At 42.7% G+C, this 72,089-nt stretch overlaps 1 protein-coding gene and 1 long non-coding RNA gene across 2 annotated transcripts; one reads left to right on the forward strand and one right to left on the reverse strand.

The window, feature by feature from the left end:
• Nucleotides 1–19,032: 19,032 nt before the first annotated feature.
• On the reverse strand, nucleotides 19,033–22,062 carry sox11a (SRY-box transcription factor 11a). Its single transcript, XM_033643323.2, has one exon. The coding sequence runs from the start codon at nucleotides 21,870–21,872 to the stop codon at nucleotides 20,763–20,765; it is 1,110 nt and encodes a 369-aa protein (XP_033499214.1). The 5' UTR covers nucleotides 21,873–22,062; the 3' UTR covers nucleotides 19,033–20,762.
• Nucleotides 22,063–22,480: 418 nt separating this feature from the next.
• On the forward strand, nucleotides 22,481–45,956 carry LOC144466965 (uncharacterized). Its single transcript, XR_013493358.1, has 3 exons — nucleotides 22,481–22,574; nucleotides 29,711–29,794; nucleotides 43,367–45,956. It is a non-coding gene; the product is annotated as an uncharacterized LOC144466965 (long non-coding RNA).
• The last annotated feature ends 26,133 nt before the right edge of the window (nucleotides 45,957–72,089 follow it).

Here is a 72,089-nt window from a genome sequence, read left to right on the forward strand (position 1 = left end):
CACACACAAAATACAATATGCTGAAGTCACCAAAAAAAAGGGGGAATGTGGTCCTTAACTCCCATGTAAAATCATCATTTCATTCACTTCACTCTCCTTTTAGTTCCTGGGAAAAGATCCAGCTCTTTAGCAGTTAAATACTTCACTATGTTAAGTGGGTGTACCTGGGTAGGTAGCACACGGTGGGTTTTTAGAGCTTCTATGCTGAAAGCAGCTGACCCTATAAAGCTCAGCAGAGTTGAGGGGAACCAGAGTTGGGTGATAATTCTCTATGGGTTCATCAGCAAGAGTGACCATCTTCATGTGCAAGTAGTCATGTGATCCATTGTTAATATAATAATGATCAGGCTGTTCTCATGCACTGTTTGTACAGATACCTACGAACAATAATGCACCAGAATTTATAATCCATATAACCATGAACCAGTTATACATACCCACATAACCGAGAAGTGCTGCAATCATGTGACCAATGCGCTACTGGCAGTAAAGAAGGAAGTAGTACAACGAGCAAACGTCGTACGAAGGCAGGTTGGGGTGGTGGATGAGTCAAACAAACAGAAAAGACTTTCCCCTGTCTGAAACCAAGTAAACTTTGAATTATTTAAGCTACATCGTTTCCATATTTGTTTTCCTAAACTTAACCACACTAACTTTATTTGCCTACACCTAACCTACATAACTTTACATTAAGTACACAAAGCATCAATGCTCAACCATGTACCTTTTCCTAATCCTATCCTATGTTTCTTTATGTTATATTGTTACTTAACTTTACATTATGCGTGTAACGTGACGACATCCAACGATATTTCTTTTCCTAAACCTAACCTACGTAATTTTATGTTAAGTACATAACTTTATGTTAAGTAAACAAAGTAACAACGCCCAACCATGTACCTTTTCCTAATCCTATCCTACGTAACTATGTTATGTACTTAACTTTACGTTACGTGTGTGACATGAGGACATCCAACCATATTTTTTTCCTTAACTTTCGTTAAGTACATAACTACGTTAAGTACACAAAGTAACAACGCCTAACCATGTACCTTTTTCTTATCCTGTCCTATGAAACTTTATGTTAAGTACTTACCTTTACGTTACGCGCGGGACGTGAGGACATCCAATTATTTTTTTTCCTAAAACTAACCTACGTAACTTTAAGTTAAGTACACAAAGTAACAACATCCAACCATGTACCCTTTTCTTATCCTGTCCTATGAAACTTTATGTTAAGTACTTAACTTTAAGTTAAGTACACAAAGTAACCATGTACCTTTTTCGTATCCTGTCCTACGAAACTTTATGTTAAGTACATAACTTTATGATGTTAGGCGCATAATGTGACAACATCCAACCATGTTTCTTTTCCTAAACCTAACCTATGTAGCTTTACTTGCCTAAACCGACATAACTCTGCATTAAGTACGTATAATATACGTACATAGGTAATATGCAGTGTCATTCGGGAGGCACTAATTTGTTAGATAGCATTCCAAAGATTCTATGTACATTTTTCTAAGATATTAAACCAAACCTCGCTCACAAGCATCAACATTTTCCAGGCTTCCTGTGCCGATGATTTATATCCACAATTACAGTTCTGATTTGATAGACAACTTTGAAGAAAATGACCAGTTCAGTTCCATTTTCACTGATAGCAGATACTAACATCACAAAGGCTCGACATATTTTTTGTATTGACTATCTGATGACAGCTGCAGACTTATAACAGTTGCGCAGAAGACGATAGACACATGGTTTCATTCATACCACAACTGGTGGTCCATGTCAGTATGGTGTTCCATGCAGGCGCATTTCCCCATCCACACTCCGTTCCATTTGGTGATGGTAATGCACCAAAACACTGTTTGCCAACCACCACAGAAATCAAGAAGAAGGAGAAAAAGTTTGCACATTAAAAAAGAAAATGGCAACCTCACAACAGCAAGAAGAACTCCTGGGTGTGTTGTTTTTGCTCGATATCTTGCCATAAGTTCAACACCATTTTTTCAAACAAAGTCTGGACTTTCACCTGGGAGATAACTGTTTGTGTCCCGTTTGAAAAGTCAGTTGAGTTATATTAATGACAACATAGTGTGCTAGTATGTGTAGAATACTACGCTAGTCACATGTGTCACATTACATATGTGATGTATGACATGTGATGTTATATTATGTTAACGACAAATGTACTTATTCTAAGTTGGAGGTGAGAATGTAGCTCTCCTCGCGCAACTTCCTTTCAACACAGACCCTCGCAGATATCAGCAGATTGCGACATTTACATCACAAGGACCCTCGCAGATATGAAGCAGGCTTAAGGCCATTTTCTCCGAAACATGTATAGCTAAGGTGAGTTGTCAAAAAGGAAGGATTAAAGAAAAAAATGTTTACATGAGGCAAACAATGTGATCAAATTTCAGTCATTCTAAATCACAAATACTAAGTTTTGTGAGAACTGAATGTATGTCAAACCCTCCAATAGGCTTTTATATCCTACAGAGATCATTTCTGCTGCAGAGACTCAAATAAGCACTGTCTGCTCCTTTCCAAAACAGTAGGTTGTCACACTTTCAGAAACATCCCCTGTGATATGATGGTGTCCATCCCCTGCTATGTGATAAATGAGTTTCAGAAAAGAGTGCTATTGAGGTGTGCAAAAAACCAAAAGTAATATAGTATGACAGGATGATGCTGAGGCCAATCATCGCGTCGACAGACAGGAGCCTGGCAGCCCTGGCTTTTGTATGTGTATTTCTTTTCCTGAGGCTTCCAGAGATGCTCGTTTATACCCGTGCCTCTGTCTGTGCAGGGCTTTTAAATTGTTCCCCCTTATCTGAAGAGGGATCTGCAGGAAGTCACAGAATCCCAGCTTATCTTGGCTAATTGTGGATGTGTTTGTGTGGCTGTGTGTGTGTGTGTGTGTTGCAAAGGAGGAGGGGACTTGAGAGGGTGCCAAATGCCGCAGGATGCAGCAGAGCACGTCGGGACAAGAGAGGTAAAGGCATAGGCAAGACTGACAGACACAACACTAACATCTGACGGAAACAAACAACACAAGCACGTACACAACAACGCCCATGCAGAGGCTGACGGAAACACCCAGGGCATAGGTGACATTTAATCCATCCATCACATTTGAGCCAAAAGGCAGATGTCAAGGATGCCCAAAGCTTGTGTGTGTGTGCACTGTTTGAGGGTTAAATATAAAAACTGAGTTGATTAGTGACATGAAGGAATTTCAATATCAGAAAAAAAGGATGCTGCCTAATGTAACTTTCAGTATAAAAAGGTAGTTTGACAGAATTTAAAAAAAAATGTCTTTGTGGCTTTTTCATTTCGCAAAAGCCATTTTTTCATTAGGTTTGAGGCTGATGTCCAATAACCGTGCATGGGGAGGGATGTGCAGCATCCAGTTGTGCAACATAAGAGATGGCTCCAAAGGGTGTCTTAAGGAGGTGATAAAAAGGTCCGTGACCTTCCCCAAATGAAAGCCCCCCCCTGATTTGTGAGCTGCAGCCATGGAGAGTGTTGTTTGAGGGAGAGAGAGTGGGTGGTCCGTCACTGGGTTCATGCACCTCTCTCTCTACAAACAGCCCAAATTTACATCTTTTTAATGGCTGCTGTGTCCACTGGCTGTTGTAAATCAAGAGAGGGGTTTTAACCTCTAGGAGCCAGCAGGGGTTAATGCTGAGGGCAACGGCCACTGCTGTTTTGGCCTAGGACCGAGCAAATGGATGCCCTTGAAAACAATGTGCTTCAGACTGTTGGAGGGCATTGGAGTTACTTTTGGATTAGTAGCTGGTGTATATGAAAAAAAAACAAACTTAAAGGCCCAGTGTGTGGGACTTAGGGGGATATACTGGCAAAATATAATATAATAAGTGTGTTCTTTAGTGTATAATCTCCTGAAAATAAGAATTGTTGCGTTTTCCTTACCTTTGAATGAGCCGGCTACAGAGATTGCCATGTTGCACCACCATGTTTCTACAGTAATGGCTTTATTCAGTGTTTTTACCAGTTGAAATCACCAGGTCCATTTGTTTTGGAGAGGAAGAGAGGAAGAGACCTCTGCAGATAATTCAGCTCCCAATATAAACCTCCTGAATGTCTGGATCTGAAAGTTATCAGAGGAAAAAGGTGAACACATTAGCAGGTGCTGGGCGACGACCCCTCTCCAACATGCTGAACAGCACTGAAGAGACACTGAGTTGTAATGTGTCACCTGGTCCATTTCTTTTGGAGAGGAAAATACCTCTGCAGACAGTTCAGCTTTCAGTAAAAGCCTCCTGAACAATGAATACTGATGGAATTCTGCGTCAGCTCTAAGCAGAGTCTACGTCGTAGCTTACACTCGTGACCTACACCGTTGTGAGCATTTATACTTGTGCAGTGGTGTGTCTGTGTCACTCTGCAGTTACACCTCCAAAGCACTAGTTGTCGGCGGGGTTTCTGTGAAGTGCTGTAAAGTGTAGTTGATTCAAAACACACATTAAACATGGCTTAATAGCAATAATTTCAAACACAAGTACACAAATGGGCTTCACTATAACTAACAGCATTCACAGATAAAGCATTCATGTTTATCTGGACACATTTTCCCCACAAATACAACATGCTAATGTTTTTAGCACAAGCCTATGGCATTTTACATTGTATAAATTAGCCTAGTGGCTAGCGGACTTTTCCTCGACTCATATGAAGCCAGGGACAACAGCAACATTTAACAAAGGTAACCTTACAAATTCGGCTCCGTTACAACTCACAAGGTTCACCAACAAAACAACTGCCTTATACTAAACACGTCTTCCAAACAAATATAACATGCTAACGTTATTAGCACAAGCCTATGGCATTTTACATTGTATAAATCAGTCTAGCAGCTAGCATACTTTTCCTCTGCTCATATGAAGCCAGGATAAATCACACACAAGACTTAAAATGTTATTTCTGTGGAGCCTTTACTGTCTTCACAATTATTGTTTCTTATCTCTGAAATTAAAGTAAATAAAAGCTTCGTTTCCACTGAGGGAAATGGTTTCAGCTTACAAAAGTAGACAGGAGGTCTGCGTACGGAGTTGATTTGATGCAGATCAAATCTTACATATTGTTCCTTTGATGAAGAGCATTTGAAAATATGATTAAAAAAAATCAAACCTAACAAACATCACTGCAGATAACACTTTTTCAGTCAAATACAGATTCTGAATGGTGTAGTACTGAATGTTTACTGAGAGACTCTAAATGATGAAAGCCATGAATGAAATCCAGGAAACAATTGTGCTTGTTTTACCCTTTCCGCTCCATATTCATGCACAATACTTTTCCCTACTGGCATTTCCCTCTGCCATCATAAAGGGCATTCACACATAGTGAGATCTCCCGGGCACAAATGAGCAATCAGCGTAAGAGCAACACACCTGGTAAGGCTCAGTACTTCTCTGAAAGGCCATGGGCGCACCAGGAGAATTGGCTTCCTCGTAATTGAGATCCAGGCAGATTATTCTCATTTGATTGTCTAATGACCATCTGAATGAGATCCCTACCATAATAAGAGTCCTATTTGACCAGGCGGTGCAGGAGACCCATGTGTCAGTCAGACAACGTCCTTCTGTCTTTGCATTATTAGAATTTTAAATGTTGTGTGAATATAGGCAACACAATCACAAGATTGAGTGTCTGCTGGATTTTGTCCCTGTGAAAACACTGAAAATCATCTTCAGTGTTTGAAACGAAGCCCAGGAGTATAATCAGATAAAATTCATCAAATGCAAAACCACACAGCATGCCAGCGTTAAGACTGCTGAAAAGTCTCACAATGACATTGACTTTACACTGTAAAACGAGGGAAATTGTGATTGATTAGAATTTTCCAAGTGGCAATTTTTGACCTGTCAAACCATAATTCCCATTCGTCATTGCTTCATCAATGTTGATGGGGCTATTTCCGAACCAATTCTCTGAGCAGGAGAAACATGGGCCTGACCTTATGCAACAATATAGAACATCGCTTTCCCCACCGCCGTGACTCTCCATTCACAGGCTAGCTGAGCTCAAATGAAGTTATCGATTATGCTCTGGCAAATATGGCGAGGTAAGGCAATGACACTGCACTTAGAGATCATTGTGCAAATGTGCCCTAAATCACAAAAATGGAGGAGGGGGGCAGTTACTGGCACGGGCGCCGGTCTTTGCGAGGGTGAGTACTCGTGCATTCGCTCAGTGTTTAATCAATGGATAAAACTGTCTATCCATTCATGTATTGATGTTTCCTATGACAACTGCTTATCCACGTAGAGCAGGGAAGACACCAGAGGCCTTTCAATCATCCACCAGCTGAAGTGAGTGCTGAGAGGAAGAGGTGGGGTGAGGCATGAATCTCTAATACTGGATTCATGCTGCATGCTCAATTATTCCACCGCCACGGTGCAAGTTAAAGCAGAGGAGGAGTCAATCACCAAATACAGAGCGTCGGTTCGGCCAATGTGTGAGAGCCCGACTTGGTCATTCCCTTACAATGGCAGTTAATCAATATGGATCCACTCCTTTTGATCTGCTGCCGCTGACCAACAACAATCACTAACGGCAGTGTAATTGCAATGACCATAATGGTGCCCATTCATATCATCCCACACCGGGGAAGGGGGAGGAGGAGGACGACAGATGAGAGATGGCATTCGGCCTAGGGGCTATCTCTCACACTTGTGAACTCTCTCACACATACAGTACACAGACACTTCTGCATCATCATGCTCTGTGGTATTGCAGATACACAGTCAGTCCAGTCACCTTATTAACGTCATGTTTAGACACATATCGACCAGACTGCAGTGGCGATCAATCTGTGGTAAGGAAAGACAATAATGCCGAGTTCATCCCCACATTGTCTTATGTCTCTAAGGCACTTAACATGTGTCTTATACATGTAGAAAACAATAATCATTTCCCACTGCTGTGCCTAACAACACTACATGATTGAATTAATATCAATTAAATGTATTTGTTATTGACCATAAACTATTTGGGACATTTTTGCCAAGGGCGGCATATCATGAGCACGAAATGAATGCAGACGTAGATTTATTGAGCGCTAAAAGGAGTCTTATATGATGATGACAGCCTGCGCCCATTCTAATAGGAACAGGATCACTTAGCGTTTGATGACTAATATGGCTTCTTAATCTCTTTGACGCCGTGAACCTATGACAGATCTATGAGATGATGGAACGGACTGGTAACATAATAAAGGCGCCCTTCTTCTCACTCAGCATCTCTCATATTAATATTTTCATCCTGTAATAACTAAAAGCCATTTCATTACTCATTAATCAGTATCTGAAGCCGCCGCTTTCCAGTACACATGGAAATATGATCCTACGATTTCACAGGAAGAGCAATGTGTAATGACCCTGCAGCTGGCGGGGGTAATAAAACACAGCATGCATGTCGTCTGTCAAGAAAACTCACCTCGGCATACCACAACAACAGGCAGGCCGAAGTGATATACTAGACTCATTGCGAACGGTGAGACACAGACGTTGCATTGTCGTTGTGTTTCTTCCAGGCCTCCATGACAATCAATACTTAAAACAACGGCGAGAAAATATGTGGAATCAGCATCTATGAAGCGAAAGAGCGACAAAATTGATTTGCAGAAGCTTCGTTCGAGCATTCAAGGGATTTTAAACAGCAAACAATATTCCCAGTCTGATCGCTCGTCAAGTCCATATCAAGTTTCAGGCTTATGAGTTTTGGTGTTTATTAGAGTGAATGATAAATACGATAGGTCAGCATAAAACATAAAGCAACGCCACCTGAAAATGGAGAGACATTGAATCTGATTTATGCGTATGGTCATCTGTGTCAAGAAGTTGTGTGTGTGTGTGTGTGTGTCCGTGCATGTGTGTGTTTTCTTTGTGTGTTTAAATCAATGGTCATCCCCTGATACAAGATGGCCTCATAAATCATTGTTTGTTGATCACTTGTCAGGAGGCAGGGGCCTTATGGCGTTCTCCTAATTATTCCAGCTCACAGCCCCACTGGATGAATAGGGACAGGAATGCCAAAGCAAATCAAGGCAGCGGACTTTACAGAAATATGGCCATAAAGGTGGTTTAGTTTGGATGGATGAGGTGGGGGGTTGGGGGGTTGCGGGAGGAGGGGGAGTCGAGGTGTGGAAGTGTGTGTGTGGGTGGTAGAGTTGGGCAGGTTGGATTCTAGGGTGCACTGAAGTGAGAAATCTAGTGTATGAGATATCAGTCACGCAATTCCAATGTGCTAGGGGACTCTGTCATGACAGGAACAAGCCTGCTGCCTGATTGAAATTGGACAAAAAACAACTAAATCTGATATTGTGACCATTCAATCACTTTGATGCCTTGTATCTCTCTTTAAACACAATTTGAACTCATCTTTGTTGCCACTCACTGTCGACTCCTTGGCGGTATTACCTCCACGGACAAGAAGTCTCTGCAATCCACGTTCGGCTCCCGCAGCGTAATAATCTGTGACTGCCAGACCTGACACAGACGATGAACGTTTTCTTTTTTTTGTTGTTTTGCATGCTTGCCTCCGTAGTGTTAAGCGCAAACGTGGGAAATGTAAAATCCAGTTTTTGAGTAAGGAACTGTGTAATGACAAATTCTGTCAAACGGTAGGGACTAAGTGGTCGGGGTATAGTATTGGCTTTCAGTGTCATTAACTTTTCAGCAGTAAGCAGGTTTCTGTCGCCACTGACCAAATTGCTTTAAATGCACAGCAATTACACGGTTGAGGCTGGCGCTTAAAAGATGAGTATAGTTTCTGTAGTACGAGCTAATGGGATTATTAGTGAGTTTTTATGAGAGGGGAACTTGCAACACTGGAAGTGGGATTATATGTTTCAGTGATATACTGTACCAGCCAGCTGGTCTTCATGTTAATTACTGGATTACCCTTTCTAATTAAAAAATCTGTAAAGAGGACTTAAATAATTCATCAAATCACAGTGGCACAACTCCTTGTATTACTCTCTATTCTTCTCTTTATACCCATTTTGATTTTTTTTTTTTTTTTTTTTTTACCTCAGTGGCTCCCATGTGCAGGCATGGAGGCAGTAACACCTCGTTACTCGGAGTTAAAATGTGTTAGCTTGAGGCTTAAACATGGCCTTAGCATGTTTAAATCATGCTGAGCGTATCACAGAGGCCATGCAGGCTGTTCCCTTTGATATATATTTGCAGGATAATGTGTGGTTTTGAAAATCAATGAGCAGTCCTCTTTTGATCACAGTTGTGTCCCTCATCTCACCACTCCGTTAAAATAGCGAATGACCATCCTGCCGCAGAGGTGAGCCACATACAGACACAACATGAGCAGAAGTACATCTGCATGCCCGGGGTTGTGTGTGAGCAGGGGTGACCTAGTATTTGGACCAGGAGTCTGGTGTGAATGATTAAATGTAGATTGAACCTGTGGTTAATGTATGCCATACATGAGGTGTGTATGAAAGGGAAATCAGCTGCACGTCGCCCTGCAGGATGCCCGGCACCTTCTCTCAACACAACAACACAAAAAAAGTAATCATTGATCATGTGTATATGTATTTTCTTTAGGCTGATATTTATTTAGAAATGTTATTTTATTTTATTCATTAGGCAGCAGACAATACAACTAAAACACATGGACAAATTTAATGGTGTGTTTCATTTGCACTAGGAAGTCTGAATTTTCAAGTTCCCAGTCAGAAATCTTTTAACATAAACACAGTCTGAAGCCAAATTTCCAACTCAAGAAGTCAGAGGAATCTCACCAACCCTGACCTCAAAATATAAGATGGCTGCTGTAGTGAAAGCTGTAGTAATATACTGTTTATTAGCACGTCTGTCTTATTTGTGTCTCTTAAAACAGCAGAAACAGTCCTGCCCAACTTCTATCTGTGAACATGCAGCCACGGTGTTTGTATCTGCAAAATACTGGATAATGTGTCGTCATCAACTGGCTAGAACTGGTATTGCTAAAAAAACATGTTGCTGTTCCAACTTGCTGTACTGGAATGCTTCATCTCTGGTGTGACGTCATCCCAACGCTAACCTTCGACTTTCAAGGTAAACGGAACGCAACATAAAACACCTAGAAGAAATTATATTACAATGAGTGGTGAATTTACAAAGAATGGATTGCAGCCACTATTAGCACCAGAAATTGCATATCACTTGCAACTGCTACCTGCCCTACCTCAAGGTCTGATTCACCAAAGATATTGTGTTTATGCTATTACATTGCAGTAACGTTTGCTTTTGCACCAAGAACACAGCAGGCAGAACAACAGCAGAGAGTAAATGAAAACTGAAACTTTTAGACGAGCCTTCTCATTCCGAAGTTGTCGAAATCTGGTGCTTGGGCAGTGACTTGTGGCGTCAGACACCAACGAAAAAAGACAGCCTTTAACGTTCGCATGATACGTAGCTGGTTGGCGTTATAGTTAAACTGTGCTCAGCGGCGTCAGGGGGAAACACAGTGGGACAAGAACAAAAGTTAAGGTGCCAAAAATCTGAGAAGGGCGGGCTGTTGAGACCTTCACACAGGAGAGTGATGTTTGCGTCCTGTAAGATAACCCTGTTCTGTTCTTTTTTCCTAAACCTAACCATGTGCATTGTTGTTTCTTCCAAAAACTGAAGTGTATTTTGAAAGAAAACAATGCATGTAACTAGCATAACTTGACATGGCGTTCCAGAACATCAACAACCAACACACCCAGGGTGCCTTTCATGTCGTATCTGGACGTGGAAAGTCCATGACCACACGTCGATATGTGACGAGGTCGGAGTGAAAATGTGTTGTTCAGACTACAAGCCTCACTAATGAGGTGCAGAGGCATTCCTCAAAACTTCAAGTAAGGACTTTACGTGAGGACAGAAACCATATTTGGAATCTATGTCCCAGTTTGTTCAGTTACCACCAACTCTCTGAGGATGCTAATAATGTCACTGTAATTGCGTGACTCTGTTTGCGCTGATCTTTGTCAGTTGGAATAGTTTTGCAATGAGGCACATTTGTACAAAAAGGGGCAAATTTTGCGCCAAATATTTGCACATTAAATGACTTAAATACATGCACAGGAGCATATATTTGCTTGGCAGCACAGTTAGGGATGCATTTCACTCTTTGCAGGTGCTTTGAGAATTAAACAGTTTGTATTTTTTGTGCAGGTTTATCAGCTGCAAAAGCCACGCAATCCTTTTAGGAATTCACCAGGATCCAGGATCACAACACCATCATAATCACCCCATAACACCATAATCTATAATCTAACAAACAATATGATTTAAAGAGAAACAGTATGTAGTGTCTGAGAATAAACCAGTTTTACATGACATGAACTTCGCTATGGTGTGCCTGTGTATTTCAGTTGTAATGTAGGAGAGAAAATAACTCTATTCTGTAGTGTCTGGGATTAGCGATCCGTGATTTCATCAGGTCCAATATGAAATATCTGAAGGAGGGAAATGTAGGTCATTCAGAACACCATCAAACAGCAGCACTCAGGCAGCGGCATGCAGGCCCACGTTTGTCTCCTGTATCTGTGAGGACATTCTCAACCGCCTGTGGGTATTTGTAATGACCCAGTGACAGCATTTCTCTGCTGGCGGCTGAGGCGCTCAACGAAATGAATAACTCTGACCAGCCAGGAGAGAAGCAGAGAGAGAGAAGGCGAATGTGTGTGTGTGTGTGTGTGTGTCAGCAGTGTTTGTGTGTATCAGTGGTGAGGAGTGGGGCTACATGTCACATCTCCTCAGACACTATAGCTCCAGTCCCCACCGGCTACAAACAATCTACAACCACCCAGAACCTCCCACAGAGGCTGTGTGCGCCGCATATGTGGCAGTAGCATGTAATATGTGTCTCTACACTGTCTTGCTTGTCGCCTTGACCGGGGCCACATGTTCCTCTGGTTTAGACCTCAAAGTCTGTGTCATGATGGGAACACTGGAGAGACAATAAAATCAACCTACGGATCCCACTGGGAGGAGACTGGAGCTGCCAACTGTGTGCTTAACTCGTGCCCCGACAATCTTTAAGATGTAGTTTTTGGTGCGCTGTATTTTTCATGAACATAACATTTCTCCATAATGGATATAGATTCGGCATGATGCATATGAATTGTTCATTCCGCATACATATGAATAATTCAACAGCGTGATTCGTTTTGCCCTTTTTTTTTTTTTGGTTCAACATGTACTGGAGGGCATGGGGGAGGGAAGTTTTTTAAGTTCCACTCAGCTCCTGGCACATTTTCATTTAGTCTCTCCATCTCTTACAATAACATCTGAAGTTGTCTCTGCATCTATAGTTGGACAGAGCCATTAAAATCTACATGCAGTTAATGGACTTTTTGGCAGGAGTTGTCATTTTATAGATGCAATCCCGAGAGAGCATTACTTTGTCTGAGTGTCTCCTTTGCTAATCAGCGAGGTCAAACATCCATCTGGCAATTGTTTGATGTTTCTGATTTGGTAAAATATGGATTGCTTTAACAGAAGTACAAGATTATTCAGAATAATGGAGCTGTGAACCAGCGCTATGATTTGGAGTAAATGTTTTATATGACTGCTGAACATATAATTCATGATACAGTATGTTGGTGTAATTTGTTACAAGATTTTTCATCGTCTCAATGGCTGGAAATGTATATCAACATTTCAAGTTGACTGATTGCTGAGCGTAATCGCATTTAGTTCTACAAAGCATCTTAAAAACATCTGTTTTCAAGAATATTCCTTTCATCACTTCCCTCGCAAACACAAACTTACAGACTCATACGGAGCATTTTATTACAGACTAATGCTTCAAAAGTCTCCGAATGTAAATCAAGTCTGCTTAGCTCCATCCGCATTCACATTCATAATGGATTCTAGAAGGGTATGTGTTATGTTTTTCACGTAGGCGGTGTTGAGGAAGAGGCAGGGGGCCCGCTATCAAAAACCTTGCAGGATAGCAATCATTAGAACCTTAGCCCCCCTGGTAAGCAAGCCATGCTTCCTGTATAGGGCCCCAGAGGATTCAGTGTGCTAATTATTTACTGAAGCAGCAAAGACTATCAAATGAGACCCTGCGTCGAGTCTAACTGTGAGGGGGGTACCCTGACAGTGTAACCTGGGTAACATGCAAATAGAGGGAGAAAAGGGGGGGAGGGCGACAGAGAGGGAGAGACAGGGAGGAAACAGAGTGTATAATGGTCAGAGTGCATTGGAGGAGTCGAGGTTCACTGGTGAGTCAGGAAAGGTGGGGCCACTGAGGGGCACAGCAGCAGAGTATTAGATTTCAGATGCATATGAATGACCAACTGCTGGCTCTGCTCTAGCTTTAGGGGGAAATTGCATGGACTCCCCCTGAGCTGCAGTTTTGGATCTAGATTACAGCCTGACTTAATCCTGGGGTGGGTAGGTAGGGGGTCATGAATGTCTGTTGCTGGTGTCATTAAATTGAAGACTTGCAGAAGAGTCTCCTTAACTGAGTTTTATAACAACTACAATAGCATGGTGTGTGATCACAACCTGCATACTCATTGTATAGAGCCACAGGTGTAGATTTCCGGGGGGATACGGGGGATGTCCCCCTCAGTATTTAGGAAATGTGAAAACATTAAAGTAACAGAGGACTTTTATTTTGACTAAATAAAGTCATTTACAACATAAATTGATGCAGGAAAGGCACCAGGGTGTAGGATTTAGGAGCAGAAAAATAAATAATGATATAAGTATGTTTTCATTAGTGTTATCACATGAAAATAAGTATCATTGTGTTTTCGTTACCTTAGAATAAGCCGTTTATATCTACCTCGGGAGTGGATCCTCTAAAGTGGGATTTACACTTCTTTATTTATACCATACCCTAAACCTGATGTGCACCTCCCCAGAAATGTAACTACACATCACGGTGACACAGAGCCCCTGTCTACTTTTGTAAGCTGAAACCATTTCCCTCAGTGGAAATGAAGCCTTAAAGAAAAGCTGCGTAAATAATGAAGTTCTTACAAAGTAAAGTAAATATGCAATAAAGAAAGTAAATAACTTTAACTTCACAGATAAGAAACAATAAATCGTGAAGACAATAAAGCCTCCACAAAAAAGCATTTTAAGTCTTGTTTGTGATTTATCCTGGCTTCATATGAGTAGAGGAAATCTCTGTATGCGCTAGGCTAATGTATACAATGTAAAATGCCATAGGCTTGTGCTAATAATGTTAGCATGTTGTTTTTGTTTGGAAAACATGTTTAGTGTAAGGCAGTTGTTTTGTCAGTGAACCTTGTGAGTTGTAATGGAGCTGAATTATGTAACGTTACCTTTGTTAAATGTTGCTGTTTTCCCTGGCTTCATATGAGTAGAGGAAAAGTCCGCTTACTGCTAGGCTAATTCATACAATGTAAAATGCCATAGGCTTGTGCTAAAAACATTAACATGTTGTATTAGTGGGGAAAATGTGTCCAGATAAAGACAAGTGTTTGTCTGTGAATGCTGAGAGTTATAGTGAAGCTGATTTGTGTACTTGTGTTTGAAATTGTTGCTATTAAGTCATGTTTAATGTGTGTTTAATGTGTGTTTTGAATCAACTAAAGTTTACAGTACTTTACAGAAACCCCGCCGCAGACTAGTGTTTTGGAGGTGTAACTGCAGAGTGACACAGACACACCACCGTGTAAGTATAAATGCTCACAGTGGCGTAGGCTCTGCATATAAGTACTTAACCAGGAGAAGTTTTAGCTGGTTGCAATCTGCAATCCTCACCGCTAGAAGACACAAAATCCCCCTAAATCTTACACTGACACTGTTCCTTGATGTCTTTAATACTCAAATTTCTTTGGCAGAGGACCCCCACACCCCCCATTTCATATATGTCCCCCTTCAAATGTTGAAACCAAATCTACACCCTTGTTTAGAACCAGCCTATGGACCATGTCTGTGATCACTACCAGCTAAGTTTCTATGTCTTGCCAGCCCAAACCAAAAAATCACATGAGCTCACAAACAAACAGCCACATGCACACACTCACACCCCAAACGGGGGAGGGGGGTAAGGCTGTGGTCTTAAATCCATGCATCTGGGCAAAAAGCCAAACAGCCTCTCCTCAGCAGATCCACACATGCAATAAGAGAGCAGAGAGCTCTAATAATACACCATAACACACTCCATTTGATTAGAGGGCAACAACATTATCTAGTCAACAACCACATATAAACACATATGGACTGCTGGATTATGTAAAGCTATAAAAACTGAACCAAATGCGTGTAACTTAATAAAAACACACACACACACTCTCGTTTGCTAATGTGGATTAAAATGGGATTTCGATTCACGCTGCATACATTATGACCCATCATGACCCCGGTGGACTAACAGAGTGGGCTTATGCCCTTTTTCTCATTGGAAAGTGCAAGGGGCTCCCGCAGCTGCTGTAAAGCTCTAAAATAAATATCAAGCATAGAGTCACAATTAATTCCAAACAAGGTTATGTAAATCCTAAACTGACCGCGATCAGGCAGACCAACTTGGGGGTTTGCTCTCTAAACAGAGATGTCATTACAAGTCAGCTCTAATTACGCCGAGCCCATTATTGTGGCATTTTTGAAACCCAAAAGGCTCAATTTATTTTCCCTCGCACATTGAGTGGCACACATAGCGCATATTGAATCCCGAACCTGCAAAATGTCACCCAGGACACTTCATTCAATTAGTAGAATACTCCCGAGTTGGGGTTTGAAAAGAGAAGCAGGTGTGCGAGCGAGTTGCTGCCCTCTCAACAGATAATTCACATGACGGATGCGCGACCTCCAGCAGCTCCCCACAACAAAAAAAGTGACCTTCTCCCAATGAGATCTTACCACGTGTCAGAACATATTCTGGGGAGGAGTGATTGAACTGTTTGTTTCTGCGTCGACGAGACAATGGCACCGCCGGCTTAAACTGCTCCCGACAACCTGCTGTGTCTGCTTTCAGAACAGCAGCTTCCCCCCCAAAAAAACTTCTTTTCAATGTCTCATTGCCTTTGCTAAATAATGAAAAACTGCAGTGAAGTTGTGAATGGAAAATTAGGCAGCAGCAGAGCGTGCAGGTTACTCGCTCCCAGCTACACACTTATTATCTGTTACACTGCCTGTTTTGTATCCAAGCCACATCAAGTTAAATCGGAGTTTAACTCTTGTTCATATGAGCAGCACTTTTTCCACTCTATCCATTCCCTTCTTATCTCTCCCTCTCTCTCATTCACTCCCTTCAAATGTGTGTGTGCACATGTGTGTATGTGCCAGAGTGCTAAAACACCATGAGGGAATTGGGCCTTTGCCACCCCCTCCTCCTCACAAATGTGAAGGGATAGTAAATATCAGTGCAGCAGATGGGGCCGATGCTCCCTCTCTGCCTCCCTCCCATATACTGGGAGGGCAGAGCAAATGGATAGCCATCAACAGCAGCAGGAGTCGCCCCAGGCCAAGACTGGAGTAGAGGACACAGGGACTGGACTGTTGCTCAGGCAGGCAATTTTACAGACAAATTCTCCCTGACTATCTGCTAGTGCGCAGCATTAGGAGCGAGTACTTATAAGGTCATTATATAGAAGATTTCATGATGAACAGGCATCCTATAAAAACAATGTCGTTTTCTCATCTGGATTCACGAGATAATAAATGATATTTATGGTCCAAATAGCTTTTTATCTGTTTGGATCACAGCGCAGGACTCACTGTTGCACACGGGACCCACTGCTGGTGTGTCATTTCAATACTGTCACACCGCTCGCAGGAGCTGTAAAGCACTAGCAGTGCCTAACAGCATGACATGCTTGTGTAACAGAGCAGCGGAGGGGCTTTGCTCGGACACAAGGGGTGTCAACACCATACAGCAGATCTGGGAGCAGATAACCATAAATCCTGCCCGCTCGTCAATTGACAGACAGTAAACAGGTTTAAATTTAGGCAAGCGGCGCTGTTATTGTTGTTATGAAACCTCCAGCATGGAGAGCATCTATCAGTATTCCCATAGCAATATTAGACAGCCTCCCACTGGGAGAAGAGGAGCACATGTGGATCAACGATGACACAACATGGAATCTTACTGCGCAGCGGCATAAGCTAAGCAGTGATGTAATGCAACTGAGCTCACTGGGTGAGAGTCAGTGCGGCGAGAAAACACAACTGGTTTTATTATGACTGGATTGAACATCAGGAGACTTAGACAGAGGCGGGTCACGAAGGAATTTAATCTTTGAGCACTGACATATTTTAGACGTCCAATTTGAGCCACTTGCAACTGGGAGATCAACCTCCAGCCTTCAGGGTCTTTGTATAGGTGTCACACACAGCATCTGACTGTGACATCCCGGGTTATATGAATGATTTAAACGCTCAAGGGATTGGAAATTACTTTCTTTTGTCGCCACAAATACCCCCCCCAGCATGATCCCTAGGAGGACCGTATCTCACTCAGCGTCTCCGGAGCATTCTAGATTTCCATTTATTTATTTAAGGAGGAAATAGAAGGAAATTTCAACGGGTCACTAATTTCATTTCAACGTGTACCGGTGGCATTAGCCCTGAGCAGATATTTCAGAGGAACACAAAATCAATATTGAGATTCTATTGGGAATAGCCCTGGAAGCCATTAGCAACTTTGACCAATAGGTCAGGTAAAGTAATAGCTAGATAAATGTTTTATTACAGATTTGCAAACTGACTTAATGGGGGGGCCAGTACCTGTGCAGCCATGCATGGCAAATATTCATCATTAGATTCTATTGCTGTAATGAACACAAATCTCTCAGTGGCCGAGGCCTCTGCTTCTTTATGTGTGATCTGTTAAAGGTGGGTGTCTGTGAGCAGGCCTCCGAGGAGACAAAAGGCTCCATCTGCGGCACACAAGGGGCGACACTGTGAAGACGTTATCACTTTAAATTAATGGTTTGTTATGCTAATTGCATTTAGCATGACATCATATGTGGCTGTGTTGTACTATTGCTCATCGCTCTAATAAACAACTTTGCTGTCAGCCGGCTGATGTACAGTAGCTGCAGAAGCACCTATGACAGCATCATTGAGTCATAACATAATCAGCTCTGGTGCCACACTCACACTGTATCGCTGTTATATTACTGTATGCAAGGGCTAACATCCATTTTTATTCCACTGTATATATCACCCACTTCTGTTTATGTTTTTCTGTAGATTACTTCAGGGGTTCTCAGTCCTTATTTTACAGTGCTGCATCCCTGCTCGTTTTGTGTCCTACCAGCTATTTACTTTTATTTATCTGCAATCCCAGGTGGAAATGAGGCTGCAAGAAACAGGAGCTGAAGAAGAACCACTACTACTCACACTGACCCACTACCCCTGTTCCCTGCACACATTTAACTCCTGACATGACGGATTAGTGGACACTAAGACAAAGCTTCACTCTCACATTTGAGTGTTTCTGAAGAAGACCCTGCACATTTGTCAGATTAAACAGTATCTGTGTGGAATAAGTGCCACTGTTTATCCCCGAGTGAGCATATGTCACGTTTAGACGTCGCTTCAGCCCTCTGTTCGCACAACTCTCGTGCCGTTCTGTGCTGGGCAGAGTGCTACTTTTCTGAATGGAAGCCAGACAGGCTGAGAGCTCCCACACACACTGTGAGGAGCGGCTCCTGTTTCCAGCTCCGTCTCCAAGGGGACCACCGAGGAACCACCAATCACATCGCTCAGCGCCGGCAAGCGGGCAATTCAATTTCTTAAAGCCGCAGTGTCCGTTTTAAAAGAAGGGGGAGGAGGCGTTGGTGAAAGAAAAAGCTCAGCGAAAACAGGGACAGTAAAGCACCCCGACACTGCAGTTTGAAAAGTTTCCTTTTTTTTTCCTTTTTATTAAATGTGAATTCACATGTTAGTTTGAGCCCATCCATTTTCAGAGTATCCGCCTACATACAAAATAGGCATCATTCTGTCATCACATCCTTTTTGCAAACGCAACAAATAACACATTTGTGTACATATATTCACAAACTGAAAGGACAGTCGATGGTGGTAGGTACTTATTTATTAAAAGATGAGTCAAAGACAGATTCACACTTGGAATGTGAAGTAACTACTGCCTAGAACTTCCAACAAAACGTCTTGGCATATAATTAGGTCATATTCCAAAACCTTTTTTTATCAAACAGACTTCATATGTAAGACCCACATAAAAATAAACAATATCTGCTTTTTTTAAGTGCAAGAAATAAAAAATACAGGTTTATGGTTAATGTTTTAAAAAAAGAAGGCAGTCTTCAGTTTTAAAATAAAGTTTCATTTCATGAAACAGGACTATGGAATGTTCTTTTTTGCTTGCTTGTCAAACTAATGCCAGACCACCACTGTATCAGACTATGCCCTTCTGCAGATCTCCTTTTGTTTTCTCCCCAATGGTTCCAGATTCAGATTTGTGTTTGGTGTCAGATGTATATGCCCATTGCGTGTCAAATTACATTCAAATTGTGTTGATATAGAGTATGCATCACACCATGAGGCCATATTACATTGTTTTGTATCAGTTCCAGCTGATTTGTTTATTTTTCTGCCTGGACAGGCTTCAGCATCATAACATGAAATGATGTTGACAGTGCACAAGTCTGTTTTTCCATCACTTTGCTACAATTGTTGATGGTCTGAATCTTAAGAGTATATATTGCACAAAAAAATGAGAGGGGGGAAAACAGTATGTGCCATAAAAAATACCAAAATCCAGTTTCACACCTGCGATTGGGACCCATCCACATATCACGAGTATGATATACATAAACTCCTAACTTTACTATATTACAGTACATATACAATCTTGAAACTAGTTCCAGCTCTGAGGTATGTGTTCCCCATGATGCCATTGTATCGTCTACAAATACTCAACAAATCTGCTCTACAACTGTACAAAACCTAGTTTGAAATCACAAGGCATTTTTGATGCAAGTTTTAATTTAACTTAATCCTTAAAACCAGGACTCCCTTGCATGCTAAAAACAAATGATAAAGGGAAGAAGTGCCTGAAACTCACTGAAAGCACAGTAAGAACATTCCCTTTTAACTGTACAAAAATATGCCTGAAAATATCTTACTTTTCTTTTAAAAAGATGAGGTCTGTTATGTATCAAAATGTTTCCCTCCACACCTGTATTCTGCAGAGGTTTAGGCTGCTTAATTTACCAAACCAGGAGGTAAACTGAATCAGTTACAAAAGAAACAAAAAACAAACATTTTGCGGCATTTAGAAATTACATAAACCGTTGTAAAGTAACATCCTGAACAAATTGTCAGTTCACAGATTTGCTTTTTGAGTCAGTCCACAGTCCGTTTTTTCAGCTCCCTGCAGTTTTTTATGTTTTTAAGAGGATAAGATGCATAGAAGTTCACGTTATTTTTCCCTTTTGTGGTCCGTTTAAGCTGAACAGTAAATGCAGACCTACTGGGGAAGGGGGGATCCATAAAACCCTGTCATGCTGCCAGAAAAAAAACGTCTGCAGACTTTTTTTTTTCTTTTTTTTTTGTCTTGTAATTTATTTTTTTTTTTTGCTACCAGCTTCATAAGCATCTCATTCCTCAAACCTCACCTCGCCTCCTGGTCCTCCACCTCCCCTCCAGGACCCTTCAGAAAAACCCACAGGAGGCAGGGCTAGGGACAACTTGACCAGGACACATATATAATTTACTTTCTCCCTTCTCTGTTATTACTAGAGCAACTTTTTTTTCCTCTCTCTCTCTCTCTCTCTTCTCAATTCAGTATGTGAAGACCAGGTCGGAAAAGTTCGCCTCCAGCCAGTCCCCGGCAATCATCTCACTGAGTTCTGGCGTGCAATAGTCTGGGAATTCAAAGTGAGAGCCCAGGCTGCCCTCACTGAAAGAGTCCAGGTCCTTATCCACAAGAGACAGGGAGAGGTTTCCTGAATTGGGGTTGCCCAGCTCCGAGCCTGGAGCGCTGGGGGCGAAATTCAAACTAAAGTCAAACAGCAAATCGTCCGCGTCCTCGCCGGAAGAGGAGCTGCTGCTGGAGGAGGAGGAGGAAGAAGAGGAGGAGGAGGATGTGGAGACCGACCTGGAGGATGCTGGTGAGACAGAAGCAGCGTGCAATGTGCTCTGCTTGGTAATGTTTTTGATATTGTAAAACAGTCTGTTGTTGTTCCGCACTTCTTCGTACATGCTCGTGCCCTCCGACTCGGCCGAGGAGCTCAAAGTTGGGCTCGCGGGAACTTTGGCTACATTGTACGGCCTCAGGCGCTCCTCGTCCCCCGCCTTAATCCCCATCCGGTAGTCCTCCTCGTACTCGTCGTCGTCGTCCTCGTCGGTGAGCTCACTTTTCACAGTCTTTGTAACTTTTAAGCTGGGAAACACACAGTCCTCTCCGTAGCCGTGAGAGGACTTGGAGCCGCTCTTAGTCTTTATCTTTGAACACTTCTTGCTGGGAGTCTTTGCAATTTTACCGCACTTCTCCGGAGACGGTGCTGATGATTTTGAACTGTCGAGCTTTGGTTTTTTCTTGGGTCTGTACTTGTAGTCAGGGTAGTCGGCCATGTGTTTTAGCCGCAGCCTCTCGGCTTCTCTGATAAACGGGATCTTTTCGCTGTCCTTGAGCATCTTCCACCGCTTCCCCAGGCGCTTGGAAATCTCCGCGTTGTGCATGTCCGGCGACTGCTCCATGATCTTTCTCCTCTCGATCTTGGACCACACCATAAACGCGTTCATGGGTCTCTTGATGTGGCCGGTGGCTGTCTTGCACCAGTCCGGGTTTATCGGCACGGGGCTGCATGCCATAAATTCACTCTCCTCTGAATCCGTAGCCTCCCTGGACATGCTCCCGTCCGTCTCGCTGTTGTCTGTGTGCTGCACCATTGTCCCCCCTCCTGTTTCCAAGTCACTCTGCGTCCGGACGCTGCGATGTCTCTCAGCCCTCCACTCTGCCCCAAGACGCCTCAGCTTCTTGTCTCTGCGCCGGGGTTTCGTCCACGTCCACTGCGTAACGTATAGTCTCTAGCTCTGCACTCTTTTTCCAGAGTTACAAACTGCCTTCTTAACTAGTTATCAGCTTTTTCATGTCCCCTGCGTCACAGCCGTCTATCCAATCAGGTCCCTTCCACTCCGCCCAGCAGACTCCATCCAAGACTCCCCTTAACCCTTTTTATTCCTCCCCTCCCGAGCTCTCATTGGAGTGGAGGTGGGGATTTGTGGTACACAGTGTCTGGGGCAACACGCCGGGCGAGACAGGCATATTAAACACACAGTTAGCACTATGCGCTCCTGAGACGCGCATCACGCACCAAAGCGCGCATAAGGTCCATATCCCCTTATTTTTAAAAAGTGAAGGGAGAAAACACGTGAAAGCAGAGGTTACCCTCCAGACAGGCAGGCACACTCTTTTTGCAGATGTGTCTGGAGGAAAAGATGCAGCCTATGTGATTATTTGCTTTTTTTTCCCTCCTCTTCCTCCTCCCTCAGGTTGGATACTGAAGGTGGCGCTTGGACACTGTTGGAGGCGCGTGGATGCGTCGGTGCCTGCCTGCCTGTCTGCTGTGGGAGGATGCGTCTTAGCAGCTGGTAATGGCTTCAGAGGAAAGACTCGATCATTAACTTTAGTATAATCTGCTGCATTTCAGAGATATCTTTTAAGTGGCCCACGTGTTGTTGCATTTTTGCTTTTGGTGAGGGTTTATTTCCTGTTTGTTTCCCATCTGCTTTTGAAGGAAGGAAATAGGTCAGTAGTACATCCAGCTCTAGAGATCTTATTTGTAGTGTGGGAGCACCCAAAACACATCTGCACCATCCCAGACACCCTACTGATAAAAATTTACATCATGAAATCATAATTGTAGTAACAGCCCCCTATAAAAAAAAAATAAAATAAAAATAAATCCCAGGATCCCAAAGCAGAAACACATGCTATGATTTCTTATCCATCTGGATTAACGCTCATGTAGTACAGTATAACGCATGCAAGCAAAGCAATAACACTCATTCAGATGGCAACATTTGGCTGTGCAGCCTTTAGCTGAGCCCATACAGCCAGGCATGGATGGAAGGCTCCCTGCTGAGTTTGCTGTGTCAAGAGGCAGTGCAGCATCTATAGCTGGCGTCTCCTGCAAACCCCCCCCCCCACTCCCTTTGCCGCCCCCCCCCCCCCCGGCTCTGGGTGGTAGCCAGCAGCGCTATTGGAGGCTGGGGCGATAAGGCGTCCTGCTTTTTTCTCTCTGCTTCGTCCCCTAGAGGGCAATCACTTACCCTTTTGAAACCCTCCCCCCACCAAGCCACCGTATTTTCCCCAGCTGGGGCTTAAGAAGTGTCTCCACTGATACAGAGAGAGAAGCGGCTGGAAAGGCAGGGAGAGGATAGCAGGGAGAAAGCGAAAGAAAAAGAGGCACACAGGGGGAAGAAGGAGAAGGAGAAGGAGACTGAGGCAGTTTGAGGGCGAGAGAAGCGCTGAGAGAGACAGAGGGGCTCTTGCCTTTTCCACCCCTCGGAGCAGAGAGGCAGCCCCCTCCTGTCTGTGTCTCTCTCTCAGACAGAGATAGGGCTGAAATGCTTTATCATGACCACCCTGTGCTGATTAAGCCTTATCAGATATATGTGTCGGAGCAGCAGTCTCAGGAGGTTGGCACATGCACATGCATGTTTTACTGTCAGGCTGTGTTTTTTTCCTGATGGATTCATTTGAGTGGTATTTGATCTTCTGATCAGTGCAGACGTGGGTAGAGGAGGTTATTTCAAATGAACTGATAGCATGGTGTCATATATATTAATAATTTGCACGCATGTTTTGACTGCATATCTGTGTGGAAGTGCCCATACATGCAGCACATGTAGGTCTGATAGGAGAGTTATCCCTCTGTTTCAGTGTGCAAAAATGTGACTTATTCTTTTATAGAATAATAAAAATATACAGATCAGTTATATGAGAATGATACCTGCAGGCTTGATTTTTTTTTTTGCCCCTTGTCTATACATATCAAGCCCGCTCCAGCCAGCCTTATCTCTTCATATGATGGTTTCACGCTGGACATGAATCACAAGACGGCTTAATGATGAGCATGCAGGGTGGCTGTCCTGCTCATTAGCATGGCTCATTATTGGCTGTGAATGAGGTGCTGGTGTCAGCCCATACAGCCTATGAGTCATCTTAGGGAGGGTCTCATCGCCATGTCTGCCTCACACAGATGCAGCAGTAATATACCCCCCTCTCCCCCACCCACGCCACCCCAACTGCCTCATTCACTGACTGTGATCAGAGTGAGGGCGCAAGACAGAGAGAAGAGGAGAGAGAGTTGCGGGATACTGAAACATGTTGTGTTTTCATTTCATTTTCACTCTAGAGATTACATATGATTAAACAGTGGAAATCCAGAGAGCTGCATTATCACTGTGTGATTTCTAATACCAGGCGCTTTCCAATACCCCAAAGGCAGATGTTTTAATGCTTATTTGCCGCTTTTCCGTGTCAAGGGAGAGGACATTTTATTCCAGAGCGATGGAGTGTTGAATTAAGCGGTGGTTTTCATGTAGGAACATTGAAAGAGGGTTTCAGGAGAAACAATTCCCTTTGCATAGCTTATCTAAAAGCCCCCCAAAGCAGCTGCTGCTCTCACAAAGGGCCAGTGGAGCGTTAGATCAATACTAACCCTGGCTGGAGGCTATCTGATGCTCAAAATGCATGGATCCATCTCCTCTGCATAGCCCTGAGACAGGTGTGGACTTCTGGAAGCCACTATCTGATGGCTTCACAATGGGTGAAGGGGGGGGGGGGGGGGGGGGGCGCTTAAAAGTGGGTGGTGAGGAAGAGGGGGGTTGTTTTGGGTTGCGCATAAAAAAAAGGCAAATTAACTTTTCACTTGACAGACACATTCTTGAGTATCCTGTGTACTCAGGTTACAGTGTTTATTGCCAAGCAGTGAGTGGTGTTTTTCTAGCCCATATAGTGGAGTCACTTCATGGTAATCTACTGCTATACACTGAATCTATGTAACAAGTTCCAGCAGTTTGTGAGTAGTTTAAGGTAAAGCCACCCTTGTCTCTTTCCACACAGGCCGTGGCTGGAGGTGAAACCCAACATCAGCTTATGTATCTCAAGATTTATAGTTTGTACGCTTCTTTCTGCCAGTTACTGCGACCCATTTCGTTGTCTTAACTTGTGAGGTGATACCAAAGTGAGCTACGTCAGCTGGCCCAGAATCTGTTTCGCCGGCCCGCCTGTCGGCCTCATTCCACAGAGATCACGCCGTCTTCCTCTCTCTCCCGAGATAAGAAGCGCTCCGACAATGAGGAGGATCTCACAGCAGTTTGGAGGTTGTTGTTTTGCCACTTAAGTGTTTGGTGCCTCCAAGGCCTTTTTTTTATACCCCCGTTGTTGCTTTACATTCTCGACTCAATGCAAATGTATCTCCAGGGTGTCAGGTTGTTTGTTGACCTCCTTGATGTGGCCTCTGTCTCTCAAGGTCTGATGCTTAGCGGATACTTGAGACTGGAGTATCTTGTCGCGAATGTAAACAGCTGATGCTTGAGCACTGTGCTGGAATGTTTGTCACGCAGACACACAAATACAATCAGAGGCGTGAAGCTGCTGGTACCCTGTGTACACTTGTACTTGCAACAGCCCTCTACTTGCAAACACTGTTGTGAGTTTAGTCTGTCTGGCAGTGTATCACATTTTGTAGCATCTTGCACATTGACTTTTATAAGAAAGAACTGTTGTGTAGATGAGTAACATCACTGTTTCTTGGTATTTCTAGGTGGAAAGTAACTAAATAGTGAGTTTACCTGTCAATTTTGTGCTTTACTAACTTTATATATTTCTTATAGTTAGCTCTTTTGCAAATATTGTCCTGAGTAGGGCTTTGTTTTAACTGTCATCGTGATGTTTACAGTGATAAACCCATCTTGAAGACTGTGATATTGCACTCAGGGATTTTTGAAGTTAGTTTGAAACGAGTATCAGTAGAAAACTGCACTTTAAAATGTAACAATGTTTTTCAGTCTGCTGTTAGTCCAATTAAAGAATGTTGGAAATAGATTCAACAAGCAATTTGTTGTACTTTAGCAGTGTAATGAAAGCAGCAAAAAATGCAGAACTGAGTACACTTCAAAATCTGTTTTTTTTCCATTACAAGTAACATCATTATCATGATATTCAAAAACATTATTACATATTTTTCTCATATCTTGCAGCAACAGTATATAAAAGTATCTACAATTAGCCAAACTTTGACCAACTCCAACATTAAATGCTGTTTTATGATGTTATAATCATAAAAACAACCCAATTTAAAAAACACACACTATAAAGGGATAGTTTGGCTCTTTAGAAGTTAAATTTTATTTATAAAGCCCAGTATCACAAATCACAATTTGTCTCAGAGGGCTTCACAGCATACAACACCCCTCTGTCCCTTGACAGTCACAGTGGATAAGGAAAAAAAAAATCCTTAACGGGGAAAAACAAAATGGTAGAAACTAGGGCTGCAACAATATTGGCAGCTTTACAAACTCTCCCATGACGGTGAACTAAAACCCTTTGGCATGAGTACAAAACAAGACATTAGATGACATCACTTTGGGGTTTGGGAGAGACAGGCCGACATTTTTCAACATTTTAACACATTTTGCAATAAAATGATTAGTAGACTAATCGAAGAAATCATCGACAGATTAGTCGACAGTGAAAATAATCGTTAGTTGCAGCCCTAGTAGAGTAACTGAGGAGGGATCCCTCTTCCAGGATGGATAGATATGCATTACATGTCACAGAAGTGGGGTTGTATGTTGTACTTTTCCACTATCAGTGTATTACATACAGTAGATGTTTATAAAATATATTTGATTCATTATTTTTCTTTTTTTTTTTTTCTGCTTCATCCCTACCTTATCTGAATGCTGTTTGTGTGCCGAAAAGCACTGGTCTTGCAATAAAGCTGTTCTAAATACAGCAAGTGTTGCTAGAGTCTTGTCCAAGCCAGACTCCATTGAGAAAAGCAGTGATTTAACACTGCTGAACACATGCAGCTGCTGGTTTACCACCACCTCAGTTAGGTATTTTCCTTGCATTATTGTGTGACTATGGTGTTTTAAAGGGGTAGCTCAGATGCACCAAAGTCACTCAATAACATAAACTAACTAATTGATTGAGCCAGCAGTAGACCAGCAACTTCTGTGTTCAGCCAGCCAAAATTACTGTTTTTGTCAATGGAGTCTGGTGGCTTAGATGTCGAGAGCATAGATGGGGAATTTGACTTCTGGTTTATTGCAAGGGCTGTGAAAATAATGCACCACTTTCGATTAATTAATCACAGAAAAATTAATGCTGACTAACCATGTTTGGTGCTGCCCTTTGACCTGTGTGTCATTTAAGGCCACAGTGGCTTTGTCACTTGATGGGGGTAGATGAAAAGACGCTGCTTGGCCCCCTGAATGGGACATTTACATTTAAAAAACACCCAGATGGAGCTGTTGATAGGAGCACCTTCCTTTGCAATTCCTGCTGTAAGGAATCATCCCGTTGAAGTATTTCAAGCCTGAAATATCATCTCAAAGCAAAGCATTTAGCAGCTAACCTGGAGGTCATAGCGAGCACAGCCTCTGATTCTAGTGCTAACAGCCAGCCTCGTCAAGCCACACTCGACCAGGCGGTCAGACACAAACACAAAAGTCTGCAATGGACTGTAGACCAGTTCTGGTGGTAGAGAACAGTGGGACACTTGTGTCCAAAATCAAGATGTCAGTTGGCATGCCCCCAGTTTGGAGAAGCAGGCTGTAGTCTGACACAGAAGCTGAGCAATGTACTGCTGCAGACGGGGTCAGCAACAAAACACATTTTAGCCACCTCCAAAAATTAAAGTCAGTTTAGGTGTACGCTATATTTAGAATATTTTCTCTGCTTTACTTTAATGTCAGACAGTCATTTCTGATGCGGAACTGAAGCTGTTACAGTGCTCTTTTCAAAGCCAGACTCCATTGAGAAAAACAGTGATTTAACATTGCTGAACACAGGAGCTGCTGGTCTACTGCTGCCTCAGTTAGGTATTTTGTTTTTTGATATTTTATGATTTTGGTGTTCTAAGGGGTTAGCTCAGATTCACCAAAGTCACTCAGTAACATAAACTAACTAAGTGATTGAGAAGCAGTAGACCAGCAATGTCTATGTTCAGCCAGGCAAAATTACTGTTTTTCTCAATGGAGTCTGGCGGCTTTGACAAGAGCATAGATGGGGGACTGAATCCGTGAATAGCTTCCTCGTTGGAGCAGGCTGTCTGCATGAAAGGTAAAGCAGTGAAGCAGTGACTATATTGGCTAGCTCCATGTGAGTAGAGGAAAAGTTTGCTAGCTGCTGGGCTAATTTATACAATGTATAATGCCATAGGCTTGTGCTAATAATGTTAGCATGTTGTATTTGTGGGGAAAATGTGTCCAGATAAAGACAAGTGTTTGTCTGTGAATGCTGCGAGTTATAGTGAAGCTGATTTGTGAGCCCATGTTTGAAATTGTCTCTATTAAGCCATGTTTAATGTGTGTTTGATGTGCGTTTTGAATCAACTAAACTTTACAGCACTTCACAGCAACCCTGATGCCGACTAGTGTTTTGGAGGTGTAGCTGCAGAGACACAAGCCCTTTTTAAATAGGAATTGTGCAAATTTGCAGGAAAGCCCAATCAGTATTCTTTCAGCATTGGCAGTATAAAAACAAAACAGAATGTGCCTTTTTCGGGGCATTGGAGGGCGTGTGCAAGTAACAAGATGTGTAGCTCAGCTTGTGACGTAAAGCCACGGCTAGTCAGTCCTTTGGCGATTCTCTCATAAGTCGGCCCGTCCTTCACCGTCCCTGTCATCTGATGGTTAATGACCTCTTCGTTTGCGAGGACAAGGAGGGCGCGCAATTCCTTGTCTCCCCAGTTGCTCATCTTTACAGTGTCTGTCAGGTTTGACTTTCCCTCTTGCTACTAGCTGCTCATTCCTGCTATCAGCCGTTTCCTGTTTATCCACCGTCAGTGGGTCGCACTTTCGGCGTCATCAACAGCCCCTCCCGTGTTGGAAGGGCGCCTCGTTCTTTTTAAACCAAAAAGGTTCCGCCAATATGACAACCCTACGAGGCAGAAAATTGGGCACCTGGGATCAACTCGCCAATCTGGCTCTGTGTCTTAACGCTTGCCGGCAAAACAGCCCAACATTCACAGAAAATCTGGCAGTGTCAAAGGGGCTATAGATACAGATACAGATAATGGTGTACTCCCTCATCCTATGGATAAGTCTCCCATACAACCCCACTTCTAAAAAATCAGAACTATGCCTTTAAGTACATTCCGCTGATAGTATGACTTTCTCTGAACACTTCTTCCATCACTGACGATGTAACCATCTTCAACAACGTCACCAATAAATGCTCACCCCACCACTCCAGCATGCATTATACCCAGAGGGGAAACTATAAACTCAGAGTGTAGCTAATGTGAGACACAAGGATCAGCGTGGGTGTAGGACACAAGTAAATTTGTAACTAAATACTTTGTCACTAAGGCAATTATTGCACTTGGGAATGTGAGATATGTGAATGAGACTTTTTATTAGCTGGCTACACATAACCAGCCTTTACACAGGTGACAACTGTTTGAATGCTGTAAGAAAGTGTGAAGAGTTTCCTGTCTCAGTTCCTGTCTTTTCCTCCCTCTCTTTCTCTCTCTCTTTTCACTGAGCAGACGCTGCCCCACAAAGCAATGGGAATCCAGAATGGCCTGAAGGAGATGACATCATCCCGGAGCAACTCCGGCTTACATAGTACAGTATGTTCTACAGTAATCATATTGCCATGTCACTCCCCATAAGCTCCGGCCATTTAAATCCTTTAATTATATACCAGCAGCAGTGAAGCTGTGTTTACTGTAAGAGTCCGGTGTACCTAGTTTTGTATTGTACACTATAGGTTGTGCTAATAAACTTGTGTGGAGGAAGAGCCCTCCAGGCGCTCACAGCCACTGTAATGAGAGTGTGTTTAGTCTGGAGATTGTGTTGGACTAATGCTGATGGATTGTATGGCTGCAGGTCAGGTCTTGCTCTCACACTCATGGGTGAAGACTATGCAAGGGGCGAGGGAAAGTTACATTTGTAAGATTATAAAACATAATGTGTGTCAATCCCACATTAAGTTATCACTGCCATGTAAATACAAGCTAGAAGATATATGGTGACCATAGAAATACAAAAGGAGGACAATATTTACAGTCGCAGGCTTTTAAAGGTGGAGCTGGTAACATAGTTGCTGTGATCAGACATAAAACCAAAACACTACCAATCTTAGGGAAATAGATCTGTTTATCATGTTTCACTCAGCAGATTTCTAAGAAGCATGGGACGGTTCCCACTGAAGCCACGAGGCTCTGCTTTCCTGCCTACTAGCCCGGACTTGCCCACTGAGGAGATAAGATAGTGTTGACTACAGACCACTCTATGCAGAGACCAGTGAGGGGCCTCTGCTGTGCTTAAGGGGCCAATGTACTCTGTCAGAACTGCTTGTCACCTTCTCAAATAGCACCAGAAACCCTCTCCCCCCACCAGTATTCATTTTAGCAGCTATTTTAGATTTAGTGTTAGTCTTACAACAAAAATGATTATTAGCTTTAGTTGCATTTTAGTCATGTTTATCATCAATAGATTTAGTTTTGAGACCACAAATAACTCAGTTAGGACAGCTAGGACTTGTGGGCAGATTAACTGTTATCTCTGACCTTTTCAGACAAAGTTAGTTTTAAATCTGCAACATTAGTCTTGAGGTTTAAACTCATATCCTCTCACAGAATCAGTGATTAAAACTGGACTTTCAGCTAAATCGGAGATGAGTTTAGGCTGTCAAACAGCAATCAATCATAAATCATCTCCAGACAGTCTGGACCAGAGTGGGGTCCTGAGAGGATGGACGGATGTGAAGACCAGTGGCTGCTTGCTCTGCTGCAGTTCAGTGGCGAATAAGTGGAGCTAGCTGCAAAGAGACACTGCTGCAAATAACAAAGTCCACATATCCATTCATCAGCTCCACCAGACACACACAGCTGCTTATTCACAGCTGATTCACAGTTCACAACTCGCACTAACAGCTGACGCTGCTCAAGTGTTAGTGTTTTGCAGGCTAGCAAAACAACATGGTAAACTGGTAGGGTGCAATATGGGTCAGCAGTAGCTCAGCCCATAGGGACCTGGGTTGGGAACTGGAGGGTCAGATAGATCAAGTCCCCTTCCAAACCAAATATGTAGTGTGAACAGGCACCCTTGAGCAAGACACCGAACCTCAACTGCTTGGGGCACCTGTCCAAGGCAGCCCCCTCGCCCTGATATCTCTCCATTTAATGCATGGTATAGGTCCTGTTTGTACATATGTGTATTTCAGACCTGTGTGTGTATGACGGTAGACAAAATTGAATTTCCCCTCAGGGATTATTAAAGTATATCTTTTATTTAGTGGCATTTACCAGCCTGTTGGTGAACACTGGTCTTCCGAACTCATACCACTTATAAGACATCAGAAAATAACGGCAAACATGGCTGTTCTTGCCTAGCCTTCTAGTATAAGACATTTTTCGAATACGTTTCATAAAATAATTTATCATTCAGTTCCTCTCCTCTCATTTTGAATATACGATAGCCCACCACTAACATTTTAATCCCGTCTCGTCAATGAAAACAAACCATACCTTTTTTAGCTCATCAACAACTCATCTTTGCCATAGACAAAAGGTTGACGAACATTTTCTGTTATAGTTTCGTTAACAAATTAGCTCTGCTCCCAACATCCTTTTGACATCAAACTGGGGGGCAGTGTCCGATGATTTCTGTAACTTTCCAAAACCAACAACCAGACTCTTAAGCAACATGCCCACCCAACACTTTCAGTATGGTACCTTTGGAACCAAAAGTAACCCATCAGACATGGTATCTAGACCCTAGGCCCCTTTAGCGTTTCCACAACAAACAGTACTCTTAAATGTGGGCGGGGTTGTTGTCACTCACTGCTCCATCCTGCACTACCTACCAGATCTGTGTCCTAGGTACCCCAAGAGAGGGGGTACTAAAAATGGGGACCGTACAGAACGGTTCCATTGGTACTATCCACAACTTTTCACAGTGGAAACAGAAAAAAAGCGTACCGAACTGAACCGAACCGTACCATACTGCTTGGTGGAAATTTATTTTCTCTCTTAGCACATCCAATTCTGTCACCACTGAGACACTGTCTTAAAATATGTGTCGTTATCCTGATATTTAAACAATAGCATGTCTCTCTCCTCCTTATGACAGCAGCCCTTCAAAGCAGGTATAAAGACTTGATTTCAGACATGGTCGGAAAGCACATCTTGTGACAACGTATCCTCATAAAATGATGCGTGTGATATCTAACAAAGTAAAGCCTCACGAATGACATTATGCACTTAACTTAAAATCAGTACTGAATGAATGTAAGGTTGCGTAGGTTAGGTTTAGGGAGAGAAACATGGTGATGACGTACCTTAAAATAACTCAGAGTTCACGAACACATGTCTCCTGGGGGAAAGTCCTGTGTTGTCTGACTCATCCACCACCCCAACCTGCCTCTTTGCACAGACTCAGTCTTTACACTACTTCCTTCTTTACTCCAGTAAAGAAGCTGCTCATGATTATGTGGATTATATACGAACTGTGGTGCATTACTTGTTATAGGTACATATGAACAGTGCATGAGAACAGCCTGCCTGCAAAACACTTCTTTTCTACTATAACCGGCCCTTTAGTCACCCTGAGTCACATCCTGTGCTCTGAAGTTTTACTGGTTTATGATCTTTGCACCACCAGTTGAATGGTGACAGTTCAAAGCGGCATGTCAAATTGAGAATCCATGCCCCGTGGACAAATCTCAGGCAGCATTGTGTTAGGTCTTCAAGGTTTTTTAATTAGCAGGTAGGGTAACCAAGACTTAAAGTCAGGGATTGTTAGTTTTATTTTACTCCTGATGGCTTCCTTACACTCCTTTTATTGATATTTAAGGTTAATTAACGACACTAAGTGTCTTAAACTAAAATAATGATTGCTCAATGAAACCCAGAATCTAGTGTATCTGTCACACACTGAGCTGAGTGTATCATCACACTTATTGTATTGCAGAATCATAGCATGCAATTTCCTAAAAGCAGGTTTTATCCTTTAATTTAATTAGATTAGTTGAAACCAAACCTAACATAAAGAGTCTATATTATAAAAAGAATAGAAGAACACTATGGCTCTCTTGTCAATCATCTCTTGTGTATTACTTTCTCAACAGATAAATGAAAGGGATTTAGTCACAAGCTCCAACATGGCCAGACAAAAACAGCACTGCAAAAAAAATCAGCTGCTATCAATCAGCCTTTAACCTTGAAAACAAAAACAAGAAGAAATGGACCCATGCAGAGACAAACACCTGAAGCAAATCTGAGCATTCACTCTTGTTTGAACAGTGACCGGATAAGATAGCTCAAAGTTATCAGCACAAGATGAATTCCCAGAGGAACCCCGAGGAGGGCTTTCATCAATGTAGCGGGAAGGAGAAAATCAATCCCTCAAACCACATATAGTGACAAATAACCACCTAAAACTGAGGCAAAATTAGGTCCACCCTCCACGGCTTTACTCAAAGACCAGTAAGTGTAAAAACAAAAAAAGATGTAAAGGACCGCAATTCCTGCACAATGATAAAACACGACAAGTAAACATTGTGCAACTTTGTAAACACAATCATAATCATGTGGGTAAGAATGAAAACATTTTTTCCAGTTGTGGGGCCAACTTTGGTGTTCACACCAATCTCAAAGCAGCCTTTGGCCTGTTTCCCATACTCATTCATTCATTCATTTTGACATTAAAACCAGAACTGGCCTTTATTAAAGAAAGCATTGTCTTGTATGTACATTTGAACTCCTTTAAAATAAACACAAGAGTCTATAGAGAAGGTCATTTCAATATCAACCTTTATACGCCGGCTGAATCGCAAGTAAAGCTTTCCTCAAAGGTATTTATGTTCCGAGTGTATGTCTGGAGAGACCAGTGGCGCCACAGAAAAGCAGAAAACTTCAATAGAGTCTGGTGACTTCCTTTTTACTTTGCATTACATATGCACATATAGACTGGTATTTTCCCCAGCATCCCATCCATATCAGAGCCTCAGTATGTCCTCTCCATACACTGACTCACTGCCCTTTCCTTCATGTCTCTTAAGGATTTCTTAGACAGGCTTCAAGAAAGATTTTCATAAATGTCCTCTTTTGCAAATCCTCCACAACCCTCTGTATGCGCTGAGAGCTATCTCTATCTTAACAGTAAAGGTCATTGGAGGAGACTCAGGGATATGGAAAGGCTAAGCTGTGTGCTAGAAGAGTGTTTAACAACTATCTAGAAATCAATAAGAGAAGGTTTTGGTAATGAGTGTGTCAAATCACAGTCACAGACTAACTCAGGTGTGGCGAAGCTCGATGCTTTCATCAGACTTGCCGGCCTTACGCGAAACAACTTCTTAAACAGTGTCACTTTCGCAGGCAAATGTCCAATGTCGGGATAAAATCATCGTTTGGTTTAAGGCAGTGGTTCCCAACTGGTGGGTCATGGTCTAAAAGTATGTCTCAGGTCCATTCTGAATGGACCGCAAGTGACTTGTAAAAGTGTCACTATATTATGAAGTACAGTGAATTTCCAGCACAGTGCTTTTATTTTGAAGTGCCATTTCCTGCTGTAAAGTGAGTAAATATCAGAAAGCTACTTCCCAGAGACAGCAAACTAGCTTAACAACATGGTCAGATGCAAGTATGACTCTGAATGTATTAAACTGTGTGGACCTTGAACTATTGACTAAGGAGGAATCTGGATCAGTTGGGAATCACTGCTTCAAGGTGATCATTAAACTCAGTCTTTTTCACGTCTTGCCGTTCCGACAAAATCAAACATGTTTAATTTTATCATAAGTTTTTTTGTCGTGGCTCATGCAAATAGTGAAGACCAGGTGCTCTTTCAAGGTCCAAACAAGTAGCAACAAATTGCGTAGACAGTAAACATTGAGAGGACTCAAGGGAGGCAAGAACATGAACAAGTCTACATTCTCTTGGTCTGTGGAAAAGGAGGAAAAAATGGTGGAGTTGTGGAATGACCAAGACTCAGCAGGGCTCCAGACTAACATTTCTTTAGTCTGAGCACTGTAGCCCCTGACATAAAATTTGAGGAGCACAAGCAGAAAATTTAGGAGCACACCTAAAATCGTCCTGCGACTCAATTACTCACATTTTTGGCCAATTTAACTGTTTTACTGATAAAGGCTTTGGTAATTTGAACTTACAAAAATTACAAAGTGCTGTTTTATTTTAAGTTTACAACATCACAAATTGAACAAAATTGAACTTATATGAATGTATACAAAGTATGTAAACAAAGTATATGGTCACTAACCTTCCTAACCTCCCTTCAGTTATTACAGTAGAAAACAAAATTAAACAAATGCGTTAAATTTTGTCATTTGTAATGCACACCCAGCTCCTGAGCTGTGTATATGCAGTGTCGTTGCTACATGTGGGGTTAACATTTTCGCCGTTCTTTTTCAAAAGCTCAATCTGTCCCTTATACTTGGTAAACGGCTTTGTGATGAGATAAATTTGACGATCATTTCAGCCTCTTCTGCAGGTTGTATTGTAGCTTCCTGCTGCAAAAGGCTGCTGTAAGTGGGGATTCGTTTCATTTGTCAACCTGTCTCGCCAGATTTTATGTGTCATTGGTGTGTCTGAATTGTGCAGTACTGGTTGCGTCTGCGAACTTTGGGCCATATCTAGCGCAAAACACAGTACATTGTATTATTTGTTTGGTTGTACCTGAGCCATGTAAATTAATTTAGCCATTCCCATCTTAAGTGTAGATTTGGCTTTTTCTGTATGGTTTCTTCCGAGTCTGTATCCAAGTATCCGTCAGCAACTTTTCACTGTGCAGGGTCTGGCTCTGACACAGGAGTGAAGAACTATATACGGTAGTTGTTTCGCCATCCTTGAATATGGCGTTGAATGCGACCACAGCTAGAAACACTGAATGGGCGTAGATGACGTGATCCTCGCAGTTAGCTTAACACTCACTCCCGGACCCTCCCCCTCCCGCACACACTTTGGCCTACACTGGCGGACTCCCCCCTCCCCCCCCCCCAAAAAAAAAAAAAAGCCTGCAAATTTGTGGGTCGCACAGAAGCACGTAATTGTAAAAAATACTCGTACTGACTCCAAAAATAGTTGCAAATGGGCGGTGTTTAAGTCAGCATGTATCTGATCCACCAACCAGCACTTATTTTAGTTAGAAAACTTTATATTTGATATGGTTCACCTCTCATTCCCACTAAAATAGAGCAGCTGACCAACAGAGGCTGGTTGCAAGTTAAGGTGACAAAATCCAAAATGTGAAGTTTGTACGCAAATACAGTTTATCTTTATGGATTACACTGATACCAAATTGACAATAATACTATTGAAATATGACGCCTTTTCTGTAGTGTTTCTGGAGTTATGTATTATTGCGGACATGTAAGGAACTATTAACATGTCAAATTTCTTGAAGGGAGTAATGTAATATTTTCCACCAGGAGCAAAAGAAATCTAGTTGCAGTGTTCCAAATAGTGACCCTACAAAATCCCCAGTCTTTGCAAAATCTAGTGACTTAAACAGTCACACTGTCTACAGATGTTAGAGGGGCTCAGTCTGTATAAAGTCTTTTAAAAGTCCTCCAGTCTATGGCAGGCATTAGGTGTCTTCATACATCTGAATTTTTAAAGTTCTAAGCGCAAAAACATTCAGCACTTGTTTTGTGTCACAACCTCTCACCCTGGGTTGGATATACACCGTGGTTAGACACTGATTATGTAAATATGCGTGTATGATTTTCTTTACTGATTATGTTAATGTGTGGAATTAATCTACCTCTGTGAGAAAAAAAATGTTCCAGGCTTTGTAAGATATTAATACAAATCTGATATCGTCAACATAAATTCTCCCATTTATTATTCCGGTCTCGTGGGGTCTTTTCAAACTGAGTTCCATTGTGAACAGAGGAGCTGGGGATTACAAGATGAGAGCTGTAAGACAATTCAGATAATGAACAGGAAAGCAAAGTTTTAAGAAGCCACGGAAAGAACGAATTTAGTCATAAAAGTGTGAGCGGATTAGCTCTTCTCTTATTTCCAACATTTCCTCTTTGATATGTCCCTCCACTAATCTCATTATAAGTGTCTGTCAAGCATACATGACAATTCATTTTAACAAGGTAGAGTTTCCTGTTCCCTTTAAATTCACAGCCGCCTTCACAAATGAAAACACATGAGAGGTTCCTGTGGAACAGGCTAACAAGGGAAAGGGAATAAGGCTCAGCAGTTCTGATCATTTCAAACCCAGACTAACAGAAATAGTTTAAAAGTGAATGTATTTTCCTTGGAAATGTGTTCACTGTGGCCATGGCGGTGTTTAATACTATAATGACCTAAGAGACTCACAGTTGGTGCCCGTAGTGTTCCTGCTGAAAAGTACCCATAAAAATCTACATTCAATAAATATTCCTTCTTTATTCCTTTATATAGTTCACTGCACGTCTCTTTATAGTGAAGCAGTGCTGTGAGTTGTGGTCGGTGACTTTTAGGTGGAAACTTGCTTCTTACAGTCTGGGCAAAGCAAAAATAAATACATGTAGTGGATTTATCATGCCACAGAAAAATCTGAATGGTTAAAAAAATCCCCAAGTTAAAATCAGGTTGCATAATCATGAAACAGGGGGGTGTCCACCAAAAGAGTTGTAACGAAGATCGAGCTGCTGCAAAGCAACAGACTCTCAGTTGCAGCTAACCCAGTAGTAACACAGTTACGTACACACCCCTCCAACGGAAGAACAAGCCGCGCACAGTGACAGACTCTCATTAGTAGCACACACTAGCTATGTTTCCATCCAAAAGTGATTTGAATCATTGGGAAATGCGCATTAAAAGAAATACGAATCCTGTGTGTTTCCATTAAATGTACGGACTTTGGTGAAAACTACGAACTTGCGCGAGTTTTCCGCAGAACCGGAAACAAAACAAGTCTCGCATTCTTCTTCTTCTACGTTTTCTGGCGGTTGGCAACCAGCTTGTAAATGCATTACCGCCTTCCCGACCCAGAGTGTAGATATCACCATGGAGAGAGGTGCGCTACGTCAGACTTAATTCGAACATAACTGTTTCCATGCCCCGTTTTGCGAATCAGTATTTTTTCGAATCAACCAAAGCCTGGCTAAAGCGAGCATATTTTGGTTTGTGCAAATCAGGGGATTTTAATTCGAATTTTGGCATTTCCATAATATTTTTCCGATGCGATACTTGGCTACAGTCTATGGTGGCAAAGCACACACTCTCCAAACCAATGACAGTATATAAAGATGGAAAACGTGTCTCCACTTCCTCCCACTGTGCAAAAATGAAGCCAAAATATCACAGATTCAGCCGCTACCATATTTTGCCGAGAATGAAATTTGGAGTCAGAGTCTGTGCTGTAGCAATATCCATGGTATCTAGTTCCTGCCCATACACCCGTTCGACCAGTGCCATTAATTGCAAGTACCGACTAAGTGCCTTTGCACACTGTGTCTGGTTTTTTTCGGATGCGTTTTTTCAATCGGTCATACCAAAAAATGTGTTAGGCCAGAAACCTTGCACACAGATTCCGATGTGTTTTGTTGTTCTATTCACTGCCAAAATTCGCAATACTTAACAAAATGAAAAGACACATTTCCTCCTTTCACCACTCCCTCCTTGTCTTTCATTTGGCACTGCAGCTGCATGAAGGGGCGGAGCTGTTCCTCACATTCTGTGTGCGGTCGACATCCTCTTCCTCTTCTTCTTCATCCACCTGAATATTACTGTTTGACCTGTTGAAGTGAGCTACCTGAGTGTTGAAATTATTCTGTGTGCCCCGTTCCTCTGTCTTGTCACATTTGTGTCCCGCTGCCACATTTTCTTTACTGAGTCTTGGTCAAACATCTCCAAAGGCTTTTGACGGATGCGAAAAACGCGAAAAATCAAACCTGGTCCGAAAATTTTAATGACGGACGACAGTTTCGGACTCTGTGCAAACATGATTGACACAACGTGAGGTCGTATTTATTTTTTAGACGTGCGACAATTTCAGATGAAAAAAACAGACTCAGTGCGCAAGGCCTTGAGAATGTCAGGGTAAGCCAATCAACGTGAGGCAGAGTAGGGTGAGTCATGCCTTTACCATCCTAGGAAAAAAAACACTTGCTTGGTTGGGTCAAGGAAAAGAATCTTTAATGTAAAATGAAGAGGTGATGAAAAAAATGGATTCAGTGTGCAAGGGCCTTGACATACGCAGCTGTCGTTCATGACGTCAAACCCTGTTTTTATAGCATCAAATAACTAATTTAAACCAAACTTATCAGGAATACAAACACTGTAACATAGATGAGAACTACCAAAATTGACAGACACATGAGAAAAAATTTGTTTGACATCTGCGAACTTCGAGGGGACGTGGTTAATATAGTGGCACACATGCTGCGTCTTCAACCTTAACAAGCATGGTACCATAGCCTGTTTACCTGCAATCCTGAGTGCAGAGCTGATCTTCTTCCAGGTGCTGTTTATAAGTGTGTGGGCCTATCATCTGTGGGACAGATGTAAAGCTCTGGTAGCTCTGCACTAAAATGACCAACTTCTCCATATTTATCACAGGCTGATATTTACGGAAGAAGGGAAAGATGTCTGTCGGCTGTGATTGGTTGGTCCTCATCACATGAAATGTGGTGCGCGCTGCTGAACTCGTTTTATCTCAAAGTGCAGCTGTTGCGCGTTTGAGTGCGCCTGCTGCACGTCTACATTGAAAACAATGAATTTTAGGGTGCGAAAAATGCAGCTAACGACAGCTAGTGTTAGCACAAAGTGTAAACACAGAGCAGATTCGGGCTGAAAGACTGAAAGGTATGTTAGTGACAGCTATTTGACTTGTGTTTATATGATTGCGACATTCAACAGATATGTATTCATGTATTTATTAGACTGAAAGAGTGAAGAGAGCTGGTGGGGCGTAGCAAACTTGCCAGGGGCAAAAAAACAAAATGACACTGATGCTACGAACTCTTACATTAGTAGTAACATAGTTTTTATAAAGTAAGAGAGGGGTTTGATTAGGATAGTTCCAGTGGTCAGCAAGCCATGATTTCAGCCCCCCCCCCCCCCCCAAAAAAAAAAAATCCTATACACAGAAATGGTGAAAAGCAGTCTAACTTCAGAATTCAGAGCTACACAGTACCCTGTCTTTTTATGTTTTTTTTTTTTTTTTAAAGATTTTTTCTGGGCATTTTTAGCCTTTTTTTAGCCAGGACAGACAAGCGTGAAAGGGGGAGAGAGAGAGGGAGTGACATGCAGCAAAGGGCCACAGGCTGGAGTCGAACCTGGGCCGCTGCAGCAACAGCCTTGTACATGGGGCGCCTGCTCTACCACTAAGCCACCGACGCCCCGTCTTTTTATGTTTTAACAAGTATTTTCCAACATGCAGAATCTGTCTAGAAAGTAATCTCTGATTTCGCTTCAGCCGCACTTAAATCCCTCTAACATCAGTGTAACCATCTAACTGGTGTAACTGCAGTGTAACTTGTCATAACGAGTAGCTATTGTGCTGTCATATCAGTATCAAGAAACGCTGCAGCTCTACTATAAAAGTATTTAAGGAAGAAAAGGGCCAGCTCATAAAGCATTGTGTTCCAGATAAACCTGTCGAGGAAGCAACACATAATTAGTGTCTTGTTAATTGGGGAGAGCCATTATAGTGTACTTAGTGTGATGCTAGACTAAATTGTTTGCCAACAGAACATAATGATTTTTACACGCTGTAAATGTGTTTTGTGTAAGAACTGCCTCCCTTTTTCTTTTGACAAGAACTGTGAAAAATATCCTGAGGCGTTATTTTTGAACTACTTTTATATAACAAGCTGATTGCATAAATATTACATTGGCTCTCCGTCGGCAGCCTATAGCGTAGCACCTCACATCACGTCTGGTGGTATGTTATGTTCAAAGCCATACTAGCGAAGGTGGCTATAATACCCTTCAAACTAACTGTCTGGATATATCACGACCCCTGCGATCTCTATCTGTCCATCACTGGAATAATCTGACCATTGCGGATAAATACTGTGAAAGGTCTTAAAGCACTAGGAAGACCAGTACCTTAATCATGGCTAATCCCTGTTAGCGAGACATGTCTTGGGGGGACACGGGACGGACACATCACCCCAATTAGCAGTAGCTATAGCTTTAGAACCCTGTCATTAGGCGCCCATAACCTTCCTGTCACTCACCGTGGCTGCTGCAGCCTCTACTTAGAGCGCACTGTTGCAATTTGTCCCGTTCATGCATAACAGCCATGTGGATTTGAGCACATGGTAGCATGCACATATACATGCACAGCCATAAGACAGACAGACACATGCATGCACACATACTGCAAGGATTTAAATGGCGATGCAGGAAGTCAAAGCAAATACACAATCCTCACTGGGACAAATTGGGCAGACGCCATGTTTCTAGCGGGTGAATAACCTTAATAGGCTGATTTATGTATGACATTCCTCCAAGCATTAATATGAAATGACAGGGAGTGTTGCCCCATTCACAGAGTGCCCACACTGTTATGCCATGCTCGACACACATCGCGGCTGACGTATTACACCTCGGAAAGAAACATGCATTTCAGATACCTTTCTTTTAGTTAATGAATGATAGGGGGAACATGCATTCGGAATGTCCATATAGCTATCAGCTCAGTATGCAGATAGGGTCCCTGGTGTTTTAGTGCGAGATAGTCTTTGCAGGCCTTTGCTGGTAGACAGTGGAGCATTAACTGTTATCTTGGAGAAAGCACTACCATTAAGCCTTCAACAATAAGACCAGGGTCAAGGATGAAGTTGAATGACAGCTCAGGATGAATATAATTTCCGAGGAAGCGATAAAGTGGGGTCTTGTACTCACACTAAAAAGCAGAATAATAATTTTTTTCACCGGGTTGTCTGCTCCGACATATTTTTATTCTTTGCTCCATTCTGGAGTGAAGAGGTCAGATATGAAGGAGGACAATGACCAAGCCAGTGAGATTAATGGTGAGGACGAACGGGCCAGCGTAATCTCGGCTAAATCAAAGCTATTCACCGTTAATGAAAATAAGAGAGAGACCGCACTGTAAATCATCTTATGGTCTAATGTATTAGTGATAATGAATTCACGCTGCCACATTTAACCTTAGTTTTGCAATTCATTATATTTGAGATTAACAAGGGAGGGAACTTAAGTGAACTGTCTGCAGGGAATTACAGCTGGGGCCTCATTGTCAATCAAGGATTGTGTTCCGATGTCTTTCATTAGGGTTGGAGGAATTAAATAAGACTTTCTTTTAATGGCGGATGGCTCTCCCATTTAACGCTCCTCTTGCTCTCCCAAGATGGTTAACTCTTCATTACCCAAATTAAAGGCATCCATCTCTGTTGGCTCCTGCCACATTGCCATGACCTCTACCTGTCAAAACTTTCATGTAAGCTCTTGAGTGATGGATGATACCCCCGAACCCCATTGTCAAAATTATCCAGTGACTGTCCAACCCTCTCTGATCCATTCAATCCATCTCCCCAGGCTACGTGCCACCAGCCATGATTTAACAATGAAGCCGAGGCGCTAATTTACTCTCATAGAAATTAGAAACTACCTTTTAATTATATGCCTGGGAGTGTTCTAAGAGTTCACAAGGATCACCCCCAAAGCTTTCAACCCGACTTCGTGGGGGCTGATCATTTATATTCCTCAAACGTGTTATTTCAGGGGTCGTTCAACATACCTAGGACCAGAGGGAATTTGAGAAACCATCAGGAATAGTGTCGAAATCAGTGTTCGCATTTGAAGGTCACAGATGTTGTGAAAGGATATGATGAGATGGATGAATATTTCTGAAAATCTGTTTGTCAAGTCGAGAAAGAAATCAGTTTTCGGAGCATGTTTGAATAGTCTATAGAGACTTGATCACTGATTTTGAAAGCCTTAATATATGCAGGTGGAGCTCTGATCAATAGATGCACTGTGGGTGTTACTGGTTCGGCACTGGAGTTGCATCATGCTCAACTGTTTACAGAAAGTCTTTGTTGACAAAGGAAGCACAGTTCTCTGAACTTCCTCCCTCTTTTTTCCTCTATATTTGCATCACCTTCAGACACATGTAAATATTCAAACACATGCCACACGTCATACATAAAACATGATATAAGTGGTCCCATTCTTGTCTGACCTCTTGTCCTCCTGCTCCTCTCTTAGACAGATGTAGATAACGCTCCAGACACACCTCACTTCCTGAGAGGAGAGTTATAGCTTCCTGGGAGAGGCACCGCCGTCCCCTGGAGCCCTGAGGAGTTCGACAGCTACCTATGGAGAGGGCACGTCTCTGACTTGTAGACCTGCTCTGAGGCTTCTCCTCTCACTTTGAGATCCTCCGTGTACCTGTCAAAGGGTCAAAAGGGTACGCTCACTGCAGACAACAGGACTGTGTTTGTGTGTCTGGGGTGTGTTTGTGTTTGCGCATGTGCACGTATGTGCCTGTGTGTGTACGTGTGACCCCCCCTGTGACAGATGCCAGGCTGTTTATGTGTGAGGTGTGGGAGTGCCGGGTGGGCAGGTGGGTAGACACGCATGTGCTCGCGAGTGCATGTGTGAAGAGAAGTGTGTGTGTGTGGTTTGTTGCGGGTGGGTTTGAGCAGTAGTATAATGTGAGAAACTGCACTTGTCAGAATGTGCAGACTTCCGTGTGAATGCATTTGCATACACAGGCATATGTGTGCACACGCGTCTGTACCTGCACACACTCTGGGAGTTTAACTGTGCCGGAAGTCAAATGAGAAGCTGTTACCAGGCTCCATAAACACCGAAACCCAAAACTGCTGTCCCAGAACCGGAGCATAACAGATGGGGGGAGGGGGGTCTGCTGCTCTGGCAGCCAAGCAAATGATGAGCTAATCGTAGCGAAGGAGGTGACCATAGTTGGTTACAGCTTATTCAGGATTATGACTCAATCACAGAGGCTTATGGCACTTAGGTAATTATTTAATCAAAGAGTGGAGGAGTCAATAGAAGTCGACAAGAGATTAATTATAAGTCGGGGATGACTTCAATTCATTGTTTTTACTGGTCCTCTCTCTCGACAGTGGCAGGAGGGAGAGTTGATGGGATCATTGGGAGGGTGAGTGACAGCTCTAGTGGAGCAGGAATAATCAGAGTGGTATAGTTAACACTAAACCCCGCTTAGCACGGATTGAGATCAATACAGTGCTATCCTTGATTAAAATGTTTAATTAGCTATATTAAAGTGCAATACGAAGCAAAGGGAGAGGAGAGAAAACATCCTTTCTCCTCTGTGGATCAGCTGGGATCTTTAACATCAGCTGGTGTCAGGAGCTAACTGAGCTATTACTGGTGGCTCAGGCAATGTGAAGCGTAGAGCCGAACCCAACTCAGAATTATGTCAGTCGAATCGGATTTGGCTGCTTAATACAAATTCTTCTACGTCTCCCTTTTTCTCCATGTAGAGTTTGAGAGGTTGTGGGGTTCGGAGGGATGTTCAGGATGAGAGCAACTTTCACTTAATAAGCTATAGTAAACAAGCCAAGTTAGCCCTCTGAGCTAATGTGTGCTTCCTACACTAACGATGGATTAGAAATGTGCAACAACTTTTTTGCTGGAACTAGATATCAAACAAAAAAACAGAGAATGTGTTGTATTAGGTTGCCGTGAGCTGTAAATTCACCATGTCTAAGCAGAGGGCAAAGCCTCTCATCCTCCGTCTAGCTGCCCCTGTCTCACTCAGACTCAAGCGGGATTTATACTTCTGCGTCAGAACAATGTCATACCTACAGCTTAGGGTCTGCATCTACGTAGAGGCTACGCCATAACCTAGGCCATAGCCTGACATGCACCTCCCCAGAAATGTAACTACACGTTGCGGTGGCGCAGACCTCCTGTCTATTTTTGTATGCCGAAACCATTTCCCTCAGTGGGAACGAAGCTAAAAAAGTATTTACTTTAATATTACAGATGAAAAACAATAAATTGTGAAGACAATAAAGCCTCCACAAAATAGCATTTTAAGTCATGTGTGTTATTTATCCTGGCTTCATATGGGTAGAGGAAACCTGTGCTCGTGGCTAGGCTAATTTATACAATGTAAAATGTCATAGGCTTGTGCTAATAATGTTAGCATGTATCTGTGTTTGGAAAACATGTTCAGTATAAGACAGTTGTTTTGTCAGTGAACCTTGTGAATTGTAATGTAATGGAGCTGAATTTTGTAACGTTACCTTTGTTAAATGTTGCTGTTGTCCCTGGCTTCATATGAGTAGAGGAAAAGTCCGCTAGCCACTAGGCTAATTTATACAATGTAAAATGCCATAGGCTTGTGCTAATGACGTTAGCATGTTGTATAAGTGGGGAAAATGTGTCCAGATAAAGACAAGTGTTTGTCTGTGAATGCTGCGAGTTATAGTGAAGCTGATTTGTGTACTTGTGTTTGAACTTGTCTCTATTAAGACATGTTTAATGTGTGTTTAATGTGTGTTATGAATCAACTAAACTTTATATGACTTCAAAGAACCCCCACCACCAACTAGTGTTTAGGAGGTGTAACTGCAGAGTGACACAGACACACCACTGCACAAGTATAAATGCTCACAATGGTGTAGACCAGGTGCGTAGGCTGTGGCTTAGGCTCTGCAGGGAGCTGAAGCACAAGTATAAATCCTGCTTCACTCTGGGTCCACAGGTACCTGTTCTACACTGCCCAGAAGTACACTCCACACTTACTGACAAAAAGATGAAAAAAAAAAAGACTGCTTGACTTGAAGGAATCTCAGTCGACTGAGGGCTCTCTGACCGATGATTAAAATCTTGTGAAACTAGAATCAAAAAAGGACAGAAATCAAGAGAGCTGGAGAGAAAAGTTCCATCATCGGCTCCTTTCCCTCCTCCACACAGCTGGCCAATCACAGTGTGAGGTGGGTGTGAATGTCAGATTCGGAAAAGGTAAAGAAACAGTCGGACACAGACCCTCCTAATCCGGCGTCAGAGAGCTGTGGGGAGAGGGGGTTTCCGAAGCTATTCGACCATCTGACAAGCAGCACTGACTAAGTACACTGGCCCCTTAAGCCCTCTATGACAGCTATAGGAGAAGAAGCAGGCCAGTGGCAGCGAGGAGAAGGTGTATGAGTCACTCTGCCTATCCTTAGAAACCTGCCATTATTTATAGCAGACGGTAGGAGGATGAAAGGCACCAGAGAATTCTCTCTTAGTTATCTGCCAACAGCTTTCTACTAATAACTGTCATTTCTAAATGTATGGGTGCTTTCATGTTGGCAGAAGTGACCTGACTTAGAGTATCTTCACATCTTAAAGATTAGAGTGATGATATACAGAATTGACTACTCCCAAACTACTCAACTTCAGACACATGACCTGAGGAAATGGCTCATTTTAGCAAAAAGCGGTGCCTAATTATGTCCCACAATTTGTTTTCTGCTGTTTGACTTTCTTTGATGATCAGTTTAAGTAATAAAATCACTACCAGAAAACCGCTCGACGGCTGTTTCATCTATTTCATATTCCTTGTATCAGTCATCCAAACATTTCTCTCCTCTAACCAGCCTTCATTCCAAAGGGGCTCTGTGAAGCTTCATGCGTGCTGATTCTCGGGATTCCCCTCCATGTGTTTTATCCAGTCCCGCTGTTTTATTTGGCTGATGGGGAGCAGGATGTGAGATTTACACCAGCAGGGAAAAACGGGGGCAAGTTGAGACACAAAGATGGACATGGCGGTTAACTCCCGGATCGTGTCACCAGAGAAGAGAGATAAATGGTGAAAGGAAAACAAGCAAGGGGAAGCTGACTATTTTTCTAAAAAGCTGCACGGAAGTTTCTAATTATATCCACTCGGAGACCTGTAACCTCCGCTGAGACACTCACACACATTCGCCCACACACACACACACACACACATACACCGTTGCCGAGACCTAACCTTTGCTGGCCTCGCAGTCCCCTCCGAGCAAGAACCAAATTAGACGGCGAGAGGAAAATAATGTCCCCCGTCTTTACTGATGTTAAAGGCCAGTAATCTCTCATTTACACTGACATTAAGGAGAAGCAAGTTTCACACTAACATACTCCTGTCATTAAAATTGCAAGGAGGAAGAGAAGAGAGGAGAAGGTGTACGTGTGTGTATAAGAGGTTGATTGAGGGCAGGGCTGTCATGCCTGGTAATATGGAAGCTAAACCACAGAGCCCCCAGCCCCGGGCGGGCAGATGGTAGGGTGGGCAGCGAGGGGCGAGGGTCCCCTGTCTCTAATTCTCAGCTGCACTTGTAAGATATGTGCTATGTATGAAATGCGTTGGCAAGGATCCATGTCCTTCAACTCCTTGTGTACCCCTAGCGGCTCCACCCAAGCCAGCTGTGTCTGCATGAGCTCACTGGGCTCTGACAGCAGGGATCAAAACAACATGTGAACCAGCCGTGACACCGACCACCATCATAACAAGTGAGCAGCCACGACAAGGCTCCCATAGCTACATCACAAGGCGGTGAGGTGTGTTATACGAGAGGCGCCGGGCATTCTGCGAGCGTGTTTGTGTCTCTATCAAACACAACGATGGCTAATGCATTAGTCAGTCATCGTGTCACACTGTGATGTTGCGGAGCACAATTAGCTCTTTGAGCCGCAGTGGAAACCAAACGTGAACCAACATGAACCTTGGAGCTTTGTATTCAGATCAAGGGAGAGCTCAAAGCTCTCGCAAACTTTGTTACCTTTTTTTTTTTTTCGTGCTTGAAAGTGAGCACACACAGTTACATACCTCACAAAGACAGAGAGAATGATAGAGACGGTAAGTAAGCAGGAGACAGCGAGAGGAAGATGAAAAAACAGAAGCATGGATATCGATGGTTACCTTCAACGCCATATGGGTCAAAAACAGGAAACGTGCGTCTTCCTGTTTGATTACATTGGAACAGAAGACGCTCAAAGATAGACACGGGATGGTAGAAGTATTAGATAGGTCTGCTTATTTTAACTGCAGCACAGGTGTTCTCAATGAAGAAGCCCATTCATGCACCCACTTACTGCTGACGGTCCAGAAAAGAAAAGAAGGAGCGGGATGAAAGAATAATACGGAAGAAAAAGAATGAGGAAAACATCAAAGCTCCGACAGATGAAGTCTCAATCAATTCATAAATGCCTCTGGACTCGAGGAAAAAAAGACCTCTGTGCTTTGAAATTATAAATCAGTTTAATGGAAATGTTAAGGGGGGCTAAATTCATACGACCTGTGCCAACTGCCTTAATATATTTACCACGTTGAAATCCATTGCTAACAAACCTCGCTCTGCTTTACTCTCACGGCGTGAAAAGAGCGAGATGTATAGCGCCGCAGCCCTCCCCCCTCACGAACACGTAACTCCTGTCACACTTGGACCAGCTCCTCTTGGCAGCGAGGTATTGTCACTCGTATTTGTGGGTGACTGGAACAGATAATCAGTTGTTTAGCTGTCCTCTTCTTCCCACAGGAAAGAGCTGACAGCTTTAGGCCATCACTTAGGTCACGTATTAGAGGCCTGCTGCAGTACCTTGGTGTCCACACACACCCACACACACACACGCACAGTGCTGCACTCACAGCAGATGGAGTCCTGAGTGACACGTCCTGGCAGAGGAAGGTTACATCATGTAAATAATGTGATACTCTGCCAGACTTTAATGACATCAGATTTTAATTCCTCCTCTGTGTTTTATGCCACACACACACACACACACACACGTCTCATCCAACTATTTACGACGCTGGTTTGCATCTGTAAGCCTCAGCTGGCATTGAAATTATATTTATGGTAATTATGAACTTGATTATGACATTTTAACTTAATGTATTTTTTAAGTTCAGAACGCTCACTCGCACACCGCGGTGTTTTGCTCATATTCTCCACTTGACAGCGCAGCCCTGCTAACCATATGCCGTTGAAAACTGATTATTAGATTTGATTAATGTGTATCATACACAATTACTGAAATATAATTGAACACAGTGGTCGGTTTTGGCACTGCTCCCTGACAGTGGACATGTGCCGACACGACTAAGGGAGTTAAAAAGGCCGAGCAGCTGCACAGGCAGACGTGCCTTCTGCTTGAGCCAAAACACTGTTATATGTTGAAAGTATATTTCACAGTATTGTTTACTTAGAAGCCCCCAGATGTTGTGAACATGTGGATGTTTTATAAGGTAGTTAACAGCAGGTCACGCTTGGACTGCCACTCCCTCAGAAACAATTAATAAACCATAAACAGTCTAATGTCCTCTCCACTGAGCATTAAGTTCATACTGCTTCCACGCAGAGAAGAAAGGCAGTGAAAACCCGCTTTCGGTTCAGTGGGGGGGTTTCTTTTAACTTTTTACAACCGCAGAGCTGTAGCTGTATAAATAAGGTGGTTCATTTGACCGGCGATGTGGAGACGGTTGCTGCAACAGTAAACTGATCGTGGCGCTGAACCTCCTGACCCAGGCTGTTGTTGTTTGCTGCTGTACGCAGACATCTAATCCAAAATGTAAGAGTAGTTTGTTTCAAGTGGGGCTTGTTCTAACATGATACAAGTAAATATAGCTGTTGTCTGGTGGCGTCTGGTCTGATTAGTGTGCCATGAAAGGCTCCATTGAGCACAGGAATCTGGTTTATGCAACACGTCCAATTATAAATATAATAAATGGATGACTAGATCCCAGCTTTGAAGGCAGATGGAAAAGTCATAACACCAAACAAGCCCAAATGGGAAACATGTTAATGTCTAGAGACTGTTGTTTAACACTAAATCCAGTGTCTTGATCTTCACCTGCTCTAAAGTCTTAATACGTCAAACATGTAATTACTTGTAAGGGCACAAACTTAAAGGGTAGCTTTGGTATTTGTCAACCTGGACCCTATTTTCCCATGTTTTCGACTAAGTGACTAATGGAGACAACTATTTTTAAAATCGAGGGGTTCAGCCAGAAAGTTGCAGCTGGCAGACACAATCAGGCTGCAGTACAACCACTTGGGGCATATGCACCCTCAATGTATGTCCAGTAAGGTGTTTGTTTTTGCCACTGACAGGCTCAGACTGTTATTCTAAAGTGTGATTTATACTTCTGCGTCTACGTAGAGCCTACCCTGTATAATACGCTGTAGCCTGATGTGCATCTCTCCAGAAATGTAACTCCACATCATGGCGACGCAAACCTGTCTGCTTTTGTAAGCTGAATCCATTTCCCTCAGTGGAAACAAAGCTTTTATTGACTTTTATTTCCCAGATAAGAAACAATAAATTGTGAAGACAATAAGCATTTTAAGTCTTGTGTGTGATTTATCCTGGCTTTATATGAGGAGAGGAAACCTGCGCTTGTCGCTAGGCTAATTTATACAATGTAAAATGCCATAGGCTTGTGCTAAAAACGTTAGCATGTTATATTTGTTTGGAAAGCGTGTTTAGTATAAGACAGTTGTTTTGTCGGTGAACTTTGTGAGCTGTAATGGAGCTGAATTTAGTAAGGTTACCTTTGTTAAATGTTGCTGTTGTCCCTGGCTTCATATGAGTAGAGGAAAAGTCTGCTAGCTACTAGGCTAATTTATACAATGTAAAATGCCATAGGCTTGTGCTAAAAACATTAGCACGTTGTATTTGTGGGGAAAATGTGTCCAGATAAAGACAAGTGTTTGTCTGTGAATGCTGCGAGTTTTAGTGAAGCTGATTTGCGTACTTGTGATTGAAATTGTCGCTATTAAGCCATGTTTAATGTGTGTTTAATGTGTGTTTTGAATCAACTAAACTTTACAGTACTTCACAGAAAGTCCGACTAGCGTTTGGGAGGTGTAACTGCAAAGTTACACAGACACACCATTGCACAAGTATAAATGCTCACAACGGCGTAGGCCATGCGCTTAAGTTGTGACGTAAGCATTGCATAGAGCTGACACACAAGTATAAATCCGCCTTAAGTGTCTGACAACATATGTAAAGCATCCCTACAGACAGAGACCTTTTTGTTAAAGAGTAATATCCTTTTTGTTTAACCAGAATTAGCCCTGAAATCACTATTGCCCATGCCACCAGACTCTATTTAAATAAACAATAATTTTAGCATGTATAGAGCCAGCATAATTTTTCACATCTAACTAAGTGAATTAATTGTTTATTTCAACCAAACCAGAGTTGGTGATTGTTGGGATAGTGGAAAGACGAACCAAGATGGGTTTTGTGTTCGATTTTGTTTCGTCTGTCTTTGAGCATGTGTGTTTTATGATGATAAAACTGTTGTTTATTTACATGTAGGGGTGGGGTAAAAAATAAATACAGCATGGTATCTCAATATTTTTGTTTGGCAATATCGTATCATCACAGTGCCAGGTTTCAAATTCTTTTAATGAAAAAATAATCTTGAAAAATACAACTTAAACTTTAGGTAGCCTTCTAGAATAATATAATCAATTGCTTTTTCAGTCCACTAAATACATTTTGCTGACTGAAGTGAGATGAACAGACTGAAAACTTTATCTTAAACAGATGTTGACAACAATTTCCTTTGGGGACATAATTTACAGTTGAAAAAAGGTGATAAATCATGATATATTTTATCGCAATACTCAGCATATTGCAACATATTCAAAATCGCAATAATATTGTATTGTGATATCGTGATAATATCGTATCGTGGATCCTCTGGTGATTCCAATCCCTATTTACATGGAGTCTGGTGGGATTGCGATCTCAAATTCAGGGCTGTTTCTGGTTACACAAAAAAGGATCTTACTCTTTAACAAAAAGTTTTATCTCTGCAGGGTTCCTTTTCATAATGTGTCAGACACTTAGAATAACAGTCTGAGCCTGTCAGTGGTAAAAACAAGCACTTTTAGTGCATGTACATTGACGATGTCTCTCACCAGTTTCAAAAATTGTTGTTTCCATTAGTGCAAATGTAATTTTCATTGAAGCGTTTCTGAAATTCTGAAATGATACAGGGCAGTAGCTTCATTTTCTATAACAAAAACCAATGAAGAGTACTCAATGAACTCACACATACCTGCCCAAACAAATATAACAAAACCGAAAAAAAGTTATTTAGCAAATGAGAAAATACATAAATTAAATTAGAATAAGAAAAAAAGGGTTAAGTGAGAAATAATTTTGCCACTTTGGTCTGATTTTTCTGGCAATGTCAGATGGCTAGAGTCAAGTTTGGTGTGGACTTCTTCCAAAAAGGCAATGAATGAGGCTGTTGTTTCCATTAGTCACTTTAGACACAAGAACATGGGAAAATAAGGTCCAGGTTGACAAATACCAAAGTTGCCCTTTACCCGTCTTTTTTTTTTTAAGGAAACAAAAAACAACATTTGTATGAATACACTTTCAAACATGCAGACCAAATGCGCAGCTTGGGTTGAGTCATCACACATGGCTTATCCCTTACCCAGGATCCTCTAGCAGGGGTGAGAGGTCACCCAGCCATCAGAGGAAGCCATCACTGAGTAGCTGACCCCTCCTCTGCCCCCACACCTTTCATCTGTCTCTCTGATTAGTTTGCCCATGTGACAGATAGCAACTTAAAATGAAACGCCCCATAGACGCCCTCCTGGGAGAATCTCTCAAGCAGGATATATATAAATATATATACGCATTCTTGCTGCTCCGCTAGTGAGTGCACTTTCAATTACAAGAGGAGAGGTGTGCCTTTAGATGTTCACTACTCATGGCTCAGAGCTCTGCTAGGTCTGTTGGCTTCTCGAGAGTAAATCCATCCACTTGGCTACGACGGCATATCAGGTGTCCTCTGTCTTGTCTCTCATGTGTGATTGGTGTGTACCTACCCTGCAGCAGCAGCAGATGGGACTCTGCTTGATGTGGTGGCATCCAATATCCATTCAATCTAGACATTATGTAACGGACAACTTACAGAGGGTCAAACTAAACCTCACAGCCACTATGTCTTACCAGCCAGTATGTAGTCACCATAGAGGAGGAGGTGAATTGTTTTCTGTTTTTTCTCCATATGATAATTCTCTCCACAGCTTAATTTTCTTTTGTAACGTATACATGTTCTCGCTCAGATGAATCCCAGGGACCAACTGTCCCTGGTAATCAGCTCGAACGTGCATTACTCCTCTTGAAAGATGCCACATCGTCAGGTTCATGACTTGAGCATTGCACGCCTAAGTACCTATTGTGGAGACGTGACAGAAGAATGAAGTGCATCAGGAGTGTAAAGGTGCTCTTTAGACAACAGGTAACCTTTGTGAGAGTTGATTTCAAGATCTCCCCTCGCCTTCCACTCAGAGGCGTGTAGGCTGCGTGTTGATGCAGTCATCAGGGGGTGATTTGGCTCATATACGAGGAGACCTATTGCTCATCAGAAAGCTATCCGCCATGCTGATTGAGTCATATGTAGAGCCGCTGGGATAATTTGTCACAGGCCTGCCAGGTCAATGGACTTTGATTGGAACACGGTATGAACTCGAGGATTTCCACTGAGTTGAGTACTCTCACTCTGTCTCAAGATCTTTCCTCTTGCCCCGCCACATTCTGATTCTCACTTCTTAAAGCGTTCTCCTGCCTTGCTCCACCAAAAGCTACCCATCTCTTCTTTGCTTTCCATGTTTCTTTCTGCACTCTTTTCTCTCTGTCTCCGTATATTTCCCTGGCCTCTCCCTGGCCTCTGCCTGGGGGCCCGCTCTGCTTGTTGAAAGGTAACAGAATCTTCCGGAATGACCCACTGAAATCGCCGGGTTGATTCACTGATTTTTCTGTCAGGGTGAAGCACAAAGTACAGGACTGTATTTCCCCCCACAAAACTAGAGGTGTCCATTACAGTGAAGATCTGTGTTAAAGGGAATAGAAAAAAAGGGGGCCCTGAGCCTGACTGACCTGTTTTAATGTGACAGAGAGAAGAGGAGGTCAGCGCCCGCACAAGCGCACATACGCAAACAGATATTTCCAAGAAGAACAGAAACCTTGTCTGGGACACCTGTTCATTTTGCTGTTAAGTTTGAACCTTTGAAACATGTGGCTTAGCTGGGAAGCTGTAACTCTGCCAAATGCTTGAATATACAAGTTCAGCTGTGCACTGTAACTTTTAACACTTCACAGTGAAAATCACAGCCTTGGCACTCCTAAGCCGAGAAACTCGGTTCCCCTCCATTACCTTTCTTGAGGAAAAAAAGGGAAGAGGGGGGAAAAAAGAGGGAAAGACGAAGAGTTTTGAAAAGAGGGGGGAAGAAAGGATGTGGACTTGAATAACTTCCAGAAGGAGTATGGCAAAATACCTGCAGTGAGTTTCAAAAAACCACAAAATCTTTCATCTGACTGTTTTGGCATCGCCGGGTGGGAGCCTCGGCACTGACCATAACATAGGTATGCCTAATCCTCTTTCATCTACAATATCGCACAAAGGGAGTATCTGTCCGAGTGAAGAGCAAGGTTCTGCAGACATAAAAGGCTGACGGGGGAGTGTTGCATGTCTGTACCAACATTGTCCTAGTCCTTATTATTCTTTGCACATAGCTGTAAGTCTAAACAAGGCCCGCTTCCTGAGGAGGACTGCTGTGCACTCACTGCACTCACACTGGCCCTGGTGTTGTTCTGCTCCAGCATGTGTGTGTGTGTGTGTGTGTGTGTGCGAGCCAGTGTGTGTTTGTGTGTGCGAGGCCGCTGCGCTGTTGAGATGACCCTGCTTTCTTTCTATAGGGGCTTTCACTCTGCAAGAGCTCAGCCCCTGTAAAGAGGGAGCCTGTGCTGGTACCTCTCTTAGCCTCTCTTTCTTGTGCAGGCGTCTCTTCTCTTTCATTCTCTCTCTCCTTCTCTCTCTCTGCAGCAGCAGCAGCAGCTTGAGTACTTCCAGCTGCCGACATTGAATACCGCCTCCCACACACGCACACACTCACAGGTACAAACTGATCCACTATAGAACACATGTACACACACACACACACACACACGCACATATACACATACCTCCCTCATTAACCGAAATGCCTGCAGTAGTTTCTCATTGCCTCTGCATTTGTCCTTCTCCCGCCTTTATATGTGGTGCATTTATAGTGTGGGTATATGAGTCTGCATGCACAAGCTGGTCCCTTCGCCCTCATCTACCCTGCTGTGTCTGTGCCCCCAGACAGGGTGGATATGGGTGATGATTTATTGTTCATATCCATAATAGACCCTCCAGTCTCCTCACAGAGGCAGTGACACAGGCCCTCGCAGTGCAGCAGGTAACCAGGCCGAGAGACGCACCTCGCTGCAAGCTGCTGCTCTTCCCTCGCACCAAAGAAATCTCCAGCTTAGCAAAAGAAAAACAAAAAAAAAGAGAGAGGATGCAGATTCATATCGCTGTCAAAGAACATGACTGCGCCACTGTCTGTACGAGGCTTAGAAAGAAATACAGATGTACGTGCTCATACACACCCACACATACACGCTAGAGAGAAAAACTAGAGTCCCTCAGTAGCAGCAGTATGTCTGTCAGTTCTTTCATCATGTTATGAAATAAGAGGAGAGCACCGGAGGAACCTGTTGCTGGGCTATAAGACTGAAGCAACCCAGGGAAAAAATGGTAATGCAAGCGAGAGCGGCGGCAGGGGTCTGCCGGGGTGTAACCATAGCTGCTAAACTCGCATTCAGGCCTTTTCCAGAGCTGGGCTCGGGGTATGCAGACGACCTAGGGGCTGGAGACTTAGGGAGGACTTTAAGCCTCTTTGTCAAGCTCCTCGGAGCTCAGTCGACCGCTGTGAAGAGGCCAAGGCATGCAGCTGTCTAGCAACAAGAACCCCTCATACCACAGATACTGGCCTGTGGTTACAGAGTGTATGTGTGAGTGTGTATGCGGTTCATATTGTGTGCCTGAACATGTGGGTTTGAATTGTGAAAGTGGGCCGTTGATGAATATCGCACCAGGTGAGACACTAGGTATGTGGAGGCCTGATAAATCAAATACCAACTCACTGTACATGTACGCATTTAAAGTGATTTAGTAGTTTATCGTGACATTTTTTGCAAGAAAGGCCACTTAAAGGGCAGGTTCACACTTTTCCAAGCCGGTCTTTTTAAGTGACTCACATCCTCATATCTGCAATAAAACTGTTTTAGTCACTGTAAGTTTTTCTCCTGTGTATACTGGCCATTATGAAATCTGTCCTTAAAGGGGAGCTATAATGCTTATTTTCAGGTTCATACTTGTATTTTGGGTTGCTACTAAAACATGTTTACTGCTGTACTTTTCAAAACATACTTCATTTTCCTTGTACTGTCTGTGCTGGAACACCTGGATTTACGCTCTGAAACACTCCCTTTAGCTCCTGTCTCTTTAAGCCTTCCTCCCAAAAAAGCCCAGTGTGCTCTCATTGGTCAGCGTATCTGGGTCTTCTGCTTCTTGGTGTCTCTGCACCATTATTTGAGCCGGGTGATGACTGTAATAGAGAATTACCAGCATCAGCTACCAAGATTACATGTTTCCCTGACGTTAGCATGTAGCTACATGTAGCAGTGTATTTGCAGATGGGGAAATAGTGTAGCAGCACTTTCTGCCCTTAAAAATCACCAGAAAAGCTTCAGAACACAACTGGACATGTGCCAGCAGGAATGTGATCTGGTATCAGGGGAAACTGACAAAAATGGCAACCAAAATCACACATTTCCCTGATGTTAGCACGTAGCTACATGTAGCAGTGTAGGCCTACTTGCAACCTGAGAATGTGTATTGTGGCACTTTCTCCTAATAAAAAATAATCACCAGTTAAAGCTTTAAAACAAAACCAGACAAGTTCCAGCAGAGAAATGATCCAAATCAGAAGGGAGATTAACATCATCAGCAACCAAGATTACATGTTTCACTGACGTTAGCATGTAGCTACATGTAGCAGTATCCTTGCAGATGGGGAAATAGTATAGCAGCACTTTCTGCCCTTAAATATCACCTGAAAAAGCTTCTGAACAGCAAGAATGCAATTCAGTATCAGGGGCCATTAACGACAAAGGCAACCAAGATTACACGTTTCCCTGATGTTAGCACATAGCTACATGTAGCAGTGTAGACCTACTTGCAACAGGGAAATGACAGTGTATAGCAGGACTTTCTCCTGATGAAAAAAAAATCACCAATTAAAGCTTTAAAAACAAAACTGGACATGTTCTAGAAGGAATATGATCCAAAATCAGGGGAAACTAAAATAATCAACAACCAAGATTACATGTTGCCCTGACATTAGCCTGTAGCTATATGTAGCTGTATGCAGCCCGAGGAGTACTGTGTATAGCAGCACTTTGTCTCCTAAAAATCACTAATAGAAGCTTCTAAACACAACTGGACACGGGTCCTAGCAGGAACGTGATCCAAAATGGGGGAGAAACGAACAACATCTCACAGTAACATGCCTGGAACAGATGACCATATGAAGAAATCCATCCAAGCTGACACCAGTGTTGGAAACTGAATATTCAGAACGGTCTGACGCCTGAGGTTTTAGCTCACAAGCATTACTTTTACATATGTTTACCTCATTATTCAAAACGTTGGTCATGATTAGGCTAATATGAACATCCAATATTGTAACATTATATACACATATGACAGAACAAAGAAAAAAAGCATAATAGGTCCTTTTTACAGCAATTTCAATTGTGAAGGGGGACAAAATCCTCAGTCATTATTCTGTGTAAATGTATATTTTTAAGTTCAGCTGAGGCCAAAGTTACAGTCTTTTTAACTCAAATGACCTCTTTCTCTTACTGTGCCTCCACTGCAGCTAAACGCCTCTTCTGGATGTGCCTGGTGTCCGTAGATCTGTGAACACTGGGATGGTGCCTCTAGTGTCCAATGCAAGGAAGCGCATCTCTTTACGAATGGATAGAAACAACCTGTAGCCATGGGGGAGAGGCTAATTTTGTCCATTTTTCGCCATCCAGTAGTTTGGAATACACATTTGGAACATTACCGGGACAAAAACAGGACCTGCCAGGCATATGGTATGTTTTGTGAAATATTTCATTAAAAAGACGTATGAATGGCTGAAAGAGTCATAATGACGATCTGACTGAATATCATGTATAACCGTATTTTAGCAGAATAACAGTACTCCGATTCACAATGTGTTAAAACTAGATGTTGCCTGTTAGCTAAGCTAGCACACTGTCATATGGTCTCTCCAAAATCCACCACAAAAGTTCAATTTTTTTAACGTACTTTTAACGTTTAACAGGCACATCGGATATCACGGAGATTCCCATAGGAATGAATGGACTTCCAGTTGCCTCGTCTCCGTATTCTTTGGTAAGTGGAAGCGGAAACACTGTCAAGTAAACATTACACAGATTTTTTTGTGCTAAAAAGGCTGCAACTTTGAAAGATACCCACCTCATTTGTCTACCAGAGACTCATATTAGCTGATCCTCAGGACTTGGAGAAGGATTGTGGATTTTATTTCCCCATCACTCACATTAAAATCACATTAAAGATGGATTTCATGATGGTCGGTATGTACAGGAGAAACATTTACAGCAATGTCCAAAAATGTTTTTAACTACACAGTATTGTGAGTATTTCTTTCAGACTGATTGTGACCTTTGTGGCAATTGTAAAAAGCAGTCCAGCAGCAACAGTCATTTATCAGTGCTTGAGATCTATGGTGCTTTTAATAGACACCTCATTTACATGACACGCAGTCTTTGAACCATCACCATCAACACGCCACAGTCTCATTCCTCAGCCTTGTGACATCATGCGCCGCAGACAGAGTCTGAGACATTGGACAACATGGTAAACCCAAGCACTGTCTATCCATGAAAGCATTATCAGTGAAACTAACACCTTCTTTGGAATGCCACAGAACTGCCTGGAGACATGGAGGAGCTAGTTTTTTATGAAGCCCGTCCCTGCACTGCTCCAAATGAGCCATGGTGAATTCTTCACCGCCAGTCAATCCCTGGGGAGGCAGTCAAGAAAACCCTATTATATTTGGGGGCAGGCACCGCTCAAACTGACAGCAACTGCTGCGACAGCAAAGCTCACAGAAAGAGAGGGAGAGAGAGAGAGAGAGAGGTATGTTCACCATCTCTACGTGACAACAGAGTAAATTGCACACAAGTTGGTCTCATTTGCTTTGGATGGTGAAGCGGCACAAAGAACAATGGACTTTGCAGTTAAAATTGAACAAACCGTCTGAATTATGCTAACAACTCAGATTCGGAATTACTCCCATCTCCTCACTCTTGTCATGTAAATGCTGCTTTGCTGGGTTCACACAAAATCTAAACCCACAAACTAAGCTCCGTTCTTAAAAAACAGCTGCTGAAAATAAACTAAACTGATAAAAATAGGCTTCTTTTATAAAACACCTTTATTGATGTCCCTCTATGTTCAAAACATTCGGCCCCCATTGCATAAGTCTGCAATTTAAGATCTTAGATTCATTTTATAGTCCACTCAAAATGGCCACACCTGTAATTATAGTCTTAAGTGGCTAAAATGGTGCACACAGACACACGCGTGCTCACACAGAGAAAACCACAAACCTGCCATGGAATGCTACTGGAGCAGAGCAATTACTGCAGGCATGTGGTCAGAAGTCCCTTCTCTGCGATATATTTATGAAACATTAAAGCAACAGCAAAATAAAAAAAAGTAACACGAACAGAGCAGAGGCATAGAAGGAGGCGAGTCCACGAGTGTTGGTTTCAATCTGAGGGATAACATGGAAAAGGTCAAGTCTGAGTCGGCAGATCACACGTAATCACCTCCCACACAATGCTGCCGCGCTATTCCACGGTAGCCTCCTGATGAGAGGAGATAGATAGATGGAGGACGAGACGGACAGATAGAAAGCAGGGGAGGGGAAAAGAAGGAAGGGAAGACTAGAAATAAGAGGAGAAGAAGGCATTATCATTCCAAGCATCAACCCCGTAGCAGATGTGCTGCTTGTCTTGGGCTGTGAAGGAGTGGCGTGTGACCCTGTTCACCTCGAGCCTAATGAAAGATTGACTGACTGACTCACCTCACTATGCCAGCATGTATGTATGCTCGACCAAATATTATTGGATGCGGGGCCTGGAAATGATCTAGGAGCTTACAGAGGAAGGGAGGAGAAAAAAAAGGACATCACAGGACGTTGTCTGAATGCACTGCCATGAAGTGAACTAATCAGAAAGTGAACCGCGGGTCTGTGCTGCAGGCAGAACAGCACAGCGAAATGACAAGAGATTTGTTTGTGTCTAGTTATGCCAATGATTTGACATGGGTCTGGACTCAAGGTTTCAGCGTAATCTTGGAGCTTATTTCAGATCACAGTCTGTGATTTAGGAGGTGCAGAGAAGACACACACGGGCACATAGAGGGATGTTTCTGTGTATTACGGCCCAGATCAGACAGAGCGCATTTTAGCAGCCTACGGTGGCTTTTTGTAATGGTTTTCAATAACAGTGAAGCATTTTGCTTGCTGCTTTTGTGATGCTGAGTGCCTCACATTTTTGCAGGAGCAGCCTGAATGCCTCAAGGTGAAAAAAAATTCAACTTAGTGTGGAAAAGCACCTGACGTCAATGCCGTTTTTACCCATTGTTCGATCAGATGAATTGAGAGGCGACCTTCTGTGGTGGGGATGACAACAAGTAGTAGCACACACAGTTTGTGTGAAGCTAACGTTAGCCAACTTTAAACAAGACCTATCTGAACAAATGGTCACCCCAACTACTTTCTATCACTATGTGGACACAGGCTCTTGTACCAACCGTTACTGACCCTTTGTGAAGCCCCGCCCCTTTCTAATGGTCCAACAAGCTGTCACAGTAAGCATGGAGCCCACACTGTAACTAACGGCACTCCCTGAAGAAATATTATCATATTTTTTGGTAAAAATGAAAGAGTGATTCCAGAGAGAAGCAGACAGAGGGGTCTACAGTCTGTGTTTGAAGGATATATCCAGGATGTCAAACTGACTCAGCAGCAACAACAGGTTAAAAAGACAAAGATAGTTTGAAGCTAAAGCCGAACTATAGGCTACAGATCACAGTGTAAAAGTGAACCACCACATCACTGCTGATCGCCACACAAGACAATGAATATAAAGGGAAACTTTGCCGATATTGAACCAGCTGTGTGACATCGCAGTGTGTGCAGATGAACAGTGTTTGGCACAATGCGATGACACAGAGCTGGTTGAATATCAGCAAAGTTTCCCTGCTTCCCTTCACTGGTTCCTGTACAGCAGGGTCGGCCTTTTAGCACTATTGTAATCATTAAAAAGCAAAAGCAGCATGTGTATACATTCAGTAGGCTATATCTTCAGTAGCTAGCTAGCTAACCCTACACTTTTCAGGGTCTGATTTTGGTTTTGGAACAGGGAAGAAACGTATATCTTTTTCCAACCTCTCCAGGTAACGAGTATCATTAATACACGACGTGCCCCAGACACAACATTTAGCTCCAAATCCACAAAACCAGCCTGAAAATGAAGGAAATCTGAAACGATTGCATTAGAGTCAATGGGGCACAGCTGTGTTGTTGTCAGACCCTGGTCTGAACCAGCCCGATGCTACATTATGATTGGCCAGTCTGTGTCTGGGGGCGGGACTTAGGGAAGGGTCAATTAGGCCAAACGATTGAAAGCAGATTGTAAAATTGTCCCTGAATCATCCTAGAAAACGCTTTTAACCAACCATCATCCATGCAAAGCTCCTGGACCAGCTGGTGGTGCTCTCTGTTATTTCTCCTCTTTCTGAACCACTGGATTTCTCTTTTTAAAAAAATACCCTTTAAAACTGTCTCATATGATGACTTTTTAAACTACAGCAGAACATGCATATAAATCTATACTTTAAATGTATACACATGCATGTGAATACACAACAGCACTCAATATTCAAAGTCCTAGGTCACTCATTCTTCCTGTGGCAACATGGCATCCCTTCAAGACCTTACACAGTAAATCAGCCTTTATCCCACCCCCTGCCAATGGTCCATTTGTATATGTACAGCAAGAGATTACAAAGAGAACACACACCGAGCAACCTTGGTTTGAGTAAATAAATCATTTGTACATGCTGCACCATGTTTTGAAGAGCCCATACCTGATCGGTACTAAAAGTATCACACAATTAATGTTTACGCTGGAGGTCACGGAGCAAGGATAAGCAACTAATCTTGACTGAATGCAAATGGGCTACATGTATAAGCAGCGAGCTACAGACATAAAAGCAACCATTCAGGTGTGTTTGAAAGGAAGATTATAGGGAGAAAGATACAAAAACATCATTATTTGGTGTAATAATTAGAAGAAGCAGTAATCATTTTGTATTATTACTCTCTCTCTCACACACACACACACACACACACACACACATAAGCTATAAATCAGTGAGTTTAGCTCAAGTGTTTTTTCACCTTTGTCACAGTCTGTGCTTCTGTAGCTTTTATTTGCGGTCATATATTAAATGCTAATGAATACAAAGAACTGTGATGGAGAGTGTATTGATTACGGTGGCAGATCTGCCTGTAGGTGACATAGGTGCCACTCAGAGGGGGGTGGGCAAAACATAAGGGATCATAAAAGATCTAATGCAAACAGTAGGTCTGTAGTCGAGGTACCACCTCTAGTCTTGGCAATGCAGTTCACCCCTTGCTCATTAGTCAGTGATCACAAATTAGAACATGCTAGAGCACTGATGAGAATGAAGAGTTGAGTATGGAAAACATTAAGCCTCATTTCCACCAAGCAATAAGGTATAGTACAATTCAGTTCAGTTCCGAACACATTTTTTCCGTTTCCACTGTGAAAAGTTGTGAATGGTACCAATGGAACCGTTCCGTGCCGTCCCCATTTTTGGTCCCCCCTCTGTTGGCGTACCTAGCACACAGATCTGGTACTAAAAGGTGGAGCTGTGAACACTGCAGTCTGATGACTGGTCAATAGCAGACGGTCACTCTGCTCAGGGCTGAGCTGTGGCTGGTTTTGTAACCACTGCTCATACTGTGGCAAGTCTTACATTAGTTAACTACAACTATAAAATGAAAGGATGTTTTGCTGCCTCTTGCAGCAGCCATAGTCTGAGAAAAAAGAACTCAATTCAGTGGGCCGACTGCCGGCAACTTTTAAGGTGGAAAGTTCATTTGTAATGTTACTCAATGCATGAGCCGACGACATGAATCAATCAGCACACCTTAAATTTCAATATGACAACTTTGACCATTACTTTAGTTTTTATTGTCTCTCTTGGATGACGAAGATTTTTAGTAATGAGTGGATCTTCAAGTATTTAAAAATATATATATATATATATATATATTAATTTCGGCCTGGTGATGTCAATTACATATATTCTAATCCTCACTTGGAGAAAAAAAAAGCATCGTGGAGCGTAGTTCCTGTGGGCTCCGGCAACACTAAACCCCTGAGCTTGCCTGAGAAGGACTACATGCACAAACCTGCTATTTTTTAATGTCATTGTGAGAGACTCTCACTGCAGCCTGTTCCAATTTGTTCTGAAAATGTCGGCGTGCAACCTCGTTCTGTGGACGATAAACAAGGTGCAGACTTCGATCTGTGTCACCAGTGATGAGGAAATACAAGGTGTGCTGGACGGAGCAGTGAGTGACAACAACCCCGCTCACATGTAAGGGTACTGTTTGCGGCTGAAACTCTAGGGTCTAGGTACCATGTCTGAAGGGTTTCTTTTGGTTCCAAAGGTACCATACCGAAAGTGTTTGGTGGAAACGGGGCTATAGGTGCCGCCCATAGGGGGGGTGGGGCAAAAACATAAGGGAACATATAGGGAAAATTATCAAAAGATCTGTCTCTGAGGGGGCAGGGGAAGCTAACTTTGGGGGCTAAATTTGCTAGGTCCAACACTGTCGTCATATATGAAGATCATATGACATCAATATAAGAGAGCAATTGACATAAATAAAGCAATATTAGTACATGGCTTGTGAGTCAAACTGCAGAAAAACTGCCCTTTTCCCATTTTACAAGTACTGAGGGGAAATTAAGCATCTTTAGAGGCGTCAGTCAGCACAGTTATTGCAGCAATTCATGTTTCGAATAATGTTTGCCGGATGAATTAAGTTCTCCAAATCAGATGTGTGAACCTTAAATCATCTAGTGTCAAAATTAATAATGAAGTTCCGCAGACATCAAGACGGGTGACTCTTTCTGCCATATCCAATTAGTTCTTCAGTGCCGTCTGGGTGCCTTTACAGTGTCAATCAGCAGGCAGTAAACATTGTCTTTCAGCAGCAGTCTACCTCAGGGGGACTGCCTTTAAACAACAAAGTCAGCTCTTTGATACCTCCCCTTCTCACCTTTCAGCACAGCCATCCCCAGACGTAAAAGCGCACCTTCCCATAAAACACAGCCACAAAACACTAATACACCCTCTTTTTAGACTTTATGGGCTCTCCTCACACAATTACCCATGATCACACAATCAGCGTTTGATTTTACGACTCAGACCCGAGCTGCGGGTATGTATATGTGTGAGTGTGTGCGTGCTGAGGAAGGCAAGGGGGGGGGGGGGGGGGGGGGGGAGGAGGGGGTGGGGGTGTCTCTGGACAGGGGTCGTGCCACAGACTTGTGCGAGCAAAAACAGCACATTTATATACAGACAGGCGGGCTCGCGTAGACACAAACACCACAGACACAGAGAGAGGGAGCCGAGCGGACGCATGCATGCAAACACACAAACACCAGATCCTCCCCTCCACCCGCCGTCTCTCTGTGGCCTTTCTCTCCTTGCCCTTAGCTGTTTCCCAGATTCCAGATGACGTCCTGACAGGAGGGCTGAGTGACTGGAGGTGAGGCTGTGTGATGACAGACCAGGGCCTTTATCAGTGACCAGCACACTGCCAGCTTGCTGTTTGAAGATTAACTGGCAGATTGAAACCCAAAACTGCTGCCGTTCCCGCTTGACTCCCTGCCTCTTTACATATATCTTTTTTTTTCTCCCCCCCCTTTCCTTTTAACTCCTCGCTCACCGGCTGCAGGAGCTCTCCGGGTTTAATGTAATTGGCCTATTTCCTGCATATGAAGTTCCCGGTTTGTTGTAATTGACTAGGTCTTTTATTGGCTGTGAGACAGGTTAAATGGGAACCAAATGGAGAGGCAACACAGGAAGCTTAGGTCTGGGCTATCTGATACTCATCAAATCAGCCAACCTGGACGCAGAACAACTAAGTGCTGAGAATGTGGCTGCAGTGATTAGCAGCTGCATGAGGATTAGTATGTTAGTGCGGTGTTGGCATATGTTAGTCAATGTTGGCTATGAATAATGTGCTTTGTAATACGGCATTAGTTAAGTGCACAGGAAAGGATATTTTTAAGCTCTTTCTCTGTGTGGGTTTTTTCTTTCTGCTGGGCAAAAGTGAATCCTTATCACCCAAGGATGTCAACCTCCTTCCTATTTATTTGATTATGTTGTTTTGAAGCCGCAGCCCTTATAATTTCGCCACAGTCCTCTGTCGGTGGAGGAGAGGCATGGAGATCCAGCTTGTTTCATCAAAACATCTCATGCCAGAGTAAATGGCATTCAACAAAGCTGATATTCTGCTCTTTGATGTTTGCCAGAGTAAATGGACTATCAATGCAAAGTATAAACACTCCTCTATGCTAATGTTCCTCTGGGGGTCTTTGATGGCACCAGTTGTATCTGTGAAGTGTGTTTTGAAAAATTGCATCGGTAAGCCATCCAAACAGCAAGAATTAAAGCCTATTCACTCACTGTGCCTTTTCAGCCGGGGGGGAGTGTATAAAAAAATAAAAAGAAGAGAGAAAATCTAGATTTGGAAAATGGTGTACTGTAGTGGGGGAAATTGGAGCATAAACAAGGTAGAGAGTAAGTGACTTGTAACAGGCAGTGCAGGCCAAGCAAACCAGCACTGTGGCAGGGGTCCAGTTGACTGCCAGGTGACATCATTTGGCATTGTTTCACCACTCCATTTATTTTATTGTGCTCATTGTCCTCCCACATTCACTCAATCAAGTGGGTCTTTTTGTGCTGGTTGTTTAGGTAGTCCAGGTGCACCATGCTAGTGGAGGCTTCCTGTCTCCCCAGAAGTCCTTTCAATGCCTCTCCTGCCGCGGGTATTGTCATATCCCACAGTGCATCTGAAAAGAAGCAGCAGCCCTGCGTAAATGTCAGAGAGGTGACTTGTTTTTAACTCTTAGCGGGCACTGAATGGCTTGTGTGTGTGGGTTTGAGTGTGTGTGTGTGTGTGTGTGTGTTTGAATAAACCAGCTGCCTCCTGCCAGCATTTCCTCCCTTTGCTCTGCTGTAATTTACAGCGTGGCGCCCCCTGTTGAAAGCTGTTTCCCATGCTTTACTTGAAGGTATCTTTTTTTTTTTTTTTTTTTTTTTTAAAAAGATATTTTTTTGGCCATTTTGCCTTTATTGGACAGGACAGGTAAGCGTGAAGGGGGAGAGAGAGAGGCGGGGGTGACATGCAGCAAAGGGCCACAGGCTGGATTCAAACCCGGGCTGCTGTGGTAACAGCCTTGTACATGGGGCGCCTGCTTTGCCACTAAGCCACCAGTGCCCCTTGAAGGTATCTTTTGACATAAAAGGGGAACGATGTCCATTTTCAAAAATCCTACATATTCCTATGATCTAACAAAGTCCAAAAATAATAGTAGATACTAACAACTCTCAAATCAAAAAGCTGGAGTGCTAAAACTCAAACCTGTGATGTCACAGGGTATAAATTCAGGAGCAGCTCCATTGACAGTGAATTGGGAAAGCTGTAATAGATGACACAGAGCACCCAGGGTTGTTCAGTTGTCGGAATGTTCTGAGTACAAAGCGAATCACAGTGTTTGTTTACAATAAAGAAAACCCCCACATCATGTACATAAAATTAAAGGGCGCTGAGCAAAGACTGCCTCAACTGTTAGTTTTAAGCCACATAAAATTCAGCCCAAAAAAATCAACATTATTTCAAGTGCACACTTTATTTAGAATATGTGAGTGTGAGCATTTATATGCTGCTAACTGGATTGCTCAAACAAAGTTTCGTTGTATAAATAAAAATGACAATAAAGGTATCTATCTATCTATCCATCCATCCATCCATCCATCCATCATTAGCAAAACCAGTAATTTTATTTGGCAGAACCCTGGAGCTGCTTTGTGCCTTGATAGGTTAGTGTGTAAGTCAAAGCTGAGAAAATATTCCAAATATATTGTACATTTAAACAAATATAGATTTTTTTTAGGTGGCTAAAATACAATTTGCTGCAGCCTTCACCCAGATCAGTGCATTGTTTAGCTTTTGTGCTGGTAGATTTGGTTCATAAAAGATGCTAACAAAGCAACACAGCAGGAGTGGACCACTGTGTTTAACTATATATCTTTAAGTGTTAAACTTACGGCTGAAAACAGCGACAGAAATAAAGCAGTTTGCCAATTTTACATATCTGTGTGATTCAAATCAGTTGCAAGTCGTTTACCCAGAAGTGATTGTTGTTGCTAATATCATGTCAAGGTAACTGATTGCGGTGACATATTGTATATTCATGCAACCTCATACATTTTATGTAGCCTTGATTCAGTGTACCATGCATCTCTACGTTTTATTACAAATGCAAAGTCACCACTGCATTCTTTATAATTTGGTGGGTTGGATGTCATTGGCCACTCACAGACAATAGCACTGGTATATTTTCATCTATAATGCAATAGTGAGCAAACGTCCGTCTTAATTTACCGCGGGTTTTAACAGATCTGGGGAAAACTGCATTCTCCTACTCTGCACCTTCGACATGGAACAATCTTCAGAAAGATCTAAAATTAGAAACATTTATATCCACTGATGAATTAAGGGCATCAGAAAGAATGTGGTGACAGAGACATGTGCTTGAGAGGCCACTATGGTTGAATAGCTGTTGTTTTATTGTGGATTTTTGTATTATATGTTGTATTTCTTGCATTTTAAATGTGTTTTGACTGGCTGCTACCTCGGCCAGGTCTCTTTTGTAAAAGAGATTTTCAATCTCAATGGGACTGCCTGGTTAAATAAAGGGTTACATAATAAATAGATTAAAAAATTTGGTCTATATAAATAGATTTTATGTTTCAAAACTGAGAGCACTACAATAGAATACAGCTCAACTGGGTATAAAAAAGAAAACAAACATTCTTTGCGTCTATAAAATCAGGCATTTATTGTCTATGGGGCAACACCACACTTTACACCCTATGACATCACAAGTTCGAGACTTACTTCTCTGGTTCCTGGCTCTGAGTGAGAGTGGCTGATGGTTACAAATATTGATTGAACTTTCCTAGGCCATGGAAATAACATATATTGGAATTCTTAATTTAGGTGGTGTTCCCCTTTAAATGACACCTCTTTGAGTCTTTGTGCCTTCAGAGCCTGTATGAATTTCTGTTTTGCACACTCCTGAGAAAGAACAACTCTGTGTTTTGATTTCAGACTGGCAAGAAAAAAACAACGAAATTTCCCTGCCTGAGAAACATAGCGTAAAAAAGACTCAAAAAACTGATGACAACCAAATGAATCCTTCATTGTGGCAATAAATTGGCTTAGCTAATTCCACCAGTATTTGTGGAGATTTCACACTTTCCAGCGGAGCTTCACACCTTCCAGTAAAAAAGACAATTTATTTTCGATCATAGAGGTGCTACTGTATCACTCACAATGAAGGCTTTATTAAGTGGCTGTGTGTTTTAGCAGCACAGCAGGACAATGAGACGAACACGGCTAACGACTATAACATGAGTGAGAAGACAAATAGAGGCCGAGCCAGAGAGGAAGCCGCAGAAGTAAAGCCACGTCAGGTTCAATTAGATCCATCTGAAGGGCTTAGCAGGCACAGCTGACAAAGTCCAATTTGTCCAACATATTTCAGCCCACCTTTCCCACATGTGCTCGCCGCTCATGGCTTTCAGCGCCACGTTTGGACAAATATTCACACTTTCCCACATAACCCTCTGAGGGAATGATGTCCTGGACTTTTGCTTGGGGGTTCAGTTTATCTAGGAAAGCCATCGGCCATGTTTCCTCCACATGTAAGTTAATTCCCCCTCTCCCCCTACACTCCAATTGACAAGGTATTAGTCAACGGAAAGGGGGAGAAAAAAAGACACTTTTCTGTCTGTTTTCTCGCCGTCTCTCTTTTTCATTCACCCACGGTCTGTCTTTCTGTTGTACACACACAGGCACACACAGAGCTGTACCCTGTGGTGAATGTCTCACATATGCCATCCAGTTAGCGGGGTATTTTTGTCTGTGTGAGTGGGCAGCGGTGTCACTCAGCAAGCTTTAAACTCAGCAGAGGGAGAGCTGTGAAAGCCAGTCACTAACAAGCAAGAGAGATTCCCTCCCTGCATCCCACAGCCAGATGGCTAATCTCGGCAGAATAAGAAACATACTTTATAATCAGATTTAGAGAAGTGGAAAAAAAAACACACATACACTAACACCATAACAATTCAAATGCCTCGTGGTCACAAGTTGTCTGCAATGAGGTGACAACAACATAACATAAAGTCTCCTCTTGTCAAAATGGATTCAATAATTAGACACACTGGAATGGCCTCGGTTAGCTTGCAAAACAGACACCAGTGCTCGAGGCTGGCCCTGCAAATTGGAATAATTTGTGTTTTCAGGGCTTGTGTAGGGTCTGCCTGAAGTAGATGATGGCTGGAAAAAAAATCCCAAATTTATTTATTTATCTATTATCTATTTTTCTCCTTCTAGGAAAGGGACAGTATCCACGACATCCCTGCCTCCAACTAAAGCCCCAAAAAATACAAAAATAATAAAATAAGATAAAAAACCTAAATACTCTCCTTACGCCTACCTCTGCCTGTGGCCTGAATGATGACAAGTTTGATTCCTGCTGGCGCCGTGCCAGTGCATTGCCCGAGGATGCCCTCGGGTGTCTGAGGCAGCGTATCCATTAGCTACCTGTGTAGACTGCTCCTCTGAGATACACAGACACTGATGTCTGCTTTCCTTCCTTTCCAGAGATCCCTGAGCCACACACACACACACACACACACCTGAAGCCTACCATCTGGCTGAGGCTTGAGGACCGTGCTGCCATGGCCCTCCAATGGTCTGACCACTTAGCCCTCTTCCTGTCACTCAGCCTCATCAGCCGACACTGTCAGCACAGGTGGCATTCCCTTATTCCTTCTTTACAGGGGGAAGAACAACCTGACAGAAGCTTTGAGCTGCATATACACACACACAGTGACCAGGAAAACACAAACCCCTGTGCAACGTAATGCAATGTAACATGTTACAAAAGCCCTGCAATAAACAGCCTGCTGAGACGAGGCAAATTTTTGAGGTTGTATGTTCTTGTATTGCAAAAAAACAAAACAAAACAAAAAAAAAAAAAAGTTTGAGTTTGAGTTTGCCTTACCATGGAACTGTAGATAGATTGTTTCTCTGTAAGCAACTGAAGAACGTCTTGGCCCTGACACAACAAGCTGATGGTCGGCCGTCTGTCAGCGTGACGCACAACGTGATTTTGCCAAGTAGGACATGCTTCTGAATCAACATCCCACATTGTATTCATGGACCAACATTGCGATCAACCAATCACAGCCCTGTGACATCATCAGTCTGCTTCACATGCACTTTTTTCAAAGTTCCTTTTTGCCTTCAAAGGTTTCCAAATTGAAGTTAGTGCAATTTAACAAAATCCTCAGTCACACTGAACAAAATCCATATAAGCTACTGCAGGGTTAGCGAGTTAGTTTGCTAACTAGGTAGGCTTTGCTAACACCTAAGCTTGTCAATAGGCTAGATTACTGTTACCTAGCAAAGATTAAGGATAATATTATTTTTCAGCTGCAAATACCTGCGATTAACACATTTTTGCAGCCTACCTAGTTATCAAGCTAACTCGCTAATCATGTAGCAGCTCATAAAGGAATTTTGTTCAGTGTTAGTGAGGAATTTGTTCAATTGTATTAACTTTAATTTGGAAAACTAGCAGAAGAAGCACAAAGGAATTGTTAAAGAAGTACAGGTGCAGCACACTGATGATGTCAGAGGGCTGTGGATGGTTGATCGCAATGTGGGATGTTGATCCAGGTCCTACCTGGCAAAATCCCACTATGCTAGTTTTGACGGTGTGTACCGCACCGTTGGCCCTTGTCGGCTTTCTTCGGTCGATCCAGCATGTTGAATCAGTGTCATACATGGCAGAGCCTGACGATGAGTGAAAATCTCTCTGATTGGCAGTTCAGCTCGGTACACAATAAGAAAAACAGAAGTGCGGAAAGCAAACAGTTAAGAGGGTGAGATCGAAACAAATTTATTATATTTTTTTAGCCACTTAACTCTTTTGCAGAAACGGTTTGTAAATGTGCATGTTATTGTTTTGTTGTGCACAGTAAGTATAATTTGTTCTTTAGACATCTGGTTGTGTTAGTAATGTGCTAACTGGCTAACTAGCATCTTGAATCGGTTCCCTTTTTGAATGACGAATACAGACTACCGCCACCTGCTGGTATGGAGAGTTATTTCCATTCATGCAGGTGCAAAATGTGGGTGCTAGTTGGCTGTTGGCTGTAGTCTCTGCAGTGTGTTCAAGTGCAACTTTTTGGCTGTTTCTGGGCCTTAAGACATAAGAGGGTGTTTGACTATTTACTCTTCAGATGAGGTGGGAAAAAATATTTAAAAATACTAAATGTTTTTTGGTCAATAAAGTGAGTTTAGTGTAGTTTTTGACAGTCAGTGTCATATAGAGGGTTTCACTTGTCACCTGTTGCACAAGTAAAATGAGCTGGGGGGTTTTTAGCAGTACGATGGCAACAGATAAAAATACATTTGTTGCTTCATCCCTGTAATTTGTTTCAAATGGATAAGGTTATGTTCTGAAATTGAGGCCTTGATTTACCACTTCAACAAACATGCATCGCATTCAGCTAGTTTTGATTTGTGCACCACATGCAACGCCTAATTTATGTTAT

The sequence above is a fragment of the Epinephelus lanceolatus genome, chromosome 15 (assembly GCF_041903045.1).
Source record: "Epinephelus lanceolatus isolate andai-2023 chromosome 15, ASM4190304v1, whole genome shotgun sequence".
Taxonomy (NCBI): domain Eukaryota; kingdom Metazoa; phylum Chordata; class Actinopteri; order Perciformes; family Serranidae; genus Epinephelus; species Epinephelus lanceolatus.

Coding starts and splice junctions, on each gene's coding strand:
- sox11a (XM_033643323.2), bottom strand. CDS start 21,872: ATGGTGCAGCACACAGACAACAGCGAGACGGACGGGAGCATGTCCAGG.